This window comes from Chlorocebus sabaeus, chromosome 14 (genome assembly GCF_047675955.1).
Source record: "Chlorocebus sabaeus isolate Y175 chromosome 14, mChlSab1.0.hap1, whole genome shotgun sequence".
In the NCBI taxonomy this organism is placed as follows: Eukaryota; Metazoa; Chordata; class Mammalia; order Primates; family Cercopithecidae; genus Chlorocebus; species Chlorocebus sabaeus.
Window position 1 is genome coordinate 76,612,897 of NC_132917.1, and position 72,089 is coordinate 76,684,985.

Sequence of the window (72,089 nt, forward strand, 5' to 3'; positions counted from 1 at the left end):
GAAATGTCAAGGTTAAGTCCCTCACCTAGATATAGAAATAGAATGACAAAGTATGACAGCAGGAATTGTGTATGATATGCCCTTCTACTCAATCATGTGGAGCATGTCACTTCTTGTCCAACTTATCATGAGAGCCATTGAATGTATTTGACAGGACATATATTTGGCTGCTGGAATGATGGACGTATCCGAATGTGTAGACCTGGCTTGATGGCAGAAGATTATAAATGTGTAGCATAGAGGGCAGGTTCCCAGCAGTGAAAACAAAATTTCTACCTGACGCTGCACCAAAGTTCTGGGATATTTGCCCTATTATGATGGCTGACAGTTTGCATGTGTTTCAACTCCGGCAATCAGTCAATCTGCTCTTGATGGGTAATTGCCAGCAGTAACCTAATTTTTCCACATCAATTGTCACACATGTCTCTAATATTCTTATTCACTGTTAACTAGATTGACGATGTTGTTTCAGACAAGAATAGGAAAAGAAAAGGTGTGCGCTTTCTTCCTGAAGACGCCACAGTCTGGCTAAATTATACAAGTAAAAAGCCAAAAAATCTTAAGTGATAATGTCCAATGTCATATTCATGCATTAGTCAGTATAAAATTGCTAATAACATTTTATGTTGCTGTACACGAAGTAAGTCATTTTAGCTTGTGAAGCAGAGAGCCATGAATACATTTTGAAAATAATATTTCATAACCACTTGATGTGGATAGGATATGCTCTTTCTTTAAATGCATTTTAAACTAAAATAAATAACATTTTTCAAATTAAGAAAATACATGTCATTTAAGAAAGTAGACCTAAGATGAGAATTGATATAATACAAAACACATATTACTGATGATTCCATCACAAAATAATTTTAGATACATGTGTTTTCAGATACACACACATATGCACAGACATATTTCTTTTTTCTACATCTCTGGCAATTACTTTATAACAAAATATATGGATCATTGACCTTTGCAAATTATTACTCTAATAAATTTTTAATATTCACTTCACCAGTTTTCACTGGTTCCATATTTGGACTTTCGTAATTTTTAGCTTTTATAAATTATACTTTAATATATAATCTTAAAACGACATGTATAAAGACTTCCTTTATCATTTTCTTATGACAAACAACACGAAAGAACTGCTGGGATTAAGAATGTGCAATTTTAGTCTTTTTATATCTGATATGTAGTTTCTCAGAGCTTAAACTGGCAGTAGAGTGTAAGAATATCCACGTTCTCACACCCAAGAATTTCTTTTTTTTGCCAATTTAATAAAGAAAGAAAGAACAAGATTATCTTTACGGTTTTCATTAGAATGATTTGATTACTGAGGAATGAAATGTGATTATTGGGTATTTTTATTTATTTTGTATTTGTGTGTAAATGTGTATATAAAATTTTTGTTTATAAAACCTTGACCACTTTTCTCATGATTTTCTATGTTATTTACTTTTTAAACTTTTTATTTTGAGAAAACTATAGATTCCTGGAACGTTGCAAAAATAGGTCAAAGTTCCCATATAACCTTACCTAGTTTTCTACAATATGTACATCTTGCCTAAATATGAAACAATATCAAAATTAGGAAGTTGGTATAGTGTGTGTATAGTTCCACATCATTTTTATTTTTTATAACCACAGTATATTCAGGATACAGAACTGAAATTTCACTTGTGGTAACCCTTTATAGTCACAGCTACCCATCTCTCCTCACCATCCCTAACCACTAGACACCATTTATCTCTTCTCCATCTGTTTAATTTTGCCGTTTCAATAATGTTACATAAATGGAATCACCAATTCATCTTTTTAGAAATCCTCATATATGAGAGATATTACACATTTGGAATTGTTTAGTTGCAATTGTTTTAACTTTTATTTTAAGTTCAGGAGTACATATGCAAGTTTGTTACATAGGTAAACTTGTATCATCGGGGTTTGCTGTATTGATTATTTCCCCACGCAGGTATTAATCCTGGTACCCACTGGCTATCTTTCCTGATCCTCTCCGACCTCCCACCTCCCACCTTCCACCCTCTGATAGGACCCAGTGTGTGCTGTTTCCCTCTGTGTGCCTATGTGTTCTCATCATTTTGCTCCCACTTATAAGTGAGAACATATGGTATTTGGTTTTCAGTTCTTGTGTTAGTTTGCTAAAAATAATGGCCTCCAGCTCCATTCATGACCCTGCAAAGGACATGATCGCATTCTTGGTTATGGCTGCATAGTATTCCATGATATATATGTGCCATGATCTCAGCTCACTGCAACCTCCACCTCCTGGGTTCAAGCTATTCAAGCCTCAGCCTCCAAAGTAGCTGGGATTACAGGCATCCGCCACCACGTCCAGCTAATGTTTTTTTATTTTTAGTAGAGACAGGGTTTTATCATGTTGGCTAGGCCTCAAACTCCTGACCTCAGGTGATCCGCCCGCCTTGGGCTCCTAAAGTGCTGGGATCATAGGTATGAGCCCCTGCACCCAGCCATCACATTTTGTTTATCCAGTCTACCACTTGTGGGCATTTAGGTTAATCCCATGTCTTTGCTATTGTGAATAGTGCTTCAATGAACATACACATGCATGTATCTTTGTTTTATAATGATTTATATTCCTTTGGGTATACACTCAGCAATGGGATTGCTGGGTCGAATGGTAGTTGTGTTTTTAGCTCTTTCAGAAATTGCCACAGATTTTTCAACAATGGTTGAACTAATTTACATTCCCACCAATAATGTATAATTATTCCTTGTCCTCTGAAACCACCCGAGCATCTGTTATTTTTTGACTTTTTAATAGTAGCCATTCCGACTGGTGTGAGACGGTATTTCACTGTGGTTTTGATTTGTATTTCTCTAGTGAGCAGTGATATTGAACTTTTTTTCATATGCACTTGTTGGTCTCATGTATGTCTTCTTTAGATAAGTGTCTGTTCATGTCCTTTGCCCACTTTTTAAGAGGATTGTTTGTTTTTATCTTGCATTAGTTCCTTATCGATTCTGTGTATTAGTCCATTTTCATGCTGCTAATAAAGACATACCCAAGACAGGGGAATTTGCAAAAGAAGGAGGTTTAATCAACTTACAGTTCCACGTGGTTGGGGAGGCCTCACAATCATGGAGGAAGGTGAAAAGCGCTTCTCTTATGGTGGCAGAAATGAGAAGAGAAACTGCACCGGGAAACTCCCCCTTCCCATAACCATCAGATCTCGTGTGACTTACTCACCACTATGAGAACAGCATGGGAAAGAACCGCCCCCATGATTCAATTACCTCCTACTGGGCCCCGCCCATAACACGTGGGAATTAAAGATGAGATTTAATCTCATCTTTATGGGGTGAGCCACATAATATCATACTGGGGATGGGGATGGGGACACAGCCAAACCATATCATACTGGATATTAGACTTTTGTCAGATGCAAAGCTTGCAAAAATGTTCTCCCATTCTGTTGGTTGTCTATTTACTCTGGTGATAGTTTCTTCTGCTGTGCAGAAACATTTTAGTTTAATTAGATCCCATTTGTCAATTTTTGTTTTGATTGCAATTGCTTTTAGCATCTTTGTCACAAAATCTTTACATAATTTTATGTCCAGAATAGTATTTGGAATTTACTTTAATATATCCTGAGTTTTTGTATACGCCATAAAGAAGGGGTCCAGTTTCAATCCTTTGCATATGGCTAGCCAGTTATCCCAGCACCATTTATTAAATAGGGAGTCCTTTCCAAACCGTTGCTTGTTTTTGTCAGCTTTGTCAAAGATCATATAGTTGTAGGCGTGTGGCCTTATTTCTGGACTCTCTATTCTGTTCCATTGGTCTATGTGTCTGTTTTCTTACCAGTACCATGCTGTTTTGGTTACTGTAGTCCTGTAGTCTAGTTTTAAGTTGGGTAGTTTGATGTCTTCAGCTTTGGTCTTTTTGTTGGAAAATATTTTGAAAGACCACTTGACTTTTAATTTTGAGACACTTCTTTTATAGAAGTTTATTTTTTATTAAAATATTATTTTATGATTTCTGCCTTTAACATTTTCCATATACTCTTTAGTATTCTTATGCAATTTATGCGCATATTTTAAAATTTGTTAACTTTTAAAAATTTCACATTTGAACTTTTTCACCTTGGTTTTATTTAGCTACATGTTGGAAATAGAAGCTTTATTTTGTTGTAGTAACTACTCGCTACAAACTACTATCATCTTCCCAATATCAGTAGGTAGGTTATATACATTCTTCTAGAATTTGAAAAAGACAACTTTATAGAATGGTAAATTATATACATACATACATACTTCTACACACTTATAATCTTATAATATGTTGTTGAGCCTATTTCTGAGATTTTTAGGTTTTATGTGAACCATTTTTCTATTCTGGAAACTGTGTATCCTTCTTCCTACTAATGTAACTTAATTATATTTTTAATTTCTGAAGATGTAGTTTTCCCTTTATCTTGCTTCTTTTTCAATTTCTTATTCCTAATCTCACACGTTTGATTCCTCATATGTTTTTCAAAAGCATGAAACTATCATTGGGATTACAAGTATAACAATATTAAATTCATAACATTTCAGAGAAAATCAGCATCAATACAGTATTATTTCTCACTTGGTAACTCAATGCTTCTCCTTTTATTCAAGTTTCTTGTCTTGGAAGATATGTGTGGACCAGTTTTCATACAAGGTTTGCGCATCTATTGTTAGGTAAATTCCTAGTTATTTTGTAAGTTGCATGCCTTCAATTAACCTTAATAGTCTCTTGCCAAGTAGTGCCATTCTAAGGGCCCCTAGTCAGTTGCACCAAATCAAATGTGACTGGGAATGTTTTCCAGTCAGGCTGGGTGGGGATTAGACAGACTTCTCCACACAGCAGGCTTTGGAGAAACTCAGCAAGTCTGACTTGCTGTCTGCCTTTGCAGAACTTCTGGTCCTCAGGGAAGCCTTATCAGTGGCAACACGGCAAAGACAATGGCTCAGTGGGGAGTCTGGCTGTAACACAAGGGGATGCTGTCTCCTGCTTCTCTTGTCACTACTCAGCAATTAGATGCTGTTTCCCTAGAGAGATTCCATCTATACTCTTTGCAATGGCTATTTATAACCACCACCTGTATTTTCAAAACTCAGATTTCTCCTCTTACTGCAGCAGCTGCCCTGTAGCCTACTTCACAAGACAAGAGCAGCTCTACTATACTGTGAACTCCCTTAACTTTCCACCACATCCCTACCAGTTTACCTGAGTCTGCACCTACCCATTTTTTTCTTCTTGTAATAATTGAAAAGCCGTTCCTCCTTTCATAGCTTGTTTCTCAACCTGCACTCTTGCTCTCTTGGAGACCTTGCCCTATTGATTTCCCTCTTGTCTTTCTTCAACAACTTTCTATCAACTCGCCTCTTACCCTCAAATTTAGAAACACTCAAGCTTTTCCCATCTTAAAAAAAAAATCCAATTTTCACATGTCAACTCAAGTTGCAGTTCTCTGTGGTTATATAACATTTCTAATTATTCATCCTTTGAATTAGTAATTTCTGAATAGCCTACTGAGAAGGCTATTTATTGTACTAATCTTTTTAAATAACTGGTGCCAGAATTTCTTCATCAATTCTTAAATTATTATAGTTCCCAATTCACTCATTTTATTTATATTATTCCTTTTATTTTAAATATTTTTCCCTTTATTTTTAGTTATAGTCTTTAGAAATACAGATCATATTGTTCTTTCTTCTCACTTACTTAATTAAATACTGACTTCATTTGTTATTATTCTTTCTTGTTTCATAATGAAAGTATTTGTTGCTACTGTTTTTCATCTCATTTTACCTTTAGTTGCATCGCGAATGCTTTGATATATAGTCTTGTCATTTTCATTTTTTCTATAAAGCCTATAATTGCAGTTTTGATTTCTCTTTGACCCAAAGTTATTAAGGATAGTGCTTTTGGTTTCCAACTAGTTTGATTATTTCAGTGTTTTTTTATTAATTTTTGGAATCATCTAGTGGAAGTCTGACAATATGATCTCTACAAGATATTTTTTATTACCTCACTGTTTAAAAACATTCTCAGACATTTATAAACAGCATATATTCTCTGTAGGGTACAGTATTTAAGACAACATTATTTTAATCATAATATTCCAACCCGGGTTTTTCATATTCAATTTGCTTCTTTTTAATTTTTCAAGCCTAACAAAGCTAAATCAAAATTTTCTACTAAAATTGGAGTTTGGATAAGGGCTTCTTGCATTTGAATGCTATATCTCACTTGATAAATGCTTATGACAAAATATTTTCACTCTAGAGTAAAATTTTAATGTCAATCATATAATCCTTTTTGTCTTATTTCTTCAACCTGGATTATTCTCTTGCCCATTAATATTGGTTTGGTAATATGGTTTGCCTGCTATGGTTGTGCTAATCCCTTTATGATTATTTTTGTATGGATTGCCTCATAATTACCATATAGATGCATTTTGTGTTTTGACCCTTTCTTTAAAAATTATATGTTAATAAAAAGTTACTTATACATGTATTTATTAAGTAGCTAATTCTTTTGCAATGTTGTAAAATTCAAAAGGTACACAACAGTATATGTGGAAAAAAAGAATCTGTCTCCCCTTTCTCCCAGGTACCCATTTTGTGTTCTTAGAGATAACAGTACTACTTCATAACTGTATATCATGGATGAGATGATCCACATATTTACATATACTTGTGCACGTGTGTTTTCTATATCATGAGATGTTCCATGTATTTACATTCATTCATAAACATGTTTTTTCCCAAACAGATTACAGCATATTTTTATACTATCTGTTCATATACAACTACATATTCTTTTCAGTGAATGTAAAATATGCCACTGCTTTCCTGTATCATAATGTGCATCAGTTTTCTTTCTTCCACTTCACATAGCTCCCATGAAGATTCTTCTTTTTCATCGTATATGAATTTTGGTGTAATTAATAACTTTGAAGATAATTAAAATTAGTCTAAAACTAACACATGCATAGGAAAAAATGGAAATGCATTTTAATTCAACACTTCTATTGAGCTACATAACCATGTAATCAGATTAGTCTTACACTCTTTACATTGACTATATTGACTTATTGATGAATGCATCTAGAGATTTATTACAGGGACATTTGTTTCTTTAGGTTCTTTTGCTGCGCAGGTGGAACCACAGCATTGATCGGGTCAAGATACATGAGAAGTGTAATCTATTACCATTTAGGTACAAATACATGTATTTCTACACTCAGATATACTCTTTGTGTTACTATTTAATTATTTATTTATTTATTTATTTATTTTTTTTGAGACGGAGTCTCGCTCTGTCACCAGGCTGGAGTGTAGTGGCACGATCTTGGCTCACTGCTACTTCCGCCTCCCGGGTTCAAGCGATTCTCTTGCCTCAGCCTCCCAAATAGCTGGGACTAAAGGCACCCACTGCCAAACCCAGCTAATTTTTTGTATTTTAGTAGAGACAGGATTTCACCGTGTTACCCAGGCTGGTCTCGAACTCCTGAGCCCAGGTAATCCACCCGCCTGGGCCTCCCAAAGTGCTAGGATTATAGGGGTGAGCCACCACGCCCAGCCTGTGTTACTCTTATAGAATTGTGTTTTACAACTGTAATAGTTATAATCACTTTTATTTTGGTCAATTCTCCTACAAAATAAGTAGAATGTGTCACATTTTAAATTATATTCTGACAGAAGCAAATTTCTGCTTTAATTAGGCCAGATGAGACTTGAATCCTCTGCGTACGGTTTCATACATCTGATGATTAGAAGAATTTTGCACAGATTAGCATCTGGCTCTGTACATTTCAAAAGTTATTTCTTCTTCTCCACCATCCACATGTTTTAATACCTGGTGTTATAAGCCACGCCATTTTGTGATTTGACTGCTGCCTCTACACCTTCAATTGTGAGAGAGTCAGCAAAGAGGATGGTAGGATTCTTCCTAAAAGCCGTTTCTACTTTGGGGCAGGAAGGCATAATAATTATGCACAGAATTGACTATAAAACATATAAATATATTCTTCTAAACCTAAACTATGTGCATTCACTACAAAATTTCCGCTTTGCCTAAGGAAACTTAACCTTGTGGTGTCATGAAACTCTTTGGCAATCTGAAGCCTGTGGTCACCTCAGAATAATAAATGCATAAAATAAATGAATTTTATAGAAATGCAGATATTGAAATAACACACTTATAATATATTAATATAGGTGTATATGTGTTATTACATTAAGTAACAAAACCTAATTCCTGTGATTTTACCGCCATAAAAAACAATTGATATTATGAGATAACTATTACAACTCTGTGATGATATTAAATATTTCTCATGTCTATTAGTAAAAAACAATCACAGGTATTGCTTATTTACTGTAATTTACTGACACTATTCATAAGTAAAAAAAATTCTAAGTCATTTAATATAGAGATGTTCATTTTCCCCCAAAACTTACTATATATGCCCTAATTTCCATCCATTGAATCCTATACATCCAACTGCCAATGACCACTCCAATGCCAATAGAAGAAGAAGAAGAGTAAGGAAGGGGTAGTCATAATACACCAATATAATAATCTGAATTACTTTTACAAATTTTATAGAAATCGGTGAACATGTGGGCACATGGTTATAATACTCCTTAGAAGACAACCATAAAAATATGGAATCCTGAAGCTTACAGTCCATTTAGCTTTTTGATAAATCTATCTCCATTTACTTTCATGGTAAATCAGTTGGTGCACTATATCTACATTCGATTTTCAGAAACTTTTCTCCCTAAGTCTTATATTTAAACTCTGTATTTTCATCTTTCATATTAGGACAATGGCTTTACTTCCTCAAATTGTTCCATTTCTTTGAAACATCGTATTTTCTGCTTAATCCTCCTCACTGAAGAATGTATATGCCTGTAGTGGAAGTCAAGGTGAACCAGAATACATGTCAGTTAATTTCTGTTCTCTTTAATTCAGAATAAGAAACATGAGAATGGTGCAGAATCTTTGCAATTGTATTTTACCAGTGAGAAAGTAAGAAGTATCCACAATGAGGTGAAGACTGTCAAGGAATATTTTCTCCACTGAGTAAAGCTTTTACATATTTGTTGAGTTAGCCAATGCTAGATAGGACCAGTCATCATCTACTAACTTAAACAATTGACATCAGTGTTCCCCTGTGGTCAACCAATTTGCTGCCTCTCCATAATTGGTGCCTCTCCATGCAATGCCCTTCCCAAGGGGAAGATTATATATCTTTATTCAGTAGAAATTAGGTCTGACCATGGGACTTGCTTTTGGCCAGTGGTTCTCAACTAAGGGCAATCTTGCCAGCAAAGGGACATTTTTCAATATCTTGGGACATGTTGGTTGTCATAACTAGAAGGAACTGTTGTTACTTGCTCTTAGTGGGTAGAGAGGACTAGGATGCTGCTTAAACAGTGTATAGGACAACCCTTTGGAACGAATAATTGTTTAGCCCCAAATGTCCATAATGCCAAGGTGGAGGAACCCTGCTTCAGGGAATAAAATGTGAAAAGAAACAATGTTTTTCTTTCCAGGCAGCAAATTTGACAGTAATTACATTAGTCATTAAGTTATCTGATAATGTCCCAGAGAGGGGCTACTCTACCAGCCTGGTTTCTAGAGTAAAACAACATGGAACTACCAAGAACTGTGAAGGGCCAGGGATTTACCCCATTTGCAAGCTAATGATGCCCCCTCTATTACTTACTTAATAATAATGTGTAAAATATTATGACTCATTGGAAAGGCAAGCAGGGTGAGTGTTATGTTCCATGACAGTTTAACTTCCTAGCTCCCCAAGTCCCATGGAAGTGATGTGAAGGCGCTCAGGTTGAGGAAGACATGCATAGGAACTCTGAATTAGAGAACTCAATGCTTCCATAATGGATTAAACAAACCTAAATGACTTCGTCCCAGAAAGGAGAAATTATCTTTATTTTAGTGGATAGTAAACTAGCCTATTCTTTACTTCAGAGGGAGACACTATCTCTATTTTCCAAGGTAGCTCATTATACAAACATTTCTGCAAAGATAGTACAGAGTAAAGTCATACCATGCTTCTGCTCACACGTTGTGCATAAATGTGAGTGAAGCACGGAGAATTGTTTCCCAAAGGAAGCAGAACCCCACCAAGCTGCACTGATGCTATAGCAGAAGCTGGAAATTAACGTGTGTTGTTTTAAGTTACTGTGACTTGGGGCTGTTCTCTACCTTTACTGGAAATCTTACAACTTCTTAATCTTGATCTGTTTACCAAATTGTAGCCACCTGACTAATTCCTACAAATAGTGATTCTTCTGTTGCCCAAATATATAATAGTTGCATTCAATTTTCAACAGAAAAACTAAGGGAGAAGGTCTAAAAAGCGGATCACCTAATGCTCTCTTAGGATGTATTTGTATCCAGCCGTAAAGCCTCATCTGCCTCGCTGACAACTAACTTGTAAATCACTTACCAATTACTTGGAATAATGAGTATACCAATTAACATTAGTGCAACTGATACATTGTAAATATTTTATAAAGGATTTATTTGTTATTCATCATAATGTTAGGTATTCTGTTACACGATAAATCATTTCAAAAGGTTAGTATGCCTGGTAAATAGTTTGTAAATATTTGCAAACATTTTATCTCATATAATAACACATAAATAATTTGTGATTTATATATTACTGCATTCTTATGATCGGCTGTTTACCATAAGTATTTGAATTCCTGGAAATCCATTTAAAGCTACTGAGCTTCAGAGTAATCTATCATGGTTTGCTGTGGCTGGCAAAAATAGCAACAAGGCATTTTGGGGCTTTGTTTTTAGTTTTCATTTTAGCAGCACTGTATGTATTTATGTTTTTAGCTAGTTAAATGAGGTGATTATTAATGGTGAGATTGCTAATTTTTAATAATAATTAATACTTCATAACATTAAATGAACACCAATTCCCCAAGTAATATTTTTGGAGGGCTATATAACAAGAAATATTCCTATCTTAAAAATAATTTCAGGAGCTTTCTCTTGGAGCAGTCTTCTTCGTAAACGTGAACATTTTCTGGATTTAGCCCATAAACGTACAAGAGTTTATTTAAAAGCAAGACCAAAAATGTTCTGGTTTATTCTGCATACGCTATTCCCTTCACTTTTAAACACTTGCTTCCTATCATATCATTCCCTCTCGAACACACTAAAACTTGTGTTCCCAGTCAGATATAACTTCCCATGATAATAAGATTTATGTATGTCTATATGTACTGATTAGAAAATTAACGTAAATTAACAAATAGAGCTTTTGTACAGTACAGAAAAACTGAAATAGGCAAAGTACCGTCAAAAATATGTATTACTATCGTTTGGGTAGATATCTTCCATTTTTTTAGTCATTTTAGTTGTTTAATAACTATATATTATCACATATATTTGCAGATGGCACCCAATTTTGTTTTTATTGTAGGCCGTGAAAAATAGGTCTTTGAATGAGGACAAATGTTGATTCATAAACTGGGAATGTTTTTGAGGAAACCGGCAAATCATGGAGTAAGTTTTTGTTTTAACATTTTAGCTGCAATAGATATTAGGAAACACATTTTTCACTGTAAGCAATTATGCACATATATTTTTAAAGTCTAATAAAATAATTTTCATAATAATGACATACATTTTAATATTCTCTATTCTCTTTCTCACTTCTTCTGTTTCATTTTTTTATGTGACCAGTGATTCATCAAATTCATATGTTTAGTGGGTTGTAGGTAATGGAACACAATCTGCAGTTTGAAAAATACTTATTTAGGAGGTTCCTTTATTGCCAGACCTATAACAGATCCCTAGCAATTAATGCAGTTATTTCTGGGACCTGGTGGCTTTCTTCGGTTTATTTGCTACAGGAGTCTCCAGACCTGTCTGTGGCCACACTGTGCGGAACTACCAGTGAGTCAATCTTCTCCTACAGCAGAGCCTCCTGCATTTGTTTTAGTTTTAATCATTTATGTATCAACCTCACTAATTCATAGGTGTTTGAGCACATCAGAACACTCTATGTCAAAGCTTTTCCACATTTTGGGATAAATAATTATTTGTTGCAGAGGGCATTCCTGTCCATTGTAAGGTGGTCAACAATATTCTCGAATTCTACTCACTAGATGCTAGTAAGACCTCACAAACCATTTACAACCATTAAAAATGTTCCCAGACATTATACATGTTTCCTGGAGAAGAGTAGGGCGGAGTTAAATCATTCCAAGTTGAGTACCACAGCTCCATATATTCAGGCATTTAAATAAGGGAAACTTACAAGGAGACCAAAAATAAAATTCAAAGGGAGCTCATAGAAGGTCATCCTGTGATCCCACCCACTGCTCTCCCTTCTTTTGCTCAGCTTTCTAGAACCAGGGAACGATATGCTCACCAGACCTCTGCACCATGAAGTGAGGTGGGGACATATGTGGATCTCATGCTGCTGCTCACCTGAGGAACACTGGTTTGGCATTTTTTGTAGTTTATTTTGTAATAAAAAATGACAACTCTTTGTCTATTAACTTATTATCTTTAAATACCTTTTGTAGAGGACAGAATATTTTCAAAAGCAGCAGATTTTAGATTAGAAATTATTGTCAAATGGAGTTTAAATTTGCTTTTTATGAAAATACATAAAACATAATTACATGTTCTCTCTCTCTCTCTCTTTCTTTCTTTCTTTCTTTCTTTCTTTCTTTCTTTCTTTCTTTCTTTCTTTCTTTCTTTCTTTCTTTCATTCATTTTACAACATGCTGGATGCTAGTGATATAATGATCAACAAGTTGGTCTTTACCTTCACAGAAATAAAACTTTAGCTGTGGAAAAAGAAGATAGCAATCAAATTCCCTTTTCTTGTTGTTCTGAAGATGAGATAATCCCAAACCAAAACTTTAAAAGAAAAATCCTCATAGACTTTTATATATAGATATACAAACAAGATTGGGGTTAAACTATAAATATAATTTTTACACTTATTTCATTAGTGTAAATGAAATTACACTAGCATATTTTGGTGTATTGTTTCCATGTACAACCTCACTCTAACCTCAGGCAATTCTATTGAATCAGGCAATTTTTCAACAGAAAAAGCATATAAAATCAGATTTAATCAACTCCCTTTATTTTTAAGAGATGTCTTCCAATATGCTATGCTAAGAAAACCGTAGAAGGAGAGTTTCACTGTAGGAATAGAATTCACATTAAAATAAGTCAAAGCTGGGACTCATGGGAACTTAAAATCTATTCTTCTCATTCCTCTCTCTCCCACTTCCTCTACTTCCCTTTAGTAACTGTTCTCTCTTTACCTTTATTTACACATAGTTTTTAATAGAAAACACAAATTTTAGCTTAGGAGATAAATAATACTTTTTAAGTACTAACAATAAATCTAAAGTATAATAGCTGAAAAAGATAAAAAGGGAGGAAGTTCCAAGGCAACTACAGTTATTGAACTCCTGTTCCCATTGAACTCTGAAGAAGAATTCCCAGTTCTTGCAATGTGTGTCCACCATCAGATGCTGTAAGGCCCAGCAGTTGGGAATGTAAAAAATATGTATGATGACAATAGGGAATATCATATGCATTACCCTGGCTGATTTCCTTAAAAATTGAACACATTAATTGGGAAAAAGTTGTTGTCAACCGAGTTCTGACCCCTGAGATAATTTCCCTTCTCTATTTTCTTTTAGAGACACCCTGAGAGGAGTTTTAGGAGTTCTCTTAAGGGATAGTCATAGCAGTTCTCTTCCAACTAATGTCAACTGAAGCCTGTTTATCCAGGAAGCAATTTTTGATATTATGTACAACTCCATCATCAATGTAGTGGGTTACTTATTGATTTCACTCTTGAGGATGCCAGGACATAAAAATATAATTTACCATTCATATCTAGCCATTTTTATTTGAATTAATGTTTAACGAGGTAAGACATCCAGATTGCGTACACTGGGACCAACCAAGATGCACCAGCATTTATGTTTATCTTGCTTAAAAGGCAGTATCAGTTGGCTCATTAAAATTGTACGTATTGATGGTGTACAATTTGATGCTTCACTATAGTGACCAAGTCAGGGTATTTAGTGTGACCATCCCTGCATGCATCTATCATTTCTTTGTGGCAAGAACATTCAAAAGCCTCTCTTCTAGTTATTTTATAATATACAATACCTTACTGTTAACCATTCTCAGCCTACTGTGCCTTAGAACATAAATATATACAAGTAGAATGCGTCAATGAAAAAAAATTTTAAAGAAAATGCCAGTATCTCAGATTCACTATACTTGTTGGTGTACTCATCTTGAAAACTGTAGGCATTCCACAACAACTTCACCTTTGGGACATCAGTAATTTAGTAGAGATTGGGGCAAGGCTCTTCCCATCCCATGAATATTTTATTAATTGTCCTGCTCCCAGAACCTGGAGAGTAACAGGACACTGGGAGTCTCAGCAGCACTATTTTATCCCCTAGTCATCTTCACATATTGCCACCTTGCTTATGCTGCAGTAAAGTCCTAATGATTGAGTCACAGTAAAAAGGATCAGATCATCAGTCTTCCCAGCAAGGGGGTAGAACCAACAGAAAGTGCTTGCGGGCCTCTGCAGGTCAACATTCTTCACTTCTTACTGCTCTTTAGAAATACTGTAGCCCCATTCTAATTACCATAATCAGTTTGCATGTTTCCAAACAGGCATGAACTTTGACCCTGTAATTCTAATGTGGAAGAGAATAATAATATAAATAATATTCAGTGATTATGTACCAGGCGCTACCCTGAGTACCTTAGATAATAACGCCACGGTGTGGAAAGGCAGAGGGCACTTAATTGTCCTGTTAAAGGTCGCTGAGGTCTATTAAGGGATGTAGCCAACATTTGAAAGCAAGCAGTGTGGCTGCAGAGTTCCTATATTTAGCCATCCTCCCCTCCCATAACTCTTCTCCAGAATTCAGGATCTATAATTTGATTTTTAACAGATTAATTTCCAGATACCTCTGCCTTCAAAGTATCAGTCTCTCTACAGAAGGGAATTCCTACAAGACAGAGACTCAATTCTTCCACTATCATCCAGCTATACATGAGGTTGTCATTTTAGCACAATTCTTGGTTTGGGCCATGGGAGTAATTAATTCAGTGCATTCTACTCACACTTCACTTAAGACTTTGCTCTTAATGGGTATAGTTATTTAAAGAATATGGGCAATATTAAATGAGGTCAATTCCATTATCCCTATCCTCCATATTTTCTATGCTTCTATTGGAATTAGGGTCAATCTCCTGGATCAAAGTTAATTTTTCTAACCTTAGTGGAAAACAGTCATGGTTTAGCTGGAAAACAAGCAACATGTTTGTCGCTCTATGTCTTTGACCTTTTCTCCTTCCCTAGGCCATGTTCACACTGCCTTCACCTCTACAAATGTGTTCTTGCCAGCTGAACTGAATGTTTGTTTGTTTTTTTGTTTCGCTCCCAGGTTTGAGGAGAATACATTTCTATTTTAAAGTGTTTTGCTTTCTGAGCCTTCCAAATAACAGAACCATTCTCAAGCATTAAGAATTTCATTTGTAGCTGGGCGTGGCAGCTCATGCTTATAATCCCAGCACTTTGGGAGGCCAAGGCTGGTGGATAACTTGAGGTCAGGGGTTCAAGACCAGCCTGGTCAACAAGGTGATACCCTGTCTTCACTAAAAATGCAAAAGGTATCTGGGCATGGTGGTGCACACTTGTAGTCCCAGCTACTCGGGTGGCTGAGGCGTGAGAATCGTTTGAACCTGGGAAGCAGAGGTTGCAGTGAGCTGAGTTCATGCCACTGCACTCCAGCCTGGGAGACAAAGTGAGACTCTGTCTGCAAAAATAAACAGACAAAAATTTCGTTTGTTTTCAATTCAATCATATTATTAGGTATATTTTCTCAAAAAGGTAAATTCTGACTCTACTAAGCGAAACAGAATAAATATGTTAAAATGTTTCACTTAATGTATTAATGAGGAAGCTAGAAGATGGCATGCCTGGTTAAAAAAACCTTAAGGAGCATTTATAGTCAATTTGACAAAGAAGTGTTAGAATAAAATTATTGAGTTAGTTAGAAAACTCTTTAGTACCCAACATGCCATAAATTACCTGTTGGGGTTACCTGTTTCACCTGACAAAAATTACTTGCACTTCTATCAGACAAAACCTGTCAGTTAATAGCTAACTTCACACTAAGTCTGAAATCCTTTACTCAAGAATAAATGAGAGGAACTAAATATATTTCCCCAGTGAATCCTTGGTTGCCTTTTTCCCCATATAATTTGGAAAGAATGCATTACCCATCTTTTCTGCCTTATTTTTGGATACATTGAAAGAATATTGAGGATATATCTCATTTTTTCATGAAGTGTCCCATTGAATTCCAAACTCTTAGAAATAAAGAGAAAAAGATTCAAGATTCAGGTCCAAGATACAGAATGAAAAAACTTATTATAATTTCAAATGTTTTCTATTATTTCCTCTATTTTCCCCCATTACACTTGTAGGTATCTTTTTTCTTCAAGTTCTCATCATAATTTCTCTTACCTTAATCCAGTCTTGGAAATACCATTTTATTTAATATTAATAGTTTATTCAGACAAGAGACTCAAAAGATGATGTTAGAACTGTGCATGACAATTGATGAACTTGGATAAGATACTACACTGAAATATTTGAAGCAGGAGTGAATATGTGTGTGTCTATGTTTGTTGTGTATTTGAATTACTTAACCACTGGAAGGGACTAGCAGATAAGGTTCAAAATGTTGTATATAATGCTTACCATATACTTTTATCTTGGTTAGAGAATTTTACATCATATTAGAAGCTGATGAGAAATGAACCTGAGGTTGCCTAAGATTCATTGCATAGCCAGATCTTGTCTATTTGCAAGAATGATTTAAAGCCCACAAGTAACTAATTCCTCTGTAGTAGCATGTCTATAAATGTACATGCTGCAAATTCAATATATGGTTAAATGTGATTTTCAGGGCCAAAAGCAATAAATCTGTCATAACACTTCTTTTTGAGACTCATGATGCCACACTGATGAATCTGTGATAAACAAGACTTGGAAACATAAAACCATATTGGGTTTCTGTGGGCAGTTATATACGTTGAACATAAGGTAGCTTTGAGCTGTACTCCAAGTAGAAAGGCAGGCACCTTATTTGCTCTGAGAGCTCTACACAATTGTAGAGCTGCTTCTTCATATTCATGACTTTCTTGATCTTCTTTCATTTGGGGGAGTTACTGAGTGTTTTCGTTTTTAGCTCTGGCAAGACAAGCAACAATGCCTGAGAAGGTGACTGCCCCATCATTTTGAGTCCCTTACTACTGACTAGCAGGGCACCCTACCAGCCCACAGTGAACATGTAGCATGAACAAGATATTAGCCTATGTTATTTTAAACCACTGAGATTTGAGAATTATTGGATTCTGTATCACACCTAGTTTCTTCTATACTGATGGTTTTATCATTAACATGAGGGTGAATGGATAAACAAGTAGATAAAAAGCAAAAAAACAAGTAAACAGTAGCCTCCAACAGTGGTTTTCATACCTGAATGTGCGTCAAAATCACCTGGAGGGTTGGTCGAAACATAGCTGGCTGGCTTTCACTCCCAGAATTTCTGATTCAGCAGGTTTGGGTTGATGCCCAAGAATTTGCATTTCTAACACACTTCCAGGCAATGTTACTGCTGCTGAGATGGAAACCACACTTTGAAGATCACTGGTCTAAAATACCTTTCAAAAGAATATTAATGATAGTGAGAATGTTATATTTTATCATGCAAAAAAAAATACTACAATGATTCAAGCAGGCTGATTCTCTAGCACCATTGATGATATAATTTAATGGAATTAATCAATTTCATTAAATTTCAATTAGTCAATTTACTAAATTCATTAAGTTATATCATCGATGGTACCAGAGAACCAGCCTGCTTGAATAATTCAGTTTCCCCTCTCCCCTACAACTCTATCATCCCCAACTTCAGGCCGAACTTGTGGAGGGGAAGCTAGGGTAGGAGTATGTCATCTCCCCATCAGCAATCTGCTTTCTGGTGCCAGCTTCTCGCAAGTTAGATGGGGTGGAAGTGAGGTGCTTCTTCTTGTGACTGCTGGAGTTTCAAAGGGGCCTTCTCATTTGCTTGTGACTGTTATTATATGAGTATTTGTATATCTGTGTTGACAAGCTTCCTGATCAAGATGGTTATTTATAAACAGTTATGTTTTGAGTGTTGGTGGAAGTCCTCTCGGTGGTGATTATTGATGGGGAATTTAATTCTAAGCCATACAGTTGGTATTTGTGGCCTCTTGCAGGACTCAGGGCATTGGCAGGACCAATTCACTGCTCTTCATTCATGCTTCTCTTTGTGCCACTCTGTGTCTGTCCCCACTACACCTGCAGGAACAGTTTTCATAGGCTCTGTGCTTTCTCATCTGATACTAGGTTATTTATTCTCTTTGATGCTTTCTTAAGCTCCAAGTGAAGATACGATCCTTATCTTCCCCTTAAGTAACAGTAGTACTTAAATTTTGGAAAGAATCTTACAAAATAATTTTGGAAAATGTAGCAATTTTGTCCTTATGAGGGTGCTGCTCCTGGGAGCCAATCCATGGAGCTTCAAGCCTTCTGAAAGATTCAGAAAATAACAGTACTCTAACTGCTAAGTTTAAATTTAGCAAATGTTCAGTGGACATCTATTAGCATAGAGGTTCATCACTCTGGCCTGGGACAGGGAGGGTTGGAGGATAAAAAAGTAACGCTCAATACAAACTTCTATGCCTGCAAGATTTTCTTCCTTGTTTTGTCCCCTTCTCTCAGTGTCTTTCTTTTGACTTTTCCCAAGGTCCCTTCTTTTGTGTCTGCCGTGGATCGAGAGTCATTTGCCAAGAATCAGACATACTTTGAACATGGCCCTGGATAATTTGATAATTCTATTTCGAATGGGCTGATTTTCTCTAGGATGATTCCTATCATATTTTGTAAATTCCCAGTAAAAGAATGGATCTTAGTACGTCACACTATGATGTTTATAATTGTTCATTGCATAGTAAATATGGCATTTTTAATCAGTGAGAAAAAAATTATTTCATAGCTGGTCCTGAGATAATTACTTAACACTTTGAAGAAAAAAATATATATTGAGCTAACATTTATTGTTTATTAGGCTTGTGTTAAACCAGATACTTTCAATATCTCACTTATTTCTCACAGTAATCTAAAGAGGTGAGTCATATAATCATCTCCACTTTGCAGATGAGAAATCCGAGATTTGTAGGGGCTAAGAACATCATCAAATTCCTGAGTTCTGTCTGACTGCTGATCCAGAGTTCTTAACCAGGTGGTTATCAACCCAAATGAATTCTAGATAAATTTTTAGGCATCAACAAATGAAACCAGAGTTCTTAACCAGGTGGTTATCAACCCAAATGAATTCTAGATACATTTTTAGGCATCAACAAATGAAACCAGAGTTCTTAACCAGGTGGTTATCAACCCAAATGAATTCTAGATACATTTTTAGGCATCAACAAATGAAACACTAATAAACACATGCAATTATATGTGAATGTAATTAAAGTACTTAGATACACACAAAAAAATCAAATTGATGTCTAAAAATTAAATATTAACAAAAACGACAATACCCCTCTATTTCTGTTTTGGGCTAGATCTGATTCCTTCTGAATACAGATCGCAAAAACAAACAATCAAACAAAAAAAACTACACAAGCATACAAACACAAAATAACTTAGCACTCTTTTAATTCCAGCTTTGTCGTGAGCATCTGTGGGGCTTATTAAAACCTCAACATGCAGTCTTTGAAATACTGCTTAGGGCAGTGAAATAAGGAATCTCCCTGTGATGGCTTGGAGAACCAATAGAGTCAGAAGACTATTTTTGACATGGAAAAATAAAATATTATAATAATATATGAGAAGCAAGCCAAAGTCAGTATGTAAGCAATTATAAAAATTCTAAAAACTCTTTGTATATTTTATATACTATATATCCAAGTCTTGAAAGTATTTAGGTGCTGTATTTTTTTTTCTGGACTTTCGTGATTATAAAGTATTTTTTAAAAATTACCCTATTTTTTAAACATGTTCTACATATCATTAATAATAATCTCATGATAAGTGAGAAAAGTACTTCTAAAGAAATTCTACTATATTTGCTCCCCAATATCTTATTTAACTGTTTCTGAGGGATCTTGAAAGTTAATGTGGATGAGACTGGCAATTATGGCACTGTAGGAGAAAAAGTATGAGAAATATGAACCATCCTCTGCTTACTTGCTATGCCACTGTTTTTCCAACACCAGATCTCTGGGTGTCCTACAGTTCAGTCAAATTCTGGAAGTAATACCTGGAGTTAGTGCAGACCATACAGGTTAAAGGTTTCGTTCCACAAGACTGCCCCCGTTTCAGATGCCAGATTTCAGTAGGGAACTCAGGCAACCCACACTTCTGTCTGACTTGGCTACAAATTTTGGAGTATCCACACCTCTATTCAGGTTCAATAATTCACTAAAACCATTCGTATAACTCAGGAAAGCATTATGCTTACGATTACATTTTTATTATCAAGGATACGATGCGTGGAAAGCCAGATGAAAGAGGTGCACAGGCCAAGGTATTGGGGAAAGGGGGTTGGTGCACAGAGCTTCCAGGCCCTCTCTGGGTTCAGCACCCATTCAACTTGCTGGTAAGTTGATGTGTTCCCCAACTGGGAAGCTTCTCAAATCTCATTCAAGAGTTTTGTTGAGCAACAATAACCATTGGTTATTGGTGATTAAAGTCAATTTCCAGACTGTCTCCCCTCTTCAGAGATCAACAGGGGAGTGGGGCTGAAAGTGGTGTTTTTTTCTGGCAACCAGCCTCTATCCTGAAGCTGTCTAGGGACCTTGCTAAGAGTTGCCTCATTCGCGTAACAAAATCACTCAGAAAAATCCAAACTTTTCTGAAGTTCTGTGCTAGAAATCAAGGCAAAGACCAAATACACAGTGCATTTTTTTTTTTTTATTATACAACAGTCACTGTTAAAATCTGTTCAGTATTTGGTGAAAGATAAATTTTTAGTCATTTCTAGAGAGAAAACAACAAAGATCTTAGTAAGTGAAAAAAGGAATTTCAAAACATTCTCTGTTACTTGGAAGTCAATCAATAAAATGTATTTCAATCTCAAATGTAAACATTTGTAAGGTTGTCCTTCCTAAATGCTAATCTACCAGTCAATCATCATGAAATCTTCAGCACAGCAAGCACAATTTGTCATGGATACCATGGAAAATCATTTTTCTCTTATTAAGACGTGTACCATTTCACCAACTAACTAACAGTTGCTAGACCATTATGGGTTACTACAATCATTGATTTCCTTCTTTTTAGTCTCTGTGAACCAAAAATGTCCAGTGAAATAGTCTGGTCCTCACTGTGACTGGGAGTTTCTATAATAATTTTTATGTCTTTGTCATTTTGGCCTGTCTTCGCCTAGAAAAATTCTTTAAACTCATTCAATGAGTTGATGCTTAAATACTTAGATATTGTTTGCATAATTATAAGAGGGAGTAGTTGAGTAGTTGAAATGCTGCCATCACTGACTGTGCCTAGTAAACTCTAAGATTTTATATAATATTCTTGGGATCACAACCTAATTGTGATCAACGTGGACATGGTCATGTGGGAATACACATTTTGGGAGTTCCCTATAGGTTTGCAGAACTATATAAAATTGTGGGGAGTTACTTGCTATATATTTCAGAAGGCAATTTTTAGGGACATTTTACTATGCAACAAGCTTTATGCATAAAGCTCTTCAATGCTTTACAATTTAGGTGGAGAACCAAGACTTACAAACAAATAATGCTAAATAATAATATAGAATCCATAAAATGTAAGATAATAATAAAAGACATTGATGAGTTGGTATCTGATTAACTTCCAAATCAAAACAAAGAAATCGCAGGAGTTTAGAAGAAGAAAATTACATTCAGTGTGACTCTGTTTTCACACTCAGAATCTCGATTTAAATAAAGGAACAGAAAACACTATCACTGATTCGAGATTCAATCTAAAAAGTTGTGGGAGAAGTCATATCTCTAGGAATTATTTCCAAATTTGCAACACCCAAATGTATCTGTCTCATCACTACCACCACAATTTCCTGCAAAAGATATTTACAAACCATTCATAATTCTAGCTTCAAAGGGTAACTATTTGCAACTAAATTAAAGCCAATTGAAGCATTTGCCGTGTATAACTCAGAGCATTATATTTCATGATTTACTTGTTGACACCTTGAAGAAATCAAATTAATATTTGGGTTGATGTTTCAAAAATTTTAAAGTATTTTTACTATTCTCTGTTAAAAAAAAAGATGGAAATTTAAGGGTTATCAAAGCCTGATGATATATTTTCACTAAGAAAATACACTTGGAAAGGAAAATTACTTTATCCATGCAGTCTAGACGACATTTTCCATATTTCTACACAAGGTAGGATAAAACTACATTTAGCCAACAAGAGTTGGATCCTCGGGGATCCGACAGCACTAATTGTAAAGAAGTAATGATTTCAAAGAGCTAGTTCATTAGCATACATGCAGGCAATTTACCTCACTCTTTGAAATAAGAAATAGGACCTTGAGAACTGACATATACAAATTAAAGACATACTCCAGGCAAAGTAATTTATCTTACTTTTAATGATACATTATTAAATGACTTCTGTCATTGCTCTGGGGATAATTTCCGGTGCCAAGCAAGGGTACCTCTGTCTTGCCCTTTTTGAAATACTCATTTTAAGAAGATAGATTCCAAAAGGCTAGGATATTCTTTGAGAAGCTAACATTGAATATGGATAAATACAACAAAGGGCTGGAAAAGAACCGGGCAATAAAATTGTGAAAAATAAACGTGACTGTCAGATGAATAAGAGCAATCAAGAGATTTTGAGGGTAGAAAATTTGAAAATAATTGTTGTGAAAAAGAAAGAGTAATTAAAAATATCGTATCAGTGGATGCTGCAAAAGATTTTCTGCTTGACCACACTTTAGTGGGCTCTGAACTTTATCCTAGGCCCATATGTACACTTCCTTGTAAAATCCAGTTTTAGCAAGGAACCCTGCTAAATCGGTTTAGCAAGAACCTCCTATTCTCAATATCTGATCCCCCAATATCTCAGGTAGCTGATCAGGTTTCTCATCCTCCACCATTCCCCAGGTGATGTCTAATCACCCTGGCCTGTCTTCAACAAGAACCTTGGTAGATTGGTTTAGTCAGAGTCTGCTTTACCTCTGATGTTTCTTCTTAGCAATTTTCCATCCACTGGTCCCAGACCTGCTCTTTGGCTGTAAATTTCCACTTGCTTATGCTGCATTCAGAGTTCAGCCCCATCTATTTCCCCCACTGCAGAAAATTGCCTTGGTCCCCATCCCTATCTTGATGGTCATGAATAAAAGTCCTCTTTGTTATGCTTACTTGGATAATTTTTTCACTATGCAGATATGTAAGATATATCTCACTGGATACTAAAGTAACTGGTTAATGACATTTCAGGGTCACAGAGACATCCTTGTATTCACAAATTAATTGGTTTGGGTGGATATTTGGTATTGGTATTAGTCATAGTAAGCTATGCTTTGTAGCAGTAACAAAATCCCTGAAATCTGTATTTTGCACAATATTCTAATTTCAAGGATTGTTGAATGTATTTAGGTGGCTGTATCTGGAACCTTTTACTTAACACTAACTCAGGGAGCCAGAATCTTTTCACCAGCTAAATGGACAAGAAAGAAGAGAATGGAGAATTCCCACCTACCTGTTCTTAACTGCCACAGGCTGCAAATAACAAATCACTTCCACTGATTTTTATACTCGCAAGAACCGAATCACATGGCTCAAATCTAACCATCAGGGATACTGAGAATGGTAGTTTTCCTGTGTTCTACAGGGAAAGAAAATTATCTGGTGAAGGCATGGCATAGTCTCTACCACTTAACTCTGTGGCACATATGAACAGTAAAATGAGTTATCAAAGGCTTTTAAAATATTTGTATTTGATTTTAATTAGATTCCATTTGTCAATTTTGGCTTTTGTTGCCGTTGCGTTTGGTGTTTTAGACATGAAGTCCTTGCCCATGCCTATGTCCTAAATGGTATTCCCTAGGATTTCTTCTAGGGTTTTTATGGTTTTAGCAAATCAAAACCACAATGAGATACCATCTCACACCAGTTAGAATGGTAATCATTAAAAAATCAGGAAACAACAAGTTCTGGAGAGGATGTGGAGAAATTGGAACACTTTTACACTCCTGGTGGGACTCTAAACTAGTTCAACCATTGTCGAAAACAGTGTGGCAATTCCTCAAGGATCTAGAACTAGAAATACCATTTGACCCAGCCATCCCATTACTGGGTATATACCCAAAAGATTTTAAGTCATACTGCTATAAAGACACATGCACACGTATGTTTATTGCGGCACTATTCACAATAGCAAAGATTTGGAATCAACCCAAATGTCCATCAGTGACAGACTGGATTTAGAAAATGTACATATACACCACGGAACACTATGCAGCCATAAAAAAAGATGAGTTTGTGTCCTTTGTAGGGACATGGATGCAGCTGGAAACCATCATTCTCAGTAAACTATCGCAAGAACAGAAAACCAAATACCGCATGTTCTCACTCATAGGTGGGAACTGAACAATGAGATCACTTGGACACAGGAAGGGGAGCATCACACACCGGGTCCTATTGCAGGGAGGGGGTAGGGGGGAGGGATAGCATTAGGAGATATATCTAATGTAAATGATGAGTTAATGGGTGCAGCACACCAACATGGCACATGTATACATATGTAACAAACCTGCACGTTGTGCACATGTACCCTAGGACTTAAAGTATAATAAAAAAAAATATATGTATTTGAAAAAGAAAACTATGTCACCCAAGCAGCAGCTAGTCAACACTTCCCACATTTCTATACAGAGAATAAGATAAAGTTGTGTGTGTGTGTGTGTGTGTATTTTTATAAATTTAGTTAATAAAGATTTACACATTTGTAAAAGAGGGCTTCCATGGGCCATGCATATGTTCATTCATTTGTTCTACTTATTAGGAGAAAGAAGACCTGAATTATAAGTTGTGACACGTGAGAATAAAGGGAGAAGCAGGTGAAAATCATTCTTCTGGAAGGACAAAAATATTGTGTGAAAGACTATTAAAACAATTGGCCATTATCAAGTGTTCTTTTCATAGAATTGATGTTAAATATTTGTCAGATAATTTTTGGGCCCAAAGAGGGGACCAGAATTCTTAGAACCTGCCAGCAATGCTTATTCTGTGTGGGTATTTTTGTTTGTTTGTGCTTTGGTTTGGATGTTGAGTTTAATGACACCTCACATGCACTGAGAGGATATAAAAAGGTTTCTTATTAACATGAAGAATCTTTCTGTGGAGAATAGGGCAGGCTCCCAAGCTGGTCTGAAAATGGTCTTGAGAGAGCAGGGAAAAAGGCCTGGGATTTATGGTGCTTACAAGCTGGGCCTGGAGGGTAGGTTCCTATGTATAGCCTGAGGCTTGTGTGATTTGAACTTCCCATTGACACTAAAAAAGACAGCACTTAGGCTTTCCTATCAATTTACCTAGATGTTGGGCAGAAGGGGAGGCGCGAAGAGTGCAGCATGAAAGATGTCATGATGTCAAACATCAAAATGGAGTCAGAGTTTATGACAATTTTTCTCGATCTGATCCAGTTTATTTCAATCTCATTATATAAACAACACAGTTAATCCTATTTTTCAAAGAAATTTATGTGCGTATGGGGGTACTGTGAATATTAATAAGAAATTGGACAATTTAACTTTCAAGGTTTAAGAAGATTCTTTACACAAGCTTTGAGATTTGTTACACACATAGATATTTAATATCAGAAAAGTAAAAATCATGTACTACTCAAATAATCATTCTCTTACTGTCAGGCAGAGTCCTTGACCGTCCTTGGTGTAAGAAATCCCCATGGAATAAAAGTTGGAATGTATGCTGAAGTTAAAAAACTAAAACATGCTATTCAAAAACAGTATCCTCACAGTAATTTTATATCTTTTTATTTGTATTTATTTGTTTATTTTTTGAGACCGAGTTTTGCTCTGTTGCCCAGGCTAGAGTGCAGTGGCGTGATCTGTGCTCACTGCAACCTCTGCCTCCTGGGTTCAAGCAATTCTCCTGCCTCAACCTCCCAAGCAGCAAGCATGCACCACTATGCCCAGCTAATTTGTGCATTCTTAGTAGACACTGGGGTTCAGAATGTTGGCTGGAACTCCTGCTCTTGAACCCCTGACCTCAGGTGATCCACCCACTTTGGCCTTCCAAAGTGTTGGGATTACAGGCCTGAGCCACTGCCCCTGGCCCTGACAGTAATTTTAAACATGAAAAATATAACATAGGTTTGTTCTTTTCTTTTCTTTTCTTTTTTCTTTTTTTGAGATGGAGTTCTGTTCTTGTTGCCCATGCTGGGGTGTAATGGTGCGATCTCAGCTCACTGCAACCTACGCTTCCTGGGTTCACACGATCCTCCTGCCTCAACCACCAGAGTAGCTGGGATTACAGGCATGTGCCACCACACCCAGCTAATTTTGTATTTTTAGTAGAGATGGGGTTTCACCATGTTGGTCAGGCTGGTGTCGAACTTCCGACCTCAGGTAATCCACCTGCCTCAGCCTCCCAAAGTGCTGGGATTACAGGCATGAGCCACCGTACCCAGCCTCATTTTCTATTTTAAAAATTTTGTTATAAGAACACAATATGAGGCTATGGGTAGACGCTCTTAGATTTCTAAGTGTACAATACAGTACTGTTATATGTAGGCACAATATAGCAAACTTCTAAAAATTATTCATCTTGCATAGGTGAAATTTTATACCTGTTGATTAGCAATTTTCCATTCTCCCTTCCCTCAGCCCCTGGAAACCACAATTTTATTCTTTTTATTGGACACCTAATGTATGTCAGGCTCCAGAGTCTTGGCAAGTTGCAAAGTCCTTAAGTAGTTGATAGGCAATTTAAAACAAGTACAGCATAAGCTCTCCAGTCATTTAATGTTTAATTTAGGGACTGGAACATTTGAGAAATAATATGTATTTCATTTTACCTCTCCTGTCTGCCATACCTGCATAACACATTAGAAATTGGCAGAAAATTGATAAGGAGAAAATGAACTCCAGGATGTGCTTTTCATCTCAAGTACTAAAAGTCATCACAGTTTGGGGCTCAGGGGATATGTGTTATCTCCCACAGAATGGAAAAAATGTTCAGAATCTTCAGATCTTATAGTTGGAATGAATCAGCTAGGCACTGTGGTATGCACCTGTAGTCCCAGCTACTGGGGAGTCTGAGGCAGGAAGATCGCTTGAGCTCAGGAGTTCAAGGCTGTAGTATGCTATAATCAGGCCTACAAATATCACTGTATTCCAGCCTGGGCCACATAGTGAGACTCCGTCTCCAAAAAGGAAAAAAAAAAAAAAGGAATCAAAGTGTGTCATTTTGTTCAAAATTCTAACTAATGTAAACCACTTTGTACACTATCCCTGCAGCTGGTCATCAGATATCCAACATTAATATTTCTAGTAACAGGTTTTCACTACTTGCAAGACAGGTCACTTGGTTACTTGTCAAAGTAGAAAAATTTTCTCTTTCCTTAGCTTCAATGGAATCTATCATTCTTATTATCAAGCTATTTCTCTGGATAATCTTTCTGATTCTTCTTTGATGGTACTGTAAACCCAAAAAATTAGTAACAGGTCTCACTTAATTTAGAAAGTTTATTTTGCCAAGGTTAACACAGCCTCAGGAAGTACTGGCGACACGTGCCCAAAGTGTTTGGGGCACAGCTTGGTATTATACATTTTAGAGAGACATGAGACATTAATCAATAGATGTAACAAGTACATTGATTCTTTCCAGAAAGGCAGGGACAACTTAAAGCAGGGAGGGACTTTCAGGTCACAGGTAGGTAAGAGACAAATGGTTGCATTCTTTTGAGATTCGTTTGATATTGTGAATCAGAATATGCATCTATCTCAGTGAGCAGAAGGATGAGTTTGAATAGAATAGAAGGCAGGTTTGCTCTGAGCAGTTTCCAGCTTGAATTTTCCTTTTAGTTTAGTGGTTTTGAGGGCCCAGGATATTTTCCTTTCACAGTACTTTTACTGTTATCCAGGGTTATGATATGGTCCTCCTTCCCTTCTGAATCTACACACCCTCCATAATTCATTTCTTTGATTCTTAGGATTCAGCTTCAAATTCTAACATATACAGAACCATCATTTTTTTTCTGAGTTTCAGATCTACTTATCTCTCTGGCCACTGAATGGTATCATTTGAAAGTTTTTAAGCCTTTAAAACTCAATATGTCAAAAAAATTGTTATGTTATACCACATACAAGGTTGTCCCCATCTGTGGCTGCTTTCTCAGAGAATAATATCAACAGGTCAAGGCAGATATATGGGCGCTTTCCTTAGTAACTCCTGCCCATTTTCTCAATCATTGCCTGCTTCCAATAGCCAAGACCTACCATTTCTCCTTTCTAAATAACTCTCACATGAAGTGTTAAGAAGCCGTAGTCCATAGGTGCTAAGAGTTCTTCTCTCTTGAAGAGACTTCCTGGCTTTGAATCATGGTTCTATCACTTACTACCTTAATCTCTCCTTGGTTGAAACCTCATTGTAAAATGGGGCCCATGAAGCACATTTAATTTAAAAGTGTTTTTGTGGGTTATTAAAATCAAATTCTTGGAACAGTGCATGGTAGATGATAAGCACTTTATGAATCTTAATTATCCTTTTAATTTTTTTCTTCTGTCAATTCCCATTGGAATCTTTCTAGATACTATCTTCATCCTTTCTCAAGTGCTATCTTACAATAACTTCTCTAAAAGTTACTGGTATTCAAAGTTCTTGTCTGGTTCCTTCCATCCAGACCTCATACAAAAGTCAAAATAGGTTTGTTGTATTAGTAAGAACCACTATGACCCCATCCACCACCCCCGTGGTTGCTAGTAGTATAAATTCTAGACTCCTAAAGTTCAAGTCCCAGTTTCTTAATATAGTTGCCCCCGTGTTGTATTATGTATCCTCTAATTACCTTTTCCACTTCATTATGGACCACCTCTTCCCTTGCTTACTGTATTCCAGTTCTTTGAATCATTCATGTTCTTTCTTATCTCTGGGTTGACTATTACCCTTCCTGGAATACTCTTTCCACCCTATCAACCCTCCATGCTAGTACTGCCACTCTTTCCAATTATGCTACTCTAGTATGTTTCAGTTTTACCCAGTTCTTCCTTATTGTAGCATCTTTGGTATGCAGAATAATTGATAATTTTCTAGTGTGTAAAATATCCCAGGAGATACTGTTATCTCTAATAGGACAAAAATGAGTGGTTGGTACAGGGTAATACTTAATAAACACTAGCTTAATGAATGAATACATTTTAACTAAAAGCTGCCAGCCTTTTTTTTTTTTTTTTTTTTTTTTTGCATTTGGAAAAGAGAAAAAGCATACTCTCACTATCTATGTTTTAGTCACCTCAATCTTTGAAGACAGAAATATTTTGCCCTAACTGAATCTCTTATTTTGTCTAAAATTTTCCAGTTTATTCATCAATTCTGTTATGACTTCCAACATCTTAATATCCTACTACTCAACCAACTCCGGGTAAATTTCACAGTGCTAACAAACACTGTGTCCCAATCTTAGTCAAACCATTATAAAATACTGATAATTCTGATCCTCTGCTTATATAGGAATTGGTGTTCTGTGTGTTGCTTACTCTGGTCACAAGCTCTGAACGCTTCCAGAAACTTGCATTGGTAAATGTTAGAACTTTACACGGACACTAAAAGATACCATTTCTCTTTCTTAGGTGGCCCTTCATCAGACACACAATGTGTTCCTAAATGTATTTTGGGGAAAACTAACTCCACAGGTTCCCAATAGCATTCATTTAAATGAAGAATATGACACAATCAAATAACATTGGGAAATGCTGAATTAAAATAGCTTCTTTACTACAGAAATTCACAAAGCTTTGAATATATTAATGAGTACTGAGACTACCTGAGCTGGTGGATAAAATATGAAGCTTTTCCCTTAGCTTGACTTGACCTTTGTCCCCTTCTTGTGCAGAGTACGTTTTGGGACTAGTGCAAAACCAGCTTGTGAAATGCTTTTTCTAAGCAATAGATCTACTTGAAAACATTGACATTCTGTAGAAAACTTAGTTAATTTAAATCTTCTATGATCTTACTAAGAACTATTTTAATACCCCACGTGTCTAAAACAGAAAAGCAAGCCATATAGTCTTTCCCCATAAACTCATTTGGAGTTCAGACCTACCCATAATTCCAGCAAATCTTTCCTTCAAGCATTCATTTGCTAGAGTAACCTGGCTAATTTTATTATGTACTTTTTCTTCTTAAAATCAGTTGGCTCACTCTCATAGATATCTTGCAGCTATTTGTTTGTGTGTGTGTTTATGCATTCTTGGCTGCTATAGACAGAATTGTGTCTCCCTAAAACTCATATGTTAAAGGTCCTCACTTCCAAAGTGACTGTGTTTGGAGATAGGGTCTAGAAGGGGGCAGTTACAGTTAAATGAAGTCATAAGAGTGAAGAATTGATTTGATAGGATTAATTTCCTTATAAGTGGAGATACCAAAGAGATTGCACTCTCTCTCTACCTTATAAGGACACAGAGAAAGGGGAGCTGTCTGCAAACAAGGTAGAAAGCCAAAACCTCCTGGGAGCTTGATCTTGAACTTTACAGCCTCCAAACTATAAAGAAAATATATTTCTAAATATATTTCTATTGTTTAAGATTATGGCATTTTGTTATGAAAGTCAGAGTAGACTAATATAACTACCTAATTAATCCTCACATCAGTTATCCTCAGTTGTATTTCCTCCTTTAACTAAAAACAAGTGAATATCACCCAGAAGGGTTATAGCCAAACTCAAGAATTTGGATGTTTTGATTCCAAGGATTTGTTATGACATAGTTCTTCCATTATTTTCAGTAGAACAGTTTTCTTAACTAGTACAAAGTCTGAGCTCATGTCTAACCTCATTTTTATTCTTATGTCATTTTGAAAAGGAAACAATAATGAATAAAGTAAGTCTAAAATTTATTCTAACACTATAATCAATTTCCTGGTTTCTATAGGGAAATAACTATGACAGGATTAGCCAACGTTTGTGCTGGTCTTTCTTTCTTCCCTTCCGGCAAGCATTACTATTACCTGTCTGAGGGGCACCTCTGGCCCAGAAAGCAGATGAATGATTGACATCACACAAGCCCAGTGACTTACCAGGAACTTGTTAACTCAGAAAATAAAGGCCCTCCACATTTTCATGCACTTTTTGGTGATTTGTTTTGATTTTAAAATGCCTTACACTTTAGAAACAATGAGTCTAATCTCCAATGGAACAAGAATGTTGTCTATGGAGAGATCTACTTCTCATTCACGATATCAAATTTTCATCATTTTAATTATTCATTTTCATTTAATTCAGGTGTATTTGACATTTACTTTATTGTTAGAGAGATTAAAATATATTGTCTTTGATTTAAAAAATCCACATGCATCTCAGAAATAGGTGTACATTGTATCATTTGTAAATGTAGAAATAGTTATCTGCAAAGGTACATGCTTTTCTTGATGGCCAAAGAAAGAACATTCCTTAAATTAACATTTCCCAAATGAGTTCTGCAGAAAGTTAGTTCTGCAGGATTTTTTTTAGATATTAAATTAAGGAAGGATATTGTGGTTTAATATGTTTAGAAAACTCCAGGTTAAACAAAGTTAAATGGGTTTCTTGACTGCAGTATATCTGATATTGTTTAAATGTTAAATTGCCTTGTGAGTTTCCAAAGGGAGCATATCATATGCAATATTTTCTGAATTTAATTTGATCGTATAAACCTCTTTTGTTGTTGTTACTGCTGCTGATGTTTATTTTTCACTACTTTGCTTTTACAGAGAGCATAGTCTGTTAGTGTTACACAGCATGTTTTAGAAAATGCTCTTTATGTAAAGGTACGAGTCTTTCATATTGCGTGGACATATAAAACTACTACCTGTTTTAAACTCATTCTTATTTTAAAGATTAATTGAACATTAAATTTTAAGCGAACATTAAATGTAAATTTTGAGTCTTCATACAGAGTCATCAACCTAAACAGATAGAAGTATCTACACTCTATGGCAGTGGTTCTTAAAGTGTAGTCCACACACAGCAGCCTCAGCATCACCTGGGGACTTAGAAAGACATTCTCAGACCCCATATCAGACCTGAATCAGTCATGCTGGGGTTAGGTCCGCCAATCTGTGAGTAGAGGTACAATAAGATTTGAAGTTAAACCGCAGTTACACCTAAACATATACCGATCAGGCCTCGTTCTAAGCTATTTCTTTATTTCATTTTAGAATCAGTAAAGCAAACTCAGCATTACAAAGAATATTTATGAAAAAAAGTTTATCAGAATGTTTGGATAACTGATTGTTCCAATCTGTATTCTGTCACATTCACAATTGCCTTTAGGCATGGTTTTAATGCCCTTGCTCTATAAATACTCCATGAGACTCCTCAACTTTGAAATTACAATCTGCATAGCCTTCAGAAGTTCAATAAACACTATAGTGTAAAATCAAATTACTAATTAGAATAGTCTTGAAATAAAGCATAACTTTCTTTAAGAGGGCTCTTTAACACTTCAACGTAAAAAATAAGTAGAATCAACATAATTCCTGACTTCTAGAAGAAAGTGAAAAAATCTTTGTATTAGCTAGGGTCACAATTCACAGTTACACTCTTCCATGTTAAGGAAGAAGGATTCTGGGGCAATCAGTTTGCATAGCAAAGCACAAAAATTAACAAAAAAAGGGATGAAAGTGACCTCCATAGACAAGTTTGTTCCCTATCATTTATAGGCCCAGAAGATAATTTATCCTAAGTGTTGACTAACAGAAGTTTTTCATCCTCCTTGGTTACACCAGGGTTGTGGGAAAAATAATTGACTTTTGGGCTTAAGTGATGAATAATCCTATTTTCTTCTTAAGCCTTTTGTTGAAATACCACTACACACACACACACACACACACACACACACACACACACACACTGTTTTATCTGAAAACTTGCTTGACCCTTCAGACAATATCAAACCGGAATTTTTCAGCTGAGGACTTTTCCAAGCCTACTAAAGTAATTTGGTTTGAGTTTTTGTTTGTTTGCTTGTTTTAATCATAGATTTCTGGAGCTCAGTGTAAACTTTTTCCAGCATATGTAAATTACATTTTAAATAAGTTCTTTGAAATTTTCATATAAATAGGACACAACATTTTTTATAATGCTATCTGTTTTGCTAGTAGTTCACTTATTTCATATTAACCTTGAGGCAACTGTTGGCAAAATATGGCAGTTTTAAATAACATGAAGATTCTTATCTATTTATGACTTTTTTGGTTATAAGAAACAGAACTAAAACTGAAGCTGACATCAGCCAAATTTGATCGAGATTTTTCATATGTGACCTCTCATAAATCAACTCTGGAAGGGGTGGTGTGGTGGATATGGTATATGGGGGACACTGGATAGATAGAGAAGATCAGAAGGATTAAGAGAATCCTTGTAATTTGGAAAGACCCCCACCAAAAAAATCCTTGTAATTTGGGAAGACATATTCCAAATGTATTGAATAGTTTCCGAAAACAAAATCATAATGCCAAAGAATTATCTTTAATTTTTAAACTTACGATAAATTGATTCAACTTGAATGGTTAAGAAAACACATGTAACCCAAAATATAATATTAAGAGGAAAGATACCAGAATTCAACAGCAATAGCCCTGTGTTCCAACATGAAAAAAACTTCCCTCGATTGAGTTTTCCTTTAATGTGACATACTATTTGTATCATTTGGGATAGAATATAACTTCAAGCCTTATTTAAAGTGGTAGTAGAACAGAACTTCTCTGAGGGAGAAAAAACAAAACATGTGCAGTAATACTCTGTGCTAGTTTGCTGTGATGTGATGGTATTTACAAGGCTCTTTTATTATTAATTTAGCAGAATTTGGAATTAAATGTATGGCAGCTATTAACTTGGTTCTGGAACACTCAGCAGGGCCACTATAAGTGAGCAGGCCTTAAAATATGAAACTTGTCCAAATAAAGGGTGACGTAAATTTTGTAGCATAATTTATTTTTAAAAATAAAACTAAGCAAATTACACAAGTGGACACATTAGGAGAATGTCCACAGTTAAAGAATTGCTAAGATGTAGCATTATAACACGAAATAATTTATGATAAAATGTCTCAACTGATGTGCATGCAGTGATCTCCTTTGTTAAAAAATGGGTGATGCTATCCATCTTCCTCCTAGATACTAACAAATTTCCACATAGTTCTTTCACTTCTATAAGATCTGACAACCTATACCCCTTCCATGGATACTTACTTTTTCTCATATTGTTATATAATTTTATTAGAGTAAGGTTACATGTCTCTGAAAATATTGTGAAATGTATTGGGGCATGTATTAGTCCATTCTCATGCTGCTAATAAAGGCATACCTAAGACTGTTTAATTTATAAAGAAAAGAATTTTAATTGACTCACAGTTCAGCATGGCTGGGGAGGCCGCAGGAAACTTACAGTCATGGCAGAAAGGGAAGCAAACACGTCCTTCTTCACATGGCTGGAGCAAGGAGAAGTATGAGAACCAAGCTAAGGGGGAAGCCCCTCATAAAACTATCAGACCTTGTAAGAACTTACTATGACCAGAACAGCACAGGAGTAACCACCCCCATGATTCAGTTACCTCCCACTGGGTCCCTCCCACAACATGTGGGGATTATGGGAACTACAATTAAAGATGAGATTTAGGTGGGGACACAGACAAACCATATCAGGCATAAACCACATCTTATATTCCTTTTCTACACTTCATAGGGCCTTCCTATCTGACCATGGTACGCACAGAAAACACTTGATAGATACCAACTGATTCTTATTGAAGTACCCTGATATAGATTAGAAGCATTCCACAATATATAGATAAAGCACTCAGCATTAGGTGGGCTGTGGTATACCAACCACAAAATAATATGTTTATTTTTCAATATTTTTTTCTTTTATTGATAAAAACTACACAAAAGCTAATTGATAATTAATTTAAAAAGCAATGTTACACATTATCTTGTGTTTAGAAATGCATCAGCTTGGCAGTTCCATTCATCGAGCCCATGGTCATGGCTCTCTTATAACCTTAGTCCATGTGAGAATAATTCTGCTTGTCTTCTCATTCAGCGATCTTCATGGCTCTCTCAGACATCCTACACGGTGAGGGCTGCCAATGGGACAAAACAAAACTCCTTCTATCATGTCCCATATATGGCATTTGTCATGAAGGATCATTCACCCAGACTTATTGGGTTTTCCAGTAGTTTTGTCAAACTTTGTGGTCTTTGTGGTCGACTTTCTCTGTGGTCCGTGGTAAAGCACATTTTCTTTTGGTACAACATAAGCTTTAATGCTCATGTTTTGTATTAGAAACTTGATCAGGAAAGAAAAAATAATAAAATAAACAAAACAAGAACAGAGAGCATTTTTAAAGAAAAAATAAATGAAAGCAATTTAAATAAAATCTGTGAGAGTTACACACACCTAAAGAGGAAAACTGTTGTTTCCCTAGCTCCCCACCCACCCCTGTTTATTTACTCCCCTGTGGTTCTCCAGCCCAGGAACCATGCAGTGTAGAAAAATCAAATATACAAACAAACCTATATGTAGCTAGGGTGAAATCTATTTTTATAAGAACTTGACACTCTTATTATTTACATCCGGGAGCATTTTTGTTTGTTCGTTTTATATTTTAAAGCAAAGAAAGTTCTGCAGTCCTCCCGGTAATGCTGCAGGTGCATTCGCTGCTTTCTTGAAGCAGTTTTGTTTGTTTTTTCTTTTTCTTTTCTCTATGCCATAAATGTTTCAACAGGAACGATGAGCTTGCTCGATTGCACGATTGTGGACACCCATTCTCCTTTAAGATGAAGGCCCTCCCTCCCCCCATGGAGCTCCCCAGTGAGGAGTTGGCTTCAGCGTTAGTTTGCAATTCTCTCAAGGTAGATGGTTGGTGCCGCCGACCTGGCGATGGTCGCGATGAAGCTGTGGTCTCGCCCCAGCTCCAGGCCGGGGTTTTCATCCAGGTCTGGAGACACTGTCTCATAGCCCTTGGTGACATGGAGTGGCTGGTGGGCCTGGCAGTACCCCATCACAGGTTGGTCATAGCTGTAATATGGCAAGGGCTTCACGTGATGTGGTATCTAGATGTGAGAAATAGAAAGATTGGTTGATTATAAAGTTGCTTTGGAAAGATAGGACAACACTCATCAGATTGTATTTTTGTTCTCTTTCATGCTGTTTCAAGTCATCAGCTACAGATTCAATTACAAATAAACATTAACAAAATCATGATTACTATTTAACTCAGTATTGTTTTGTCAGCATATTATGTGTATATACTTCGTACATAAAACAATATCTTCCAACTTTTCATTGCTCTAGCTAGCTAGCTAGCCATTGCAATAACAGAAAGTTAGAAACAACCTAAATGCCCAAGGAATTTTAAAATTGATTATGTAGATCCTATATTTGAATGTAGATCTTAACAATGTAGGGGAGGATCTATCTGTTGTAATATGGCAAGATATGGTACTAAGTGGAAAAAAAATTAAGATGCAAAAGAATGTATGGCATGTTCTATTTTGTGTAAATAAATATATTTACACTTTTATATGTATATAAACATATATATATAACTTTTTATTTGATATCTATACACAATTGAAATCTTTACTATCATATGTAACTTTTATTTAGTTTTAAAAAATAATCACAATTTCCCATATATTAATTCTAACACTTTGTCACATATCAACACTGGACCAAAGAACTCTGGAATCATGGGAGAAGACACATCTTTATGTTCATAATATGTAATGTCATTATTGGTTTTCAAGGTAACAAGCTAAATGTATGTCTAATGTTAGCATAATAGACTTGAGTAATGGTCTGCAGAAATTCCTTTAATATAAAAAGCAGAAAATATCAGTTATAATAATTTTGAAGTTTGGTGGAGCTTTTTATTAAACCACACATTTCTGATAAAGATAAATGTATTCTAAATTTAGAAAAAAGCAAATGAGGCTTGCTTACTTCTTGCTCTCATGTTAGAATATTTCTCTTACTTGTGAGATACAATTTGACACTCTTGAACAATCCACAGATGAGAGAAGTGCAAAGGCTCCATTGCCCTGTAAGTTTAGATATTGTGGCAGTTTTTAAACTATTGACTCTCAGCTCTAGCTTCCCTTCTGTGGTTGCTTTTAGGATGCTGAGGTTGGGACTTTGCAAACCATGTATCTGTTTTACTAGTGGTTTCCTGTTAGGCTTTGCCAATGGAGGGAGATGGCAAGGCTTGGCAGGGAGAGGGAATTGCTCCCATTGTTGGTTTCCTCTTTTGTTTCTCCCTGCTCCAGGAATTTATCGTAATGGCACGTCTTCATTCTGGCTATATCAATTTATTCCCATAGCAGCAGGTGCTGCTTCTTTGTAGTATTTCCAACACTTGCAGTACATCAACACTTGCAGTACATCAACACTTGCAGTACATCCAACATTTGATCTCATCAAGCCCTCCTCAGAGACACCAACACTAGCACCAGAGGGGTTTGAGGTTCATCACCACAAAGCCTCTCCTCCAAGCTTTTAAGTCTTAATGATCTTCCTTTTGTTGCCTCAGCCCGGAAGACGGTAGGGGTGGTAGCTACTTCCTAACATTGCTGTTTCTGTGATACCATGGCAATATCTTAGCCTTTGCATAAATTTGGTTAATAACTCTATATCCAGTTAGCATCCTTTCTAAAAATTCTTTCTTAAAATAACTGATATTGTGTCAGGCTCCCAACTGGACTATGTTTGAATTCTTCTGTATCTAAAAGTGCAGAAATTAAGTTGTTTTGATTTTATAATTCACTAGAGTTAACCGCCAGAGGTCTTATGGCTCCCTATACTGCAAGGAGTTAACCAGTCTTAAATATAATTTAGCAAACTTATTTTTAGAAGTCATTCCTCTGTTTACTATGCAAGTTCCTCAAATGCTCTTAAAACTAGCTCTAGTATTTTCTTGCTGGTATTTTTATTAATGTGATTAATACAACTTTGACACAAGTTCACGATCTATTTGATGAGAATTATGTTTTTAACACCTCTCTGCTTATTAAGATGAAAGTCACCTCCTCACAGTTTTTAAAATTTAGATTAAAGCAATGTTTTCTATGGGCAATTGCAACTCATTAGTAGGTTATGAAATCAATTTTGTGAATCCAAATAAGCATTACAAAAAATTAAATTAGCTAGAATAGAAAGTATCAGAGTATAGAGTAAAGATAAGTTGTTCATAAGAGTTTTGTCTGAAATTTACCTGTGGGAACATCAATGTGTGTACTGGGTCACATTTTGAATTTTGAAAATTGGGAATCATAGTAGAACATGCTTTTGAAAAAATACTTGATCAAAGCACATATTCAGATTACAATTTATTTTACAGGGACTGACAATAGCCTAAATTCTGTTTTTATTATTCATTTCTATTAACTCGCATAATTCACTGCTTTTCACAATGAATTGGAAAATTAAATTAATATGTAATGCTTTGTTTCTGATTTGTTGTTGTTTTACTTCTAAAGGAGGGTAAAAACTATTTTCAGGAAGTCTTTTATGAAATAGTAACAAGAGAATTTCTCATCAAACAAGTTATTGATAAAATCTTGAATATACCATTCTATTCTTTAAAAAGGAGAATTGTAAAAAATACATACTAGGTCAGAGTTGTGATTGATGAAGTGATGTTTTAAAAGTTGAACCTTGATTTCTGTGCTGACAGAGAGAGCTAGGAAGAGACTGTAAAGTGACATGGCTGAATTACTAGATACTAAATAAAAGTTAGCTCTAATCTACCTCACCCCAAATTGATTGTTTTGTTTTGTTTTTATTATTTCTTATCAGTGAGACCTCTTTCAATCAGTACAGGTTCAGACGTAAAATGTTTGTCAGCAGGATCTATTTTAGGAAACCTCATAGGATTTTTCAGTGTGTCAGATTCCTGGAGATATGTGTGATTGGTGTCGTGGGTCACTTAAACTCCGAGAAAGCATCGAAATGTAAGAAGACACTTTGTGCTGACATTTCAGCAGGGAGAATGTTTTGAAAAAGGACTTCCTAAAAGTAACACAGCCCATTCGTACTCTCTTGTTAATGGGTGAAGTAGCATAACTTGAAAATCACATAAAAAATTCAGCAAATTATTTCCAAATGGAAACAACATTCACTGATTATAGAACATTTGCTCTACGCTTTCACATAAATAAATGACTGATTTTCTGCAAATTAGCCACATTACTAAAAGACATCAACATGAACATTAAACATGGGTTGCGGTGTTGTTCACTGTCTTGTAGCACTGTCAATGGTCTTCACAAAGAGGAGATACTTGAATTCACACACACATACAGAACAGTGAATGTGAGATGAAATCAGGACCTTAGGGATCTTTTGGCACAACCAGGTGAATCTACAGATGAAAATAAGTAGCTCATAAGTGAACATTGTTGAATTTGCAATGTTTACTTAAAGCCTTTTAATTTAAACTATAGTGGGAGAGAACAATTTCATAGCTAATAAATCATGGTATTTGTCTTCGAATTAAGTTGACTTAAAAGTCAAGGGACCTGCATTAACTGCAAAGCTTTAGGTTTACATATTACACCATTTCTGAACTGAGAAAATTTGTTTTGCTATTACAATTGTAGTTTATTTTTTTACGGCACACAAAAAAAGGGGGGGCTCATGTCATATTCTCTATTGTAATTGAGACAGGCTTAAAACCTCTTGGAGAGTAAAAACCATTGTAAACTTCCCTCCTGCACAACAGACCAATAGCACGAATTCAAAAGCCAAGTGCATTGGCAAGCTTTGAAAGAGCATCTGAAATGTTTGCTCTTTTACTCTTCAAGTCTGTTCTGTAGGGCACTACGTAATCAACTGAATTCCTGGGTTCTGAAGAGATTAGAGGCTGAGGTCTTGTACTTTATAGTAATAGTGTACAGTACATTAACCACCTGGGTCCCTGTGTGTGTCATTGTTTCCTTTCCAGTAGTCAAAACAAAGTATCCTTAAGTTTTGCTTAATTCAGATTTGGTATTTTTGTAAATGTGTTCTCAGAGCCTCTTCAAATGGTTCTGTGTTCCATCAGCTCTCTGATGAGCTCCACTCTGTAGCACAGCAGAACAACACTATTTAAAGATGTCCTCGTTAGCACACTTGACTGCTCGTTGACTGCATTGGAAGCTGTACTTTATTTACAGATAATGGGTGTGGAGCATAGAATTTTAAAAACACATAGAGAAATATATTCTACTATCCTGAAATTCTGCCATTTGATACTCTGAAGTATATGAGCACTTTAACATAAATAACATTAAATTTTTCTTTCATGCAGGGATAGTTTAAATCTGAAGTAGGTTGTGAAAAGGAGGAACCATTATGACTAATTATAAGTCACTTTAATCCTTTTGAGTTTCAAGTAACTCCTCTGAAAATAGGGATAATAGTGACAACTCATTGACCTCTATAAATTTCAGAAAGTGCTGACAGTATTCCCTGATACTGAAAAAAGAAGGAATACACTGAAAGGACATAGTCACACTCTGGTTTTACTCAACACTGACAGTGTCTTTCTTGAAAGGTGACATGTCTTTTGTCTTACAGTTTCCATTTAGAGAGATGCTAGCACATGATGGCTCACAGATTGGCTCATTAACAAGCCCTTCAGTCCTATTTTCTGTGCTAAGAAGCTTAGAAACTTTTGTGTATGTTCTGGTTTTCCAAAAACTTCATTTCTCATTTGGCCAGAGTATTTTTTTCTTCAAATACAATGAAGAAAGTTAAAAGTGACACATTTTTTTTCAATTATACGGGTTCATAGTGTTAATGATTCAAAAAGAGAAGTCAGGGGGAGAGCGTATTTTTCAATGTTGGGAGGCAGGATAATTATAGAGGACTATGTGGAGTTTCACAATCTGAAAATTGATTCAGATCCCATAATTCTACATCTATCATCATTATATTTAAAGTGAGAAATGAACGTGTCTGTGTAGTAAATGTGAGAACAATGTGAAATGGACTCTTGATATATATGATCATGAAAGGCTTTTGAAGTTCAGTTTTGCTATGAGCATGCAATTCCAATATTGTGACCCTCTTTTCTCAAAGGTAGTAGCACTAGTTGTAAGTCATTTAAGAGTTGGATCATTTTAAAATTACCACGGACTATCATTAGTCTTATTTATTAACTTTTCATGAACATTGTTCACATTTCAGCATGAGTTCTTTCAACTGAAGTCATAAAAGTAGATTTTCAATTTTCTAAATGACATTTGGTCCCTAATTTTCAGAATTAAAGGATAGTGTCTAACTACTCAGGCCATTTACAAAGTACCACCATATAAATCCAGATGAAGAATTCAATGCAGTTGAATTGCTTAATGAAGATAGACACTTCACTTATTGGAAGTAAAATTAATTTTAAAATGAATATCCATAGCTAAATGAATATATAACTTAGCTGTTATTCTACTGACTATATTAGTATGTGGCAACAATGGACAAGGAATAAGTATATGTAAAAAGTTTGGGTAGTGGATTTTTTCAAGAACTTTTATTAAACTGATAGAACCTCAACTCATTTAACTTAGACAAAAGAGAAATTTAATTGGCTCATAGAATACAAGACAGTATACAATGGCTAAACTAAAGGATGAGCAAAGACAGCACTGAGTATTAGGAACAACTGAACCTAGGAACACAGTGTCATCAGGGTTCTGTCAGGGTCCTGCTGATCAAACGTGCCTGATAGTTTCAGCATGTTATCTTCATATCCTGTGGCCAAATGGCTTCCTACACCTGACAGACATGTAAGTGTGAAAACTCCCAAGTTTTATGTATTCTACTCATGGTAGATTACATTATGGCTTCAGTTATTTCTAGCACCCCTCACCAATAGGTGAGGTGTCTACTTTCCTTTGCCTAGAATACAGGCTGGCCTCGTCACTTCTCTTGACTGATATAACACAGTGATGGTGACATTTTGTGAGTCCCAGGAGCCTAACCTATCTAGCCATTGCTCTGTGAATATGCTTGGGTTATTTTGCCAGAGGATGGAGGTTATGTGGAGTGACTGGCATCTTAGACCAGCCAGTCTCCGCAGTACTCACGGGAGCTCATCACAAGCACATGAGCACAACAGCAAAGTCCGCAAAAGGCCCTGGATAAGCAGAATTGCTCGGCTAAGCCTAGCTCATATTGCCAACCTCCACAGACTCAAATATATGTTTTCTGTTGTAAGCTAATCAGTTTTGGTGTGGTTTCTTACGCAGTAAAACCAACAGCACAGCTTCCATTACCAAAGGGGACTATATTATGTGGTCCCTGGTACCACGTTCATAAATATATGAAAAATCTTGATTATTTTATATTAGTAGTCTATCCCTAAACCATTTTACTATACTTACCATGTTCAATATTTATATAGATTAAGTTGAAGTAACTTCTCAGTTCTGGTCATGGGGAGGAAGTTTTGCAAAGATAAGACAGCTCCTATACAATTAAAAATTGATTACTCTGATGACTAGAAAACTTATTATACAACACTATTTTGAGAAAGTACCTTAAGTTCAAAAGTTAACTGTTCTGTATTAAGATGGAAATTTGAGTCCTGAACTGTGATTACTAACTCCAATTTCCCATTCCAATTAGTTTTGTAAAATGAAGTGTTTTTAGTTTTTTGTGTTTCTTTTTTCATCATCAAACTAAAACTCTTAGAAACTTCTTCAAGACAGAGAGGACAATATATTAAACGAAAACTGTACCAGTGAATCGTTCGATGCAGCTATAGAAAAAAACTGGAGAAAAATTATTTGCAAAACAATGAATCTGTCACTAGCATGGTATATCCAGGTCTGGTAAAAAAGGAGAAAAATGCAGAGTTTTGAGCAGTTCTCTGAACCTGTGTAAAATGAGGGAGAGCATTGGAGTTATAGGAAGAAAAGGAGCCTTGGCCTTACTCACAGGGTTCACGGTGTAGAATACTAAAGAAAGCAAGGGCATATCTGAACCAGGAAACTCACATTTTATTTGTAAACTAGAATTAAACTAAGCCCCCCAAACTGACTGAACAGACCCTCTTTTGGCCCAGGGGACCTCGAAAAAAACTGGGTTCCTGGCCATGGAAAAACAGGAGGTCAGACATACCTCATTACACCCACTCCCTGGGGCAGTTTAAACACAAGTGACCAACATTGATGTTAAAATAGCTATAAGACTGAAAGAACAGATGCTTTGTGGCAATAAGATACCAAATTATAGGCAAGACCTAAGGCCATGCCAGGCAAGGATTAAGTCATGCACCCCTACAGATCATTTTGACCCAGTATGTTGTGGTTTGCTCTCACAGCCTGACTCTGGCACGGTATCACATGATTATTGGTAGACTTCTTTATCTTAACTTAAACATTCACTTTTATGAACTTCATGTTTTTAGACATAGCTTTGTTCCTTTAATCAATTGCAAATTAAAGAATCTCTGAACCCACCTATGACCTGTAAGGCCTGGCTTCAGTATATTCTGCCTTTTTAGGCCAAACCAATGAATGACCTCCATGTATTGATTCATGAGTTTGCCTGTGATGTTTGCTTCCCTAAATTTTATAAAAAAGAGTTGCATTCTGACTGCCTAGCGACCACTTACTCAAGGCTTCTTGGGTTTATCTCTTCTCCAGGCGGTGCTCACTCATATTGGATTAGAATAAACCTCTTTGAAATATTTAAAACAGTTTAATTTGTTCTATCATCATATTTAAAGAAGAGGGTAATTCTTCAAGTGACTTCCTAAAACAAAATCTCTTTCCCTACTGTTTTATTTCTTGTTGTTCATCTGCCTTTACCAGTAGCAATTTTTCTTTCTCCAGTGTCATAGTCAACTGGTTCATTAATCAAACCAAACCTCTCTTTAAATAGAGGCCTATGCAATGTCTGAGCTCCTAATAGTTGATAAACACAAAAACTTCCCTCCCTAAAGGGAAGCCATAATAGTGAAAAATCTCCAGAAATAAGAAAAATTCAAGAATTTGAAAGAAGATGATGAAGGCAAGATTTACTAAAAATGAATGAAAATAGAAACAATTTAAAAGGTATTCTCATTGAACTCCCTCATCTAAAACATTGCTTAGATACCTAGTAGATTTTCACATATTTGTTGAACGAAAGAACAATAATCATGTCCTTTTTTATTTTGTTTTGAAGATGGAATAAATAATAAATCTAAAAATAATCTATTTAATTTATGGAATAATTCATTAAATTTATTGACATTTATTTTAGAAAATCTTAAAAGGAAAACAAGAAGATAACGAGGCAAATTGATGCCTCATTTCCATTTCTTTTCTTATGGGCTAAAATGTGTATAGTAGATTGAGCATGTAAAATGCATAATACTCAACACGCTAGATGTTGGCTTTTTATACTGATTGGAGTATTGGGACAATTTCAAGCTTTCATTTTGACAAAAATTTCTCTACAGCATTTGTTTGTCGTCCTGTTGTTATACAGAGGTGGGAACGTGTACTATTTGTGCACTCAACAGTTATCCAAATTTTAACTTTTAAGTCAGTCAGGGGATAAGAGAACAAAACATCCACTTCCATCTTTATTGCTCTCCTACCAGGATTTGTTGTCTTTGAGGTGCCCAGAGAGTTGATTAAGTTAATGAATGAGGTACTAGCCATCTTTGAAGTTAGCTTTGACTCCATTAACTGAGAAACTTATTACATTAGCAGCACTCTCAGCATTCAGTGAGGTTTTAGGCTAATGAGCTGGATTAATTAGCTGGTATGAATTTCTAAAAGCTTTCCTTCTGTAGCTCCAGCCCCTAAATTAGAAAGAGTAAGGTCTCCCCAATAGTCCATTGTAAGCAAACACCCTATTTAAGTGAATCTATATAAATTTGCCTCCAAAGTACTTAATACAAAATAGAAATGATAGAATTTCCAATCACATAACTTTCTCCTCTGTGAAAAAAATAATTATAGAAGTTTTAATGATGTACAGAAGACGAGTTTCTCCTAAAACGGAAAACAGTGATTATTACTTGGACCCAAAGTCCCTCTAGGAAGATTAAAACCATACAAAAGTAAACAAACAGAAACAAATCCTATCAGCCTACACAACAGGATCAATTTCAGATATGTTTGTTTTAATCCCTTCTCAGCAATTTGAAAAAGGAAATGAAAGCAGGAATGCCAGTACTAAGAAGGTGTAATCAGCATTACCGAGTTTTCCATTCAAGTTCACTTGCAGTTTCTCTAATATTCAGAGTAACCTATTCCAGTTTTCATATGAATTTGTGTAGTCTTCTATCTGGATCTGTATTAAACCATTTCTAGTGCCCTTAACTTGTTTTACATAAGAACATGCATCTTGCCTGAGCCGAATGCAACTGATTTGCTTGCCTTTTGCAGATTTTGAAAATATACACACTTCATGACCCCCCTAATGCCTCCAATCTGACAGTGTAGTGGGCATTCAGTAAAACCTAGGAAATCAGTTAACAAATGTAAAAGTGAAATGAAATTCACATGTCAGGGAGGTGATTGGATTTCTTTCTATCATGTACCTCTGTAAAGCAGAATTGCATATCCCACGGTAAAAGTTTAGAACCTACAGACAGGCACAGAAGGAAGAAAACTGCAGAGGACATATACATGCTTGATACAGTAAAATGATTACCATGCAAATATAACTTCTTGGAAGACTGGCTGGTCCTCATGAAAAGAGGCACTGAGATGCATTTTTAATTACAAAAATGGGAGAAGCCCATTTAGAAAATGCAATTAAAATTTTTGTTCTGATTGAATATCTTTTGGAACAGCATGGCAAAAGGATTCACAAATAATACTGTCTCATATTTTAAATAAAATGTGTAAAGGTCTAGGTTCATACCTGGATCTCTGCCATAGAGTGTATACTATTAAGGAGTAATTATATGAAAGTGAATTTGTCATAATCGTTCATTTATTTATGTATTCATTTCATTATTCACATGGTAAATATTTATCACAGAGGTTGGCAAACTTTTTCTATAAAGGGTCAATAGTAAACATCTTAGACTTGCAACCCATACAGTCTCTATCATAACTACTGCAGTCTGTAACAACCACTCAAGTCTGCCTTTATCGTGAGAGAACAGGCTTGGACCAAACATAAATGAATGAACGTGACTGTTTCCATAAAACTTTACAAACACTGACTTGGGATTTCATTTAATGTTCATGTGTTAAAAAATATTTATTTTCATTTGATTTTTTTGTTTCTAACCATTAAAAAAACTAAAATCATTTAGTTTCTGGGCCAATTTTCTGAGAGTTAGGCCTTGTGTTAGGAGCTGGGTATATAAAGAAGAATAAAGTAAGGGTGCTGTACTCACGGAGTTTATTAAGAACTGACAGAATGAGACAAACCTAATTCCACTTCCCTGTGGTTTAGACTGCATAATACAAATCAGTAAAGCCGAAGTAGAAAAGCACTCCCAGCTGGCGGGCATTGCAGATTTCACTGTGAAGGTCCAGGTCTTCTCTAGAATAAAGCTCTCAGTGCATCCCAGACAATGAGCTGGACTCACGTAACCTTGGTACTTGGAAGTCAGACTTGAACCTTCAGATGGGAGGGCTGAAGTCACTATTCAGGTCATTTTGATCAAACATGATCTGGCAGGATAAAAGCTCACTGACCTTTTAGAGACGATCTTACAGAGACACTCTTAAGCCAGCAAACCTGCCCCTGGGTGTATGATGGTTTATAACTCAAGGCCTGGGAGATCTTTGGTCATTTTGTAAAAGGGGTCAGGTTCACGAGTTATCTAATCATAAACAATGTTTTTCTTCCACTTACGTTATGTATGTGTGTATGCGTGTGTGTGTGTGTGTATGTAGAAGTTAAAAATAAGCCTTCGTTTTATTTCTCAATTTTCCCAAGCCTTTTCCTCCTATACTTGGACTTTTGTATTCACTATTCTCTTTACCTGGGATCTCCTTCTTCCCCCCCACTTTTTTTTGCAGTGGGCTTGAGTTTCAGTGTGAATGTCATGCTTCTGGAGGGGCCTTCTCTAACCACCTGTTTAAAATGTCACCCCACCCTGATTCACATAAGTAAACCATTTCCTGTTTCAATTCCTTGTTTATTTTCTTCATAGCATTTTAAGAAAAGTTAAATATTCTTAATGATGCTTATGTTTCTCCTTTGCTAATAGTTTACCCCAACGTAAGCTCCACGATGTCAGAGAACTTTTATGACAAGTTTGCTGCTGTGTGTAGAATGCTTCAATAAATATATGTTATAAGAATGTATGCATTTGAGAGATATTTATTAGAGAATTGAGTTGTATTTGGAAGAAGTTTGCCTCTAAAGCTGTGAGCGTCTCCCTTTCCTTTTCCTTTCTCTACTATCTCTCACCCATTCTTACTTTCAAATTAAAACAGGAAATCTAGAATCACAGGCCACCATTTTCAGTCTACAAATATTTGCATACCTGGCATTGTGATGAAAGCTAAAGATATTAGAATGACTAAAGTTGTCCATAACCTTAAGGAACCTGTAGTCTAATATGGAATACAAATGTAAGCAGATTTTTGTAATATGACTTCATTTGTGGTGAAATGCCATACTGGAGATGCGTGAAAAGTGGCAAGGAAGGAAAGAAGAGGGAAGAGATGACTATCAGGTGGTTTCTGAGCCAAAGAATGGGTGCTTATGAAGTCAGCAAGAGACAGACTGGTGCTATGTGTAGCTTCCATATACACACAGCACTTCTGCTACTGTTACCCTGGTAGCTGGCCACATATGTACGATAAACAGCCTACTACCCAGGTTGTACATATCAAAAACTACTCATTGTCAAATCTTGGTTTATCCAACTCACAACTTGCCCTTGTATAGAATGGAACACCCTCGATCACTTTAGCCTTTATCCTCACCTCCCAGCCCAACAGTGACTTAGTCTTTTGCGAAATAATCATCTCTACCTTCCAATGAGCAGTGGAAACTAACCATAGGCCCGGGGTGTGTAAGGACAGGTCATGAATTTGGTTGCTTTCTCAGCTGCTGCGGGAAAACACAGCAACCCCTGCCACCCCTGATTCAGAAGCCAAGAGGAGCCATTGGAAATTTCTTCAGTCATGTAAGGTGCCTTTAGAGCAGTGGTTCTCAGTCGTGGCTGCAACTTTGACAAATCTGTAGTGATTTTAAAAATACTTATGTCTGGTCCCTATCCCAGATAAATTAAATCAAAATTTCTAGGGTATGGCCCAGGCCACGCTATGTTTAAAAAGTATCCCTGGTGATTCAAATGTGCAACCTAGGTTGACAACACCACTTAATGTTAAATTTAGGTTGCTTTTGCCTAAAGATGTAGGCCGAGCAGGGAGTACACAGTATGATTTAACTAATTCCCTGTGCCTGCCTGGAGATCGCTTGACTCAAAACAAAGCAGACTGCTTCCCAATCAAAAACCACCAAATGTGGTGTACACCTGTGTTTTTTGAGCCTCCAACTAAACTTTCTTTTTTCTTAAGCTCATTACCACTAATTATTCTGTATCACCAATTTGAGCCTCTTCACTTGGCCCTATTTATATCCTTGTTGGTGATTAAACTGCCATCCTCTTAGTTACCATCAATTTGGTTATGTATATATTCCATTCTTTTGTCTAAAGTTAGGTGTAATTCAGTTGGGTAAGTTTAACAGCCATCATTATACACATGTTTTCTAAATAGCTACTTGTAGGTGAATTTACCTTGCATTGATGGCGGAGTGCCCATAAATGTTCAGTCAGCTGGAGAACTCCTTTGGCTAAACACTTTCACAATCTATTTCTTTTATTTTTTTTAAGTAATTTAATTTACGGAGATGGTAGTAATAGCCCATTCCACTCTGCACTATAGGGAAGAAAGGGTATTTTTATCTACTTAAAAGCTAATAAGAACTCTCACTGTTGAAAAATATTCAAACCACCCAATTATTTCCATCAAGCGATAAATTTAAAGGAGAAGAAAAAGAATTAAAACCTCAAAATGTTAGCAGATAAGCAATAACGACAAGCAGAAACTTAGGGGAGGACCATTAAATTTATCTCTGCTTTAAAGCAACCTGACGCTCAAATATTAATACGTTGGGGGACTAAAAAAGGATGTCCTCTGACACTGGAAATAATAAGCATTGACACATAATTCATGAAATTCACCATTTGTGGTAGTAAATCAGGAGGAGATGATTTGTATGTGTGAGACTACAGAGAATAGCTTGCAAAAGCTGTTCTCAAATCGTCCACTCACCCACCCCCAACTACAGCTGCTACCCATGCCAAAGATCACAGGGCTTATTTACTTGGTTCTAACTGTTATACCATGCTCCAGCATGTACCTGCATAGTCACATGCTTGCACTTCCCCATTGCTACAGAGCATTACCTTTACAGACTACTTCCATTAGCTCCTATTTCAGAATGAAGCTAAATTGAATATCTAGATTGTTTGACATACTCCAGGGGAGTTAAATAAATTCGTTACGCTGCACTTCATTATTTCTCTTGGCCATCACCCAGAATATAACCTCTTCTGGGCATCTAGATCTCCTCCACACCATTTCTATAACATTATTTTTGTTTTTCTCTGCCCTAACCGTTTTTCTGCTTTTCCTACCAAAAATTCTACCCTCACCTCTCAAACTCTGATTTCATTACTAACTACCCTTCACCCCAAACTACTTCAATGAAGGTGTGCAGCTTCCTCTGCTGTGTATTATGATTTAATTTTAATTGGCTTCCATATGGAAACTCAAAGTGCCTTTTGTCAGGACAGCAGATAATTTGCCTTTATCATTCTGAAAACATGTAAAGTCTTCATGATTGTTTTAACTCATCATGCAGCAAAACTCATTGATTTAGACTAATTAAGTAGGCCAGGTGTGGTGGCTAATGCCTGAAGTGCTAGCACTTTGGGAGGCCCAGGTGGGAGGATCGTTTGAGGTCAGGAATTTGAGACCAGCCTGGGCAACATGGTGGGAACATGGCTCTACACACCAGGTTACAACTCTTTAATGAAAGCCTTAAATTACATAGCATTCTAAAAAATAGAGTTTATGTCATGTGAAACAGGAAGTTTATGTTTAAATAACATAACATCAACAAGCTACTAGTATATTTTCACTTCTATCCCCTTGATGGGTAGAGTTTATGTAATATGACTGATGGAAAAGAGAGAACTAACTGGTTGTCCAAGCAGAGTCTAGGAAGATTGAGGAGAAAAAACAGAAGATAGAATGGCATTCTCTTCCTGCCTATCGCCTAGAATTGGGGAGGTAGGAAGCGATGAAAAGGTTTATAAAAGATTCTGTGACACACTGAACACTGAAGGTGGCATACATATGCTAGGGAGTTTATTCTCCCCTAGTCTGGGATGAAAACCAGTGCTCTCATACCCCTTGTCTAGTTAGTGTCATAACACTCTTTGCACTGTGGACTGAATACTTGTGTCTTTTCCAAATTTATTTTTTAAAGCCTTCACCCCAAATGTGGCTGTATTTGGCAATGGGGCCTCTAAGGAAGTCATTAAAGTTAAATGAGGTCACAAGGGTGGGCTCCTGATCTTCTAGAATTAGTGTCTTCATGAAAAGAAATAACAGAGAGCTCTCTCTCTCTGTGCTTACACAAAAACAATCATGTAAGCACACAGTCTGTGGCCACCCACAACGTAAGAGAATAGTCCTCAGAATGAAACCTACCTTGATAGCACCTTAATCTTGGACTTTCGGCTTCCAGAACTATAAGAAGAAAATGTATGTTGTTTAAGCCACCTAGCCTATGCAGACGAGTTAGGATGATCCAAACATATGAATAGAGATTTTGATACTGTGAAGTGGAGTGCTTCTCCAAGAAAAGCTCAAAATGTAGGCATGGTTCTGGATCTGGGTCATGGGTAGAGGCCGGAAGAGTTTTGAGGTCCATGCTAGAAAAATACTAGGTTGTCATGAAGAGTTTGTTGGTAGAAATATGGAAGATGTTAAAGTTAATTCTGGTGAGGAATCACAAATAAATCACAAATAAAGAAGAGGGTTAGAGCATGTTTAGAAACACCCCTTGCTTCTACCCATATTCTTTTTAGAGAATATATAAACAATCATAAACAGAATGGTGGTAGAGGTCTGGATGATAAAGCTCATTCTGGTGAGGTCTCAGAAGTTAGGAGCAGATTATTGGTCACCGGAGTCTTTGTAAAAAGAACTCAGATGAATGTGTTGTAGTGTTTAGAGGAAGAAAAAATTGTTAATGATGAAACTGGATATTTAACTAAGGAGATTTCTAAGCCAAATATTGCAGGTGCATTCTGGATTCTCCTGACTGCCTATAGTAAAACAATGAGATACAAGAGATGAATTGAACAAGAAATTATTAATCAGAAAGAAACCAGAACTTAAAGATTTGGAGAATTCTCAGCCCATGCATATTGAAAAAAAAAAAATAGAGAAAACATGTTCTAAAGAGAACAATAGGGCTGTCACTGGACCATTACTTGATAGAGTGATTATAGAATTACATAAACTGAGGGCCCAGGGTGGTGGCTCACGTCTGTAATCCCAGCACTTTGGGAGGCCGAGGAGGGCAGATCATGAGGTTAGGAGATTGAGACCATCCTGGCTAATATGGTGAAACCTCATCTCTACTAAAAACACAAAAAAATTAGCCGGGTGCAGTGGTGGGTGCCTGTAGTCCCAGCTAGTCCGGAGGCTGAGGCAGGAAAATGATGTGAACCCAGGAGGCAGAGCTCGCAGTGAGCTGAGATAGCACCACTGCACTCCAGCCTAGGCGACAGAGCGAGACTCCATCTGAAAAAAATAAAAATAAATTACAAAAAAAGAAAAAAGAATTATATAAACTGAAACACTGCCAGTTTGAACTAAGGGAGACAGAGAAAGTGGGAAAGAATGAAGAAAGACTGCTGAACTTCTGGGATCCCACCAGGAGAGGACTACAGAGCTATCCAGCTGCCAATGTAAGTTTTCCCATAAGAAAAGGGAAGAAAAGGGAAGGACGACCCGAAGATTCTTCAGAGATCATCTGGGATGCCCCTCCCACCATAGGTCCAGGGTAAAAGGCTGATTCCTCCTTGATTTCAACATGACAGGCTCTTGCCGCCTACCTGTAAAATTGTGGAAGTGGAGCTGCCACCTGAAGACATGGACCTAAAGTCATGGATGTGGAGTCACCACCCAAGTTGGTCCAGAAAATGGACCATCACCCACGTAGGCCTGGAAAGTGGGGAATTGAGCCAAAAAAGATTATTTTCGAGCCTTAATATCTAATGGAGTTTGCATTGTAGTACAATTTTTTGGGGATCCATCACAACTTTCTTTCCTTTCTCTCTTTTAGAATAGATTGTCTATTCTATGCATGTCACAGCATGATGCTTTGGAAGCACGTAATTTGTCTAGTTTCTCAGTTCACAGTTAGAGAGGAATTTTGCCTCAGGATGAACTATATACTTCCATTTTCACCTATATCTGCTGTAAGTGATATTATTTGAGAGTTTAGAGTTTATACAGGAAAAAAGTTAATGTTTTGGGGGATGCTTGGATGAAATAAATTTATTTTGCATGTAAACAGAACATAAAGTTTGGGGGAAGAGGAGCAGAATATTATGTGTCCTAACCCTCAGTATGGCTATATTTGGAGATAGGGCCTCTAAGATAGTAACTAAGGCTAAATGAGGTCATAAAGTTGGAACACTGATCCAAAAGGATTAGTGCCCTTAACAAGATGAGTTGCTAGAGAGTTATTTTTCTCCCTTTTTCTCTTTTCTTATGTGTACAAAGGAAGGTCATGTGAGCACAGATGAGATGACTACTGTCTACTAGCCAAGAGAAGGGGCCTCAGAATGAAGCCTTCCTTGCTATCACCTTAAGCTTGGACTTCTGGCCTCTAGGACTGTGATAAATAAGCTTCTGTTGTTTAAACCAACCCATCTGTGGTATTTCATTCTGAGAGCCTGAGCCTGCTAACATAGGCACCATCACCATGGCCTGGTAAGGCTTTGTATGAAGACACGTGGATGATGTCAAAATGATGGAGGAAATGTAGCTGCAGCCGATGAACTATTTTGTGAGAAAGTATTGTTAGTTCTTCCGCAGGTATCCAAAAACATTTCTTGAAAGAGAGATGAGTGAAATTCTGCAATTTAGTGATTGAGTAGTGGCTTTGGTGGCATTTACCTAATTTATAGATTCTGGACTGAGAAGCAGTCTGCAAAGATCATTATATTGCCTGCCTCTAGATACTGTGATCTTTCTCCAGAGAAAGTACCTCTGAATTTAGGGAAGAGCCTACAGGATTACAATCATTTATCATTTCCTGAATATCTTCCTCCATTCTCCATTACATAGTATGGATCTTTATAGCATTTAAAGGCAGCTGGAACTGGGAGGGTGTTATACATGTGGGGAATTGTTCCTTTCTTGTGCCTTACTTTTAACATCCAGTTGAAATCCAAGCTGGAGTCATTTATACATATTTAGGCTCTCTTTCTCATCGTATCCAACTGGGGACCATGGAATTAATACATTTTCTTAAGATCTTCTAAGGTGCTGTTCTCCTTGTTTTTCTGCATTATCCTAAAGGACCACGACTACTGAAATGGAGTCCAGGCAACTCCAAATTAATCCATGTCTTTGGATTGCATACTGGTTAAACTCCTTTCACCCCTTCAGTTCTTTTAACCACCCTTCTCTGCCCTGCATTGTGCCCAAGGAGGCTTGTTCTATGACTAGATTCCTTCATCACTTTCCCTTGCTGTCTGACTTTGATTCATTTCTGTAAGTGAGAGGCACCCGGTGGCAATAGGAGAGGTAGTATTTATTCCTTGCCAATCATTTCTGCCTTGTAACTGGTTTCTGCTACAGCAGTAGTTGTCAACCTGTTGCAATTTTGCCTCCTAGGGAACCTTTAGCAGTGTCTGGAGACATTTTTGGTTGTGGAGACTGAAGTCTACCGGCATCTAGTGGGTAGAGGCAAGGGGTGTTTCTAAACATGATACAATGTGCAGAATACCCTCTACCCCCAAGGAACAAAGAACTATCTGATCTAAAATGTCAAAGGCGCAGCTGTGGAGAAACCCTAGGCTATAACTATAGATCTTGTTAGATGAGCCCTCTAGACAAGCCGTCCTTCGCAGCTACAGCTCCTACCTAGATCTGATAACCCTGCATCTTCACTTTATCTCTTCAGGCCAAGTGGAGTGGTAAGAGATTCCTGTTGTTTCTGTTTGAATTCTTCACCACGCTTTGTAGATCCTCCCCTGAACACTGCTTCTATTTCTACAAATTCTCTTTATTAAATTCTCTTTTTATTCGAACTTTTGAGTGTACAGTATTTCTTTCTGGGATTCTGACTGACATATAGTTTAGGCACACATGCAGCAATTTATGTGGATGTTTAACATCATCTTAATTTGTGTATTACATTAGAAGTGGAATGACAAACTTCTTTCATCTGTACTAATTGCTAACATTTATTGAGTGATGTCTCTGTGCCACCCGTCTTTATGAGTACTTTATGTGAATTGAAAACTCATTTAGTGTTCACAGCAATGCTATAATTTGGGTGGTAATATGATTCCCATTTTAAAAATGGTAAAATTGAGGCACAAGTGTGAAATGACTTGCCCAAGATCACATACTGAAAGTGGTTCTTAAGCCTTGTGCTCAACTACTATCTCATGTAGATACTCTGCCTGCAGAAATAAACCACTCTATAATATCTACAACACAAAAAGCTAAAGTTGGCTCTAGTTTATCATCCAAGTGTGCATCACAGATTTTCAGGGTGGCATTCAAGGGAAGTCTTGATGGCAATCTATGCTCCCACTATACATAGCATTTCATTTTTTCTTTCTTTTCCTTCTTTTCCTTAACTTCTTTCCTCCTGTCCTGCTTCCCTTTTTCTCTTCCTTTGTTCCTTCTTTATTTTTACATGCCTCTTTATGTCTACTGTTGCCTAGTTTTGCAAAATGTAGGTTTGTTTCTGACACCTAAATGTTAACATGGACTGGGTTCCGTCTTTTGAGTCAGAATGACACTCAAACCATCAGGAACAGAAAGAATCTATGAAATATTAATTATGCCTATTCCTGGGGTTTAATGAAATGTTAGGCATAAAATCATTTAAACATTAATTTTGTAAGTGCCAGTGCCTTGAAATGACAATATAAGCCAATTTCATAAGAAATTTGTGACATATAATCAATTGATTCTTAAAGACTATACTTAGGAAACAGAAAAAGCAGGTTTTGATTTATGTGCATATTATATAGAGATAGAATCTTTTTAAAAAGACAAAGTGATATAATTTGTGTAAGGCCTTTGGTTTGAAAATATAAAATGTTGCTATTTGAAAGTAATAGCTTCTCTAAGAAATTATGACAATAGAGGAAAAGTATGTTGGTTGCTTTACATGCAACAATTCTAAGACTGGTAACTTCTACCCATTTTTCATTACAGATACACACAACACTTAATATCAAAAGCTGAGTCCAGCTGACACTATGATAAATTGGTGGATGAGTGAAATCAGACTTTTTTCTTAGAATAAATATTGGCTTTTCATTAGGTCAATTCAGAGTTTAAAGCAGCATGCAAAAGAACTACCTAGGAAGTGATGGCTTCTTCAAAGAGGTTTAAATACTCCTTCTAGAGATATACAAATTATCCATGCTTGCGGAAAACATTTTTTCCCCAATTTCTATGTCTAGTTGAGAGAAAGCACAACATAAATGTCCTAAATTTATATATGGAAAGAGTTAGGACTGGAAGTTTATGATTGTAAATTCAAAGAACTCTTCTATTTTATCCTCTTATAGGTACAAATATATCCTCAAAAATTAGGAAAATAAAAAATCCCTTATTACTTATGGCAACTTTCTCTAAATATCTTTCATGCAGTGTGAGAACAAACATATTCTCACTAGGCATTACAGAGACTTCACTGAAATTAGGATCTGATTCCTCCTGCATGAAACCGTTAAAGATTTCTGAAGGATTCAGAGAGATGAATTGCCTTTTTCATTATTTGTAGGGTATAGAATATGCTGGGGACATGCTATATTGAATTTCACATAAAACTGACACAAAGAAATGTCTTCTCTTGATGTACACATCACTCTAGTTAGTGTTATGGGGAGGTTTGAACAAAGATATCAAATGAAGCATCTTGTGGCACAGTTTAAGAAATGACTCATCTTTCTTTGAGGGCCTCCTCATAATCACTAAGTAGTTTTAGGAACAGTGGGGCCATAAAGAATGTATTTCATTTCATGGCCATAAAAAGAGGCAGGAGAAGGTCATTAACATCTTCATAGGACAAGAAGGAACGTTCTGCTTCCTTGATTTCATAAACTGCCACCACTATTTAAGGAACTCCTATTTATTTATACTAAATCTACCCTGAAAAACACATAGAAAAGTGGTCTCTAATGATTCCACTATGTTCTTATTCCCAATCACATGTAGGCCTAGAAAAATGTCCTGATAAATAAAATGAAGAAATTAATTTGGAAGATATTTAAGGCCTGCTTTTGCCTTATTCTGTGTTTTCCGTGAACACAAACTTCTCTGTTGGGAGTAGTTGACAATGATAATATAAGCTAAGCTATGAAAATAATTAGATGAAGTTTGGATTTGAGATGTCTCTAAATAAAAGCTCATTTGCAACTAAAAAAAACCCAAAAAATAATAACAAAAACAATAACATGTTTGTTAAAATCCTGTGCTCAGTGTGCTCGATGTTCTTTATCACATTAGTCCACCTAGTGTAACTCACTTGACCTAGGATTTTATCAGAAATGCAAACTCTCATATCTGACCCCAACATACTGAATTTGTATCAGCGTTTTAACAGGACCTCCCAGATGACTCGTATTTATATCAAAGTTTGTGAAGCACTGCTTTACAGATCAGTCGTTTCATGGTAATTATCTATCGGAATGGCAATTGTATTTTTCATAGGAAAAATAGCAGCCCTAAGTTTCTACCATGCCTGGATAAGAAAGGGCATTATAACAAAAAATAATATCTTTTTTTCAGAATGCTGAGAAGTGGTTCTTCTACATCAGCAGCAATGGCGTCAACTATAAACTTCTTAGAAATATAAATCATTTATCCCCATCCCAACCTACTCGATCAAACCTCTGGGCTTGGGCCCAGGAATCTGTTTGAGCAGACCTGACATTATTCTAATACATACTGTTGCTTTGAGCGTGGGAGATGAAGACTCACCAGATGTAGTCAATCAGTCTGAAAGTCAATTGACTAGAGTTACCAAATAAGAGGAAAATGTAAATTTCAAAAAGGGGCTTCGATGGAAAATGGACTTTTTTCACGAACAATGCCAAGTTTTAAAGGATTGATATTATAATACATGTGAAATAGACTATGATTGCTGCATTTTCTCCAGTGTCATAAATCCTAGTCTTTCAAAACTCATACAAAATATTAGTCCCTTCAGGAAACTCATTTCTTGAAAAGAGTAACTTTTTGCTGTTCTGAACTCCTATCTCCATCATCTGTATTGACCATGTGGTGACTTTTCCTTTCCAATAATTGTTACCAGGGACCACAGAGGAACTGCCTTCTGGAGTAGTGTAATGTTCTAGAGGGTAAGGTTTTTGTCTTGTAGCTATGTAACCCCCAGCCACCTCGGACTATATCTGCAACACAGTTAATATCAAATATGTGTTTTCTATTTAAATGTTTGTTAATCTTTTAATTTTGGGATGGAAAGGCCAGTTTTTTTGGTCTGTTTCTGATTTGGAGGTCATTTTAATTCTTTTTAAAAGATGAGTAACTACCTGGAAAATATATTGAGGTCTCTTGATTAAAAGTAAAAGCTATGTAAAACACATCTCCTTTTACATATTAAGCGTTCTTTTAAAAACCGCCAACAAAGTCACAGAAGGTCTTTCTCCCCCCAATAGTACAATTGAAACATTTGACATAGCATAAAATATGTCTCCATTTTCATGCATTTAAATTTCTAATTGTTTCTCGATCCCTTGGAGAGCTTTTCTAGGTCAACTAAGTACTCACACTGTGCTACACGTTCCAAGAGTCCAAGTTAGCCTTTTCTCTGTAATCCTCAAAAAATAGAATGCTAGTACATGCTCCTCATTTATACAATTGTTAGAAAAGATCCTAGGAAGAATTTGATTATTTGACTGTCAAATGCAAGCCCTGGCAGCTGTTAGATGTCTGGTTAATGATGTTATTCCTAGCTCCTTAATATTTAATATTTACCTCTTCTTCTACTTTAGTTTCTAATCCAGATTTAATCTTGAAATAAAACTTTTTAAAGATAACAAATTGTTGAAAATATAGTGACATGATCACTGATTCCTCACTTTCAATTCAAAGAAATGATTAAAGGAAGAAAAGGTGAGGGTAGAGCCACAGGAGTAGGAATCGCCGTATCAGCTCTTTGGAAACAGTATCAAGTCCCATTCATGTCCCATGACCTTAGAGGATTTCTGTGAGATTTAATGCAGCAGGAACCAGATAGAAGAAAGAAAACAATGGCTGACTCAGAACTACTTTGTCTGATTTAGATATTAAAGCAAAATCCCATGAAAATGACCTTGTTTGTAAGAATGAGGAATGGAGGTGAGGTGGGACAGTAGCAAGGGCTCCAGGAGGAATCCCTTTAACCACTGAATTCCCACAGCTTTTATAAGTAGCTGCCCGGAGGAGCTGACGCTCAGCATTGCCTTTGCTTTGGACAGTTTTGGCTAGAACACTTGCCTGAAGCAGCAAGAAGGCTGCGTGCTGTACCTCAAATTCTTGCCAGGTGAACAGAAAACAAACAAACGAACAAACAACAACAACAAAACAAAACAAAACAAAACAAAAAAACATCAGTTTAGGGCTGGCCTGGAAAGCACATCAAAGGTGGAGATGAACCAAAACTACAGGCAGAGGATCTTTCTCCTCACATACCCAAGGGACTGGTCCGTTCCTTTGCCTTTAATACTGTAGAGTTCTTGATTCAACAGCCCCTTCAACCAACCTCACATCCTGAAGGGCTCTAACTCTATGTGACAATGAGGAATTTGAGGGACACTTACCCAGGTGATTTTTGAGGAAAGTTGCAGTCCAGTGATTCTCTTATCAAAAAGAGAGGGATAACAGCCCAAAATAAACATCAAAACATAGGGAGTAAGTATGAGACAAATGCCAAGATTTAAGGGAATTACGTAAGAACAGTGTTATGGACTGAATGTTGTATCTCCCCAAATTTCTATGTTGAGATTGTAACACCCAGTTCGATGGTATTAAGAAGTAACATCTTTGGGAGGTAATTAGATCATAAGGGTGGAGCTCTCATGATGGGACCAGTGCCCTTATCAAAGACACCCAGAGAGCTCACTCACTCTACTCTTTTCCACCAAGTGCAGACACAATGAGAAGACGGCCATCCGTAAACCAAGAGGAGGACATCAGATCAGCCACCATTTCGATCTTAAACTTCCCAGGCTCCAGAAATGTGAGAAATATTTTTTTTTTATTAAAGTCACTCAGTCTAGGGTATTTTTTGTTATAGCAGCCTGAACTGACTAAGACAAATTAAATGGGAAATAAGTAGTGATACACAAAGAGAATAGGAAACTGAGCAATGTCTAAATAAAAGTTGGTAGTCTAGTACTAAATTAATACAAAATAAATGTTGAAATATGTTTAAAAAAATCATAACCTAGTTATAAAACTGAACGTGATGGTCTCAATTAGACCAACCTTTGGACAGATTTTTTTTTCAGTCTGTAAGCCCCTGACTTCCATTATTTCAAAGGCGCATTAACATAGAAAACTTACAATCTGAATTTCTTTCTCCACTCCTTTGAGATACAATAGTGCCCACTTATTCACATTTTTGGGGATTCAGTTACTCTCAGTATAGTACGATAAGACATTTTGAGAAAGAGACTGCAGTTGTATAACTTTTATTATGGTCTGTTGTTATAATTGTTTGATTTTATTAGTAATGATTGTTGATAATCTCTTACTGTGACTAATTTATAAATTAAACTTTATCATAGGTATAGAATATACAGGAAAAGCATAGTATATATAGAATTGTGGTCTACAACCATATCACCCTGTGTGCACCTGATCTCATCTGATCTCAAAAGCTAAGGCAGGGTAGGGACTATTTAGTACTTGGATGGGAGTCTGGTACTGTCTATGGTTTCAGTCACCCATAAAGGGTCTTGGAATATATCCCCCAAAGATAAAGAGAACTACTGTGTGTCTTTTCCCTAACTCTTGCCAATCTTACAAACCAGGAATATCTTTCTCACGGACCTGGGAAACATCTCTTTGAAATGTAATAATCAGGAATAATGGTGCATCTATCTTCCAGTCTCTGGGAAATGATAGGAGCCTAATTTCCATAAGCACCAAGTAGCAAACCCAGATGGCCTAATCACATTTATCATCCTCCACCATAATGGCCTCCAGTAGTTTTTCACTAGCTCAGTCCAGGGCTTAAATACGTTTCTGCCTTTGCTTCCAGCAAAGTTCTATTTAATTTTTCTCTTATTCCAATAGTCTTAAATAAACTCTTTCTTGCCATTTAACTTTATTCAGTGCAATTCTTCTTTGACAAAACACATAACATTTCAGTAAAAGCTAGTATATTATGCAGTATATATGTGAAAAAGTAAAATCAAACATTTTTCATTATGATTTCATATAGTAAAGTGGTATCATTCTAGAAGTTGAATTTAAAGAAAAATGTTAATTTTAGATAAAGAGATTCAAAGCAAAGGAATAACTAAAAACAAAAAATAAATAATAAATAATTAAAATTCCCCTTAAAATAATAATTTAAAAATAAATTTAAAATTTCCTAAGATACAATCTTTACACAGAAAAACACATTAATGAAATATATAAAACCGAAAACATTTTAGGAAGAAGTAAACAAATAGAAATCTAAAGAGAAATTGAACAATTCCTCAAAGCTTTTGGCATTTTTTTTTGACCATGTGGTCAAAATTACGAATAATGTTAGCCGAGGTTTGATCCTGGAATCAATAAATTTTATTTACCTGGTATAACATATTTCCAGAATTCTCTAATTCCATTAATGATAAATAAATCTTCAATTTGAGATAATTATAGCTGTTTGAGAAAAATATATATAGCCGATCTTTGAACAATGTGGGGATGAAAGGCACCACAGTCAAAATCCATGTATATCTTCTGACTACCCCAAAACTTAGCTACTAATAGCTTACTTTTGACTGGACGTTTTACCAAGAACATAGTCAATGTATATTTTGTATATTGTATGCATTATATGCTGTATCTTACAATAAAGTAAGCTAAAGAAAAGAGAACATTATTTTATTTTTATTTTTTATTTTTTTTAGATGGAGTCTCGCTCTGTAGCCAGGCTGGAGTGCAGTGGTGCAATTGTGGCTCATTGCAACTTCTGACTCCCTGGTTCAAGTGATTCTCCTGCCTCAGCTTCCCTAAGAGCTGGGATTACAGGCATGCATCACCACATCCAGCTAATTTTTGTATTTTTAGTAGAGATGGGGTTTCACCATGTTGGCCAGTGTGGTCTCAATCTCCTGACCTCGTGATCCACCTGCCTCGGCCTCCCAAAGTGCTGGGATTGCAGGTGTGAGCCACCATGCCCAGCCAAAAAAAGAGAACATTATTAAGAAAATCAAAAGAAAGACAATATATATTTTGTATTCATTAAGTGAAAATGGGTTATGATAATAAGCTTCATCCTTATTATCTTCACGTTGAGTAGGCTGAGGAGGAGGAACATGAGGAAGGGTTGGTTTTGCTGTCTCAGGGGTACAGAGGCGGAAGAGGTAGAGGAGGTGGAAGGAGAGGCAGGCGAGTCAGGCACATTCCATGTAACTTTATGGAAACACATCATAATTTCTGTCTGACATTTTTGCTTTCTAATTTTTCCAAAAATATTTCTATATAGTACCAATATTATTTCCACTGTTTGCATAAGTTTCAGTACTTGTATCATAGGAGTGTTCATGTAGTAAACAAAGTCAAAGTTAGTCTTAAATAATTGAAATCCTTTTGCCAGATTGTCTAATGTAAATTTGTTTTCTGGAACTGCTTCTTCTATGTCTTCTTCTGTAGCAGGTACTTGTTCAATAGCACTCATCTCCATAAAGTTGCCTTCTTTTAATTCCTCTAGTGTGGTGTTTATGAGCTCTTTAATTTCTCCACATCTTGAAACCCTCCCCTGACTTTTTGCATATCCACAGTCTCTTCATGATTTCTTTCATTGCCTCTATCATGAATCTTATTAATTCATTCACAACATTTAGACATTGTTTCTTCCAGCAGGCATTTATTGTTTTGGGCTTGATGGCTTTTGCAGCTTCTGCTGTAACTAGCATGACATTTTCAACGGTGTAATCCTTCCAGACTTTCATAATGTTCTACCATGGTTCTCTTCCACAACATTGGTCATCCTTTCTCTATAGAACCATGTGTAATGAGTCTGAAAGGTCATTATGATCCCCTGATCTAGAGATTGAATCAGAAATGCATTTGAGGGCAAGTAGACCATGTAGATGCCTTTGGTGCTGAACTCATGAGGTTCTGGGCAGCCAGGGACGTTGTTCAATATCAAAATAACTCTAAAGGGCAGTTCTTTACTGGCAAGGTATTTTTTGGCAATAGGGATAAATCATCAATAGAATCAATTTAGAAAAAGAGTTCTTGTTGTAAAACAGACCTTCCTGTTTTACAACCAAAAGACTGGCAGCTAGTGTTTATCTTTTACCTTCAAGGCTCAGGAGTTAGCAGCTTTATAGACGAGTACCCTACTGATCATAAATCTTCATACATTTGCACAAAACAGTAGAGTTAACCTATCCCTTCCTATGTTAAATCTTGGTGCTCATTTCTCTTCCTTATTAATAAATTTCCTTTGTGGCATTTCTATGTTTTTCCTGAAGAGGGCAAATTTTTATCTGCATTATTCAGGTAAATATTTTTTCTCCTCAATGGTTTTCAAAAATTGTATCTGAAAACTCATCTGCTGCCTCTTGATCATCAGAAGCTGCTTCTGCTGTTAGAATATCTTGACATTTTTAAAAAGCCAAACCTCTTTCTAAAATTATCAAACCATCCTTTGCTGACATTAAATACCCAAGCTTTAGATCTTTCACCTTCCTTTTGCTTTAAGTTGTCATAGAGTGACTTCATTTTTTTTCAAATTATATTAGAGTCCATATGTATGTCTTTCTTATAGAAATCTTGCACCTGCATAAAAGCTCCATTTTAAATCAAAGATAAAATGATATTTTGCAACATGTGTAAGACTTTTGGGCCTGCCGATGTAGCTGCAGTGATGGCTTCACAAATTTCCTTTTCTTTTTTCACAGTGGTCCTTATGTTGGATTCATTTATCTTGAAATGTCAGGCAACTACAGCTACGGATCTAAATCTACAGTACATATCAAGCAATTCAGCGTTTTCTTGTAATTTTATGACTTTTCTTTGCTTGGGAGATGTTCCAGCATCACTAGTGGTGCTTTCTTTGGGTCCCATGATGTTATTTAAGGTTTACAAAATTGCAGTAAACATGTTTTAAGCAGATATTCACAACACTTGAGCTCACTGCAATAGCAATAGGAGGTGACTATGAAATTATTACAGCAGTACAGTAATAAATTCCTATTGGTAATTTTATGCAGTTATGATTTAACACTGCATCTTTACATTTGTTTACATTTCTTTAAACTGCAAATGATGCCCTGTACAGTCTGTGCCTTTTTGTTTACATTTTGATACCTTTTAACTTTTTATATTCGTGTAGAGTTTATGGTAGTAAATGATAAAATAGACTAGTATCTACATATATTTTGTACATGCATGACATATTTAACTTTTTCTGATTTTTTTCTATTTTTACACTTTGCATTTTCAAATCATCATAAGTGTCCAATTTTTCAACATATTTGTTAAAGAAATCCACAGATAAGTGGATCGACACAGTTAAACCTGTGTTGTTTAAGGTTCAACTGTTCAACACATAAAAGTACATTACATTGATTTTAAATTACTTATTTCAGAAAATTTAAATTGCTATTGGGGAAGTAGTTTAAATTATAGAGTGCTTTTTAGAATTAATAAAAGACCATATAGCAAATTGCTTGAAGCTTTTATTCAAAGATTGCAGATTTCTTAAAAATTCCTTTTAATCTTTATTCCTGTTCAGCCACATATATATAAAAAGCTGAACACACACACCTTAGAGATATACATGCTTACGTGCAGGAAGCGTTACAGTACAAGAATATTCATACAAGCATTACTTACAAAATGATCAGAGTTAATTAATATTGGGAAGAATTCATATTCCACCAATATTGAAAGAATAAATATATCACATTATTTTCCTCACCGCCATGACTCCTATCCTATAGTAAGCAGTAAGCTAAATGTTATGTTTTCATCAGGTTATGTTGGTGATATTTGGGAATCCACCTTTCCATATGTGAAAACAATGCTAATTTTACACATAATTAAATTAAAGGCAAATAATGGTTGGAAAAGTCATTTGTGTTTTATTTCGTATATTTTTAAAAACTTTTTCTTAATGGTAAAATATACATAACATACAATTTACCATTTTAATCACGTTTAAGTGAACAGTTTTGTGGCATGAAATACATTTACTTTGTTGTGCCACATCATGACCATCTACCTCCAGAACTCTTCATCTCAAACTGAAACTCTACACCCGCTAAGACATAACTGCCCATATTCTCCCTCGCTGGCCCATGGCAAACACCTATTTAGTGTAAATTTTGAATTAACATGCTAACGTGAAAAGATTCTCTGAAACTAAACTAGGAAATTAATTGATTTAATCCTGAATTCAAATGAATTCAGGGTTAAAACTCAGGTTACTGAATTTACAAATTTCACAGTATCATTTGGCAACCGTATTTCCCATACAAATCTTTTGCTCCACTTGGATATTTCTTGCAAGTACTTTGCTTATCTGACATCAGAGAAGTAGAAAATAAATTCAACAGCGCTGTATATTTTAATTGCAATGTCTAATTATGAGCATTTCAGAGTAAGATGGGAAAAGAATGTGTATGACTTGACAGCCTAAAATAATCATAATAAAACTGCTTGGTAATGTCCAGATTATTCATTAGTAAAAGTGTAGAATTGGAGGGTTAACAAAATGTTTAATGTTAAACGAGTTGTTCCTTGAATTTTCTACGTTTTATTGTGAAAATGAGAAAATATAAATAATTATTTTTGGAAAATTATTTCTAAATAAAATGTTGTATTTTGAGCTAAAGCAATCCCCAAATTTGTTATACATTAATATTCATCTGTTTTAACATTCAGTGGTGGCTATACTTGTATTACACACACAAAAAGGAAGCATAGGTACCACTAGATTAATGTTTTTGAGAAATAGTCCAATTTCTTTTATTAAATACATTATTCAGATAAATAAATTATAGTACATTAATCCATGCTTTATAATCCTATGCATACTTTGAAAATTATTATGGAAAAGCATACTTAATGTCATTAGAAAATGTTCATATATATAGTCAAATGGATGCAAGATTGCTGTAAGAAAGGCATACATATGGACTATAATTACCATGCCCCATTAAAATAATTCAAACACACACAAGTACGTTTCTACATATATAGAGATACATGAATGCTGTGTTTTTCTCACTGGGTGATAAGATTAAGCTGATATTTAGATTTCTCTTTTTGTTACCACATAAAGTAAATAAACGCAATATTTTCAAACTAAAGTATCCTATGGAATTTCACTTATTTAAGTTGTATTTACTATGGGGTACCACTGATTTTGAAATGGTCAATGTAATGTTCTCTTTATTTCATGCATGAATAGCTTCCTAAGATCTTATTAATATCATTTTTACACATCTGAACACCTTTATAAAATATCATAACTGTGCTGACCAGTAATGTTCAAGGTTGAATTCTTTTTGTTTGGTTTTTATTTATTTGTTTTCACAAAAATGAAATACTACGACAGTTAAGTAAATATGCCTTAAAGGAAACTAACTGTTCAACCCAGCATGTAGTGAATGCTTTTATTGTGGAATCAATTATTTTGCACAAAATTAATTCAATTCAAATAGAGATTCACAATAAACTGAGTGACAGATTGCACTTTAGAATTTATCACATCAATTTAGGACTTTCATTTTATTCTATTTTATCCAAATTTCATATGGACAACTTTCTGTAGTTGTCACTCTTACAACATGGCTGTATGAACATTCAATCTAGTCTGCAGTAGGAATAAACTATTTAGATGTCAGTCCTCTAAAGATATCTTGCTACACTGATCTTGAAGAAGGAAGTACAAACAATTAATTAAAAATGCTGCTATTGTGTTTATATTGGCATTTGCCATTGAATAGCCTGCATAAAATGTAGAAATGAAGACTTTAATAATTGATTTGCAGTATTTGTAATGAGAAAACAATTTTCTCAAACGTGGGACTACAATTTCCCTCCTCAAATAAAAGCACATTAAACAAGTTCTGATAAAATTAATAATAAGAAGGATAGAGCATCAACTTATAACAATGTACTTCATAATCTTATATGTGTATTTATTAAACTAACTCAGGAGCACTTCCAATAAAGGTACGTTTAATGAGAGTGAATTTTACTTGAGAATGAAAAGCAGATCATATGTTATATTATTTGGGTACGTCAGTCTCTAAACAACTTTTTAGTGGTAATCCAGGAAGGATCTTAAATTTAACTTAGAAGATGTTTCTAGTGTTTAGATTTTCTCCCAGTAATTTAACCTGAACATATGTTTGTAATAGTTTTCTTCATAAAAGCCCATAAGTAGGGTAAGTAGCTAGATAGTATATGTTAAGATATTAAAATAATACTTTTTCACCCTTCTCATATTTGTATAATTAACATGTTGTCAATATTTAGGGGAAAATAAAATTGATTTTTATGTGTGAGAAGCTTAATAATCCATACTTAAACTGATAGCATGGCTTTAAGCCATCATGTTCTTGATTTTATTTAAAAAGATGCATATTTTAAAAGACAAAGATCAGCCAGACCTATAGAGTTGACCAAGGAAGAAAATTCCTTGCCTGTAGGCCAACCACAAACAAAATGAGCAATGGGTAGAAATATCTGCAGCAAAAGGTAATCAACTGCACTTGACTGACTTCTGAACAATATGCAATTTAACTCAATGATACCTAGCTGCTCCTAGCTTTTTAAAGTTTGTGAATTCAGAAGACATAAGCTACATGAGTATCTTGGCAAACCAGATTTTCAACCCTCACCTCAAATTCAGCTTCTTCTGGGAACATTGCCATAATTGATAGGAAAAGAAGTACAAATTCTTTTCTATTCATAGAGCAATTTATAAAGAAATTCTCTAGCCTATCTTCCCAAATGAACCATGAACCATTAAAAATAAGTCACACTTACAGCAATGTTTTCCAAGTGATCAATTTTTCTTAAATTATTAGTTTGAAAATGGCAGAGATTATATTGGTTAAGAATATTTATAACAGATAGAACAAAGCAAAACAAAAACAAAAACAAAAACAAAAACAAACAAAAAACCCCACAAATGTGAATAGGCAAATTGGTCCACCAAGACTCCTAACATTTGTTTAACATTATTTGTATCTTGTCAATTCTTCCATGGCAATTCTTTCATTGTTATAGAACTCTAAAAACACAGTAGTTATAATTGAATTAATAAGAATTATGAATGCAATATATGCCATGGAGCTTTTTGAATCCTTGAAGGAGTTGTCTGATTCAATTTTCTGCTACCTTTTATCCACATTAACAGAGGAAGAAAACAAAAACAAAGCTAAGAACAGAGAGGTAATTTGGTTTTAAAAATATCTCTGGGAGGTATAGATGCATTCAGACAACTTCCTCCACTTCTTTGATTCCTGCTTTCTAAGTGATCCCCTTTCAATTTCTTTATATTGTGTCAACAAGTTATAAGATTGTAGAAAAAAAAAAAAAAGTATCATTTTCTGGGTTGACAAACCAAAAATAGTTCATTTAAAGAATGCAGAAGGAACTGGAATTTCATATTGTTTTCCTTGCTGTTTCTTTTCTTCATGTTAATCTCATCAAAAATAAAGGCCCCTAGTCAGCAAGATTTTGACACTCTGATTGGCTGAACACAATGAAAAGCTGTTAGGGACAAAATTTATCCACTTTTTTTTTTTTTTTTTTTTTTCCAATTTCCAGCAATGGTAAGGTGACTTGTGGAACACGAGGGATATCTAAGGGAAGTATATAAGGATTTCCTAAGGAAAATTCCCACTTTGTTATTAATATCTGGAGAAAGACAATACATGTGGCAAGGGAAATGAAAGAACTGTATGTATTCATGTCATAAAGGAAAGAATAATCTGTTAGACAGAAAAGACATCTCTAACGGGAAAAAAGAGAAAGGATGTGGAAAATAAAAATGATCTGGGAAACATGTTGATTGTGTGGGAGAAGATTACTCCAGAAATAATTTAGAATGCACAATTGGCATAAGGAGGTTTGAATTTGCATTATAAATATGTAGCCTGCTATTACCGGCAACTTCCTGCTCGTAATTATTTTCATCTCTTTTCTCTTTATTGATATATACAGCCTGCTCTGCATAATCTCATACATTGTGTTGTAATACTTAATACATTTCCAGATGTCAAGATTATCAGATGGCAAGCCCGTTGTCTACTAAGGTTGACACAAAATATTTCATACCTGGGTGTTCAGCTCAAAATAGAGAGTGGAGGTTAAAAACAGGGAAAAGAAAAAAGAAAGGAAGTTTTTATGAAGTTAGGAAAATTTCGTGTTTTGCTTAAATTGAAAAAATATTTTCCATTTTATGAGGATTAGAGGGAAAACTTTGTGGTTCAATGGAGAGCTTTGCATTGACTACAGGACACTTATTCAGGTTATTTGATTCTTGTCCCATGGGACTTATTTTACAACTATGAAAAGAAATTCTTATCTAAAAACAATATAGATATTCTGACAGATAGAGGTTCAGTTGATTTTCTTTTTCTGTCCAAGGAAAAAGCCAGTTTCTGTCTGTCAGTTCATCTCACCAGTCCTTTAGGCAAATTTGTGCTTCTTTGACTTCTCTGAGTCAATTAGAATATCTGCCTGGCACCTTCTTTATAAATTAAGTAAAATCTTTAACATGAATTGCTTTATGTCTCTATAATACTAATGATTTTTTACTTTGAAATATTTTATTTAACAAAGTTAATATATGTAAAAACAATTAGAACCTGTAAAAACAATTAGGAAAAGATGAGTGAATGTTACTGATGTTACTGTTGTTACTATTGTTAAGAGATGGCATTCTTGATTCTAAGTGCTCTGATACAATCATAATTAAAACTGAAGAAGGTCAGCCTGTAGTAGGAGAATCAAGTAAATAAATAGTTCCAGTAGATGTGTTAACATATGTAATTGAGGTAAGTACAAGGTCTAACAGAAACATAAATAGAACAGCAATTGACTGTACCTTAGCGTCAAGAGAAAAACGGTTGAGAGGGGACAACATCTGAGAGTCAGATAAGAAAAGGAGTCACACAATCACATTATTTGCCTTAGATATCCGTCTTGAAAAACTATTATCAGAAATTGTAATATGATGAGCAGAATCAAGACAAAGGCAGAGAGTGAATAAGCTTTCCTCTACTCAATCAGAACAAAAATAAGCTTGGAAACAAGGTCACATTTATTTGTACTAGGAAGTCAGCAAAGATACAGTGTAATGCTCTCTATTTAACCTCTGTAGACTTAGCAGAGGCTGAGATTAATGATAGCCAAGGAAAAATAAGAGAGATAATTTTAAAATAAGTGCAAGGAAGTTTATAATGCAAGGTTAAGTTTACATCAAAATTTAATGGTGACTTTTTAATCAGAAGAAAGAAAAGTAATAGTATAATCTCGTAGCACTGTGTGTCTTTGTTCATTGTGTCTTTTTATATCTATTCTATCAATGTAATTTCAGAAAGAAGACCCTGTGAATTTTTAGGGAGAAGGAAGCAGTAACACTATTTTATAGTTAAGGACTCAAACATAGAGAGGTTTTTATATTAAAATAATATAATAATGATAATAATGATAAATGTTTTTTGTGTCTATGGGGTTTATAGTTTCCAAAATGATTTCTGGATACAGCGTTTCCTTTCAGTCCCTAACCACTAGTGGAAAAAGGTTTTATTTTCCACATTGTACAGATCAGAAAGCTGAGTCTTTAAAGACGTAAAGCTTCTTACGCTGAGTTAAGCAGCTAATGCTTGGCACCCTGCTTCTCTGGTTGTGCGTGCTGTGCTTTTTCTATCACAAACTGACTCTTAGTAAAAAAAAGGAACCCTATACTTCAGAGATGCTAGATTCCAGCCCACGCTGCACTCACACTCCCTACCTCAAAGGGAGCACTCTCGAGTGGGGTTGCCACCACCTGGAAAGGATGCTCACTCTGTTTTTCTCACACCAAGGCACTGTATGTGCTAGCAGTGGCAGTGATGAAAGGAAATACAAACAGCAGGGAGAAAACAGGAAAAAAATGGCCAAGTTGGTGATATTTAGCTTCAGAAGTCTCCACTTCCATGTTCCACACCACTGCTGTCACTCAGTCTCTTGACCTCACCACGCACCTCTGCTCTAGTGACCTCTCTCTTTTCCCAAAACAATCAATTTCAAAGAGTAACTCAAACACCATGAATTGTATGACAGGACTTCTTTGGAGAGCTTCTGGCTTGACAAATACATGAATTAAGAGGAAAATTAAAAAACCTAATGAGGGTTTGTTTCTAAGCTCCTGTGACACCAGCCACATACCTTTTTATAAAAGGTTGTATTTGTTTGTTTACTTAGTGTGAACATATTACTTCAGGTCAAACCTACTCTGTGGTTCCCGCTCCCCATTTATTCTTGAGTCTGATTCATAAACGGAAAGACTCTCTACCATGAGGGAGGAGTGTTAATCTGGAATAACCAAATTCTAGGTTTTCAAGCTTCTAGATAAAGGTTTCAAAGAGATGGAAGTCACAGAGAACAAAGGCATGGTGTCTTCCCATTTTACTCTTTTTTCCATGTTTCCTGATTGGGAGATAACTGAGTCTTTTTCACTTTAGGGAAATTATCAACACTTTTCTTTTTTATCTCTAGCTCTTCTTCTATTTCACTTTTAGATGGGTTGGTCCTTTCTTGCAGCCCCCAGGACCAAAGGCTGCTTGTTTGGATGAGTTGCCTGAGATGTGTGTCCTTATGGGAAAGATCCACTGCGGGAATGGGATAAATGCTCCCTCTTGTTCATTCCTTCTCCTAGATTCCCTTCATCTTTTCACCACTGTCTGAGATCTTTCCTAGCATCAGAGATTTTTGGTTTTCTTTTAGAGGTACCAAAGCAGGTTTTCCCAGATTTAATAAAGAGGATACCACAAGGTTGAGCCTAGTCCACTACACTTCTGTTCTAGGACTATGAGTTAAACTTCAAACTAATAATAAGTCATTGACGCTGCTTTGTCAGTATGGTGGTATGGGGATATGATGCAGGATCTTCATGGATTGCCTCTACTTCTGAGGAATATTTTTTTTGGCTCTGAATAAAGAAAGAGATATTAGGAGTTCTAAATTTTCAGTTGGAAATATCTTG